Here is a 72,089-nt window from a genome sequence, read left to right as displayed (position 1 = left end):
ACTTCCACCGAAGCGTCCCCTCGCTCCTTCGTAAACAGTAGCTGCATGCCTGGAACCCCTTCGCTTTCGTTTACGTAATGAGAAATTTGCATCCACCGTTATCCCCGCAAATGGTAGCCATTAGTACAGGTAGAATGCCCTGGCGCTCGCTGCGTTAACGTCAGCGCCAGTAAGTAGATGCGGGCGAGGTTTCAGCCCTTTCAGTGCCCTCAGGGACAAAGAATAAAACGCAGGGAGTGACTAGGGGCGCACCTCTTTACCATTCGCGTGTGGGCAGAACTGAAACAACAAGCATCGTCAGCTAGCGATGGGCCTTGGAGAGGAAAGCCTTGCTTATTCGCTGCTGTTTCATTGTAAGTGTGCCGCAAGGTCCTGCAGGAGCAAAAGCGTTACGGTAATTTAACAATCTACGGACGTTTCACTTTAGCCCAGCGAAAGCAGAAGGCTTGCACAAGAGTGGCAGTCACTCTCTCTACAACGACTGCGAATTACTTCCTACTTACCAAAATAAGAAAGATTGGTTTCCTATATAAATATCAGTAGTCGGAATCGTGTTTGTTCTCCGATTTTCGTATGTCGGCGCCCGCATGCAGTCTTGGGGCCCCTTCAATCACGCGCACCCTGTTGCAGATAATATGGCGCGCGACTGTATATAAGGCAAACAGAATTCGTTTATTTATGTCGAAGCACAATTAAAAATAAAAATAAACATTTTCATCAGAGAAAGTGCTGTCAATTATCCATTTGCGTTGGTTCGAAATAAGGAAAATTTTCGAAACTGAAAGAAACTAAAAAAAATATCGTGGCAAGGCTCAACTGCCACCACTACCGACCGGAACTTTAGGAACAAGGTTTATTTTTTCTGCGGTCCTTATCGCGGCCATCTTATGCATAAGCCCCAACTATGGGCCTATAAATATTTTAGTAGAAGTTTTCGCGTGCCTATAAATGTCTTTTTCGAAGTTGATTCGTACATTTTTTTTTACTGCCTAACAATGCCATATCTCGCGGCTTTTTTCTTAGCCCTGTCTTGTCTTTCTACTGCCACTCACTGGGGAACTTGGCTGAATGCCCCAACCAATTATTCAACAATCAGTTTGTTATCACCAGCTTTGCACTAGACGTGAGTATGCTGTGAGAAGGGCTCGGACTACTCTACGCTATGATACGCTTGAACATGACTTGGCCTACTTGTGCGTTTGCTTCACATTTTTTAGCCGACATCATCGAGAAACTTGAATGATCGGCGCAACTGTGACCCAGCTGGAATGTGGACATCATTTTGGACGTTCGGCAGAGGTTTTCCACTATCTGCTGCAAACCTGATATTGAGAGTTCAATTCTTGAATCTGTCTCGGGCGAAAATCCCGGGCTTTCTCTACGGAAACAACTGTCAAAGGTTATGACCTGCGAACCTCCTGCGATTCGAGAGGGCGTTGGTTCCTTGAAAGTACCGAAAGTACAAGCACCGTGCCACTATCTTTGGTGCATGTTGAGCGTGTTCTTTTTCTGTATGCAAACTAATATGTTCAGTAAAGGTAGTCACAGCATAGACTGAAATTTTTGAGATGGTGCTTCTTTGTACCCACTCTCCCAACTTTTCTCACGATGTCTAGTCACACTAGAATTCAGACAAATCCTCTAATCCACGCGACTTACCTCCACCCCCCCCCCCCCCCCCATTCCCATTCAGCGAGGAAATACAACTGATATCACAGAAACGGGGTTTACGGGGTTGTGTTCCTTAGAAAATCATAATTTATCCTCAGATGCACAGCGTAAGTACTTAAGAATTGAGCCTATAAATGGCCTAAATGAAAATCAGAGAAGCGAGTTGGGCTACTTGGCGCTTAATTATTACAGACTTGAGACATCATTAACTAGTGCCAAAAAAGGCATCGGATGACAACGAAAAGCACACAGGACAGAACGCTAGCGTTCCATCCTCTGTGCTTCTCGCTGTCGTCCAATGCCTTTTTTTCGCGCTAACTAATTATTTCTCAAGCCTAAATGACATATTCTGGTGCCTATATATGCCTTGAATGACAACGTTAGTACGTGTTACGGCGCCTAAAGCAGCATTTTTTTAGTTCCTAAGCACCCCGTCTGTAGTCATCACTACGCTGGATGGTCGTAAACAGTGACACACCCCCTCACCTGTCTATGTTTGTCTCCTGTTCCCTTCTCACTTTGTCTAGACAATCCAACCAGACGCCTTTTTGGTTAATATCCCTGCGTCACCTACTTTCTGTTTTGTTCCTTTCTCGACATATATTTCTAAAGGGGCGCACAACGGTGGCAGAAATCGATCAATAAACACCATTGAAAGTCATCGTGACGTGGGCGACCTACCACTTGCATCGAATGCATTTCCCGAGAAGTCTCGTCGTTGCGGGTAAAAAAAGAAAGAAAGGATTTTATGCCGGAGTAATGAGGCGATGCAGGAAAGCTGCCAGAAGCAGCTGTCCGGGCGCTGCCATGGTCGACTGTCAGTCACAGTCACTGTGATGAATAAGTTCGAAAGCGCAGAAGCGGTGAACAGGAGGTGTACGTGATCCGAGAGAACAAGTCACGTCCGCTTGAGATGCTTCCTCTACTAATTTTGACTTTATAAATATTCAACCAACGCAATGTGCGCTACCGTTAACAGCAAATATAACAAATAGAAAGCCCAAATTTCAGTCTCTTATTTATGTATGACTATTCGGAAGACTTGAAAGTGCACTTTTGATGCCTAGATGGCATGTTCTTTTTCTATGGGCAGCAGCTGCAAAATAAAGAGCAGAATTCACCAATTTCAGGGGCTTCCCCCTACGAAAACAGTAAAGGACCTGTCGGCAAGACTTTCGGAGCTGCATTGGGCAAAAATATATACCACAGTGCTAATTAATATGATCCACTGTTCAGTATTGTTAGGCGAAGGACGAGTCAGTAAGACGAGCAACTATTTACAGGTTATATTTACAACAGCGCTTGCAGCGCCAGCCCAGTTCGTTCTTCCTCCTCTTTTCTCGAGTGATGGCGCCCACGCGGCCGTTCAAACAATCAAATACCACACGCGTGTAGCAATATAAGCGACGAGATCGGTGGCTCTTAGAAGTCATTTTTATAAACATCGTGTCTTCAAGCCCCAGTAAACAGTAGCAGGCAAGACAAAAATTTTCTAAGGCCAAGGCCTCTGCCTTCTTTCGACTAAATTCATTTTTTGCAGATCACGCCATGTCACTTTTTGCACAAAGACCTAAGTATTGCGCGATATGGCTTGGTCCTGCCCACATACTCATGTTATTTTATATACCAACGAATTTCAGACAAAAAAAAATCTATTTTGTAATAAGTTTCTTCAGCATCATTCCGCGAGAAACACTGTGATGCACATTAGTTACCACACGCACCTGCCATAGCTTGAAGAAATAATGGTCACGGTGCGACGAGTAAGCACCTCAACAAGGGCTATTTGGCCCTCGTTCACGCACTAAATGACATTTTCCGTCACGCACATTTTAGATAAAATGTTTGTTACCAAAGCACATGATAACTTATATTGCCATTATATCGCCAATATAGGGACTACATCTTCACAGCGTAATGAAAAGGATGTCCCAGAGTTTGCCTTTGGGCGCTTCAGGCAAAGAGCCTTCTTTCCATGTGCAAAAGGCGCTTGCGCAAGACCCCTTTCTCTAGGAAAGGCACCCCACCTACCCGAACTGGCCAAGTGGCTTCTTTCACCAATCCCTGCTGACACGTATATACTAAACGCACGTGCAGGCGACAGTGGGAGTAGCCCAAGTTAGATGAAGGTATAACGAGAAGATGAACGAATGAGTGTACGCTTACAAAACCGCAGTTTTAACAAGGCTTTCTTTTCAAACCATTAGCTTAGCACGTTACTCAGTTTCGTGTCGTCGGCGCCGCCCGCAGCGTAGACCTTAGCAGCGCGCCGGAACGTGCTTCCATTGGTGAAAGCGCACGGGTCATCGTGTGCGCTTCCACCAATGATATAGGAAAGTTTGGTCACGTGAAGCAAAGCTCGGTTACCTGGAACACCACTAGACGGTACTGGCCACCACGAATCGCGGGGCGGAACCAACCGATTGCGCGCGTAGTATCGAGGAGGTGTTGAGGTCACGCATGGATTCGTCTTTCCCCCCATGAATCAGCGGCGCCACGGGCGTTTGGCACCGCGTCGCCTTAACGAGATGGAGTTTACATAAGTGGTGGTGGCGCCCTGTATGCTGCGCGGCTGCACCAGTGAATGCTCAGAAAGGCAGCGAGTATTGCACCACCAGAGAAGAGCGTAGTGGTTTAAACTAGCACGCTATAAAACATCCTTTACAATGAATTATAATGAACAAAGCAGGACCTTCCGACACTCAGGCGATTCGGCCAACTCAAATAACGGAACTAAAACGCCTAACGCGTAATTGAGCCTAACGACTGAACATTCACGTTACACACTCGTAACCATCTTGTAATTTTTTTTTTGGTCTGGAAGGAGTAAGCTTCTAGAGCGAAGCTTTCTATGTCTCACTGATTCGTCCATGAGCGCTGAAAACGCAATACACGGAAACCAACTTACACATTTGCACAGAACACTACAGTTTACGTTCGCACTACCGCCCCAACGTCGACTGGGCGGCCGGTCAGTGCCTGGTAAAGGCGCGAAGCGACGACCTCAGCAAGAGTAGCGCATGCGCACAAAGTTCACTGGAAGCGCAAGCTGCGTCAGCTAGGCATGACACTACCGCTGTCGCGATCGCCTGAGCTTTGCTGTTTATCGGCGACAGCAAGTGTGCGTGAACACGGACTCGTAAAAAATCAAAGCCCCTTTCTTAAAGATGGTTGAGCACCACGCTACCCAGACTAACTGTACATATCTGCATTGCATTACGCACGTCACGCAATGCACTCCCGGCCATCACCATGGGTAGGCTGCGGGTGCAGCGCACGGCAGAAGAAGGCTGTGTCACATTACGATGGCATAGCGTCTGACTGTCTACCACAGCGATCACAAGGCAATACTGTCAGAGTGTAAAGTCGTCCGTGAAAGTGTTACTGTGCGCGTGTAATCAACGGCTACATGACATAAAATAAAGGCTATGCAACTTAACGAAATGTGTATTCATTAAGCTACAACGTTAAAAAATACAATCCTAAACAAGCAATCAAAGCACATATGCATAGCATTGGGGCGCTCAGCATTTCTTGGTTTCGTTGCGTGGTCGTTGGCATTGGACTTCGATTTTGATTCAGTTTGCACTGGGGGAAAGCTTCGCGTTCAGCCATCTTTGTTTAAGAAAGGGGTTTTCATTTTTTAGTCTTTCATAAGCAATAGACCGAAAGGCTTTCTGTTTGGCTTTTGTATGCTTTGTAAGAGGTGCCTTGTATATAAGATACTCGTAGTTTACTGTGTAGCTACGCGTATATAAGAAATTAAGAAGAGAAAGCACTCGCAATAATGTTGTTCTGGAAACCCAAGGAATGTTTAGGGGTCAGCTTCCAATGTCAGAATACAATAAAATAGTTCGTTCATCCACATGCTCACCTTTCCTCTATTTATGTATCCGAACAGATAAACAGATCAAGTTAAACATGTCTTCTTGCAATCAGCATGTCGTTCCTTCAAAATTTATATTCTATAAAATATTCCATAAATGTTCCAGCATATCACACATCAGGACGCTCCCCTAAAGCGGCAAGTCAGCCATCACGGCCTCGAGCGACGTTTGACACAGCTAAGAGATCGACGCTTAAAGTAGCGCCCAAACTACCGGCCAAGAAAGGCCTATTTGTTTCTCGCGTCGACCCCACTACAACAGCATCGGACATACAGAAACTTTTGGCGGACATAACGGGTGACAAAGTGATTACGTATATAAAACTGAAAACGAGGTACGATACGTATTGTTCCTTCCACGTCTCTCAGTATGAGCATTTGGTGGAACTTGTCAGCAAACCTGAAGTGTAGCCTGATGGTTGTGTATTTCGCCCCTTCTATGGAAGCCTGTGGCCATCTCGATGCTTTGATGACTTTAACAGTGCTCCAACATCTTCCGAAAGTGGCACAGGAAGTTGTATTATCAAAACACGAGAGGGCTTCGAAACAAAGTAGAGGTGTTTTTCGCGAATGCATACCAGTGTGAGCATGATATTATATGCCTGACGAAAACGGGACTCAACTCATCGCGTACAAGTGCCTCTCATTTCTCAGATGAGTATGGTGTTTTTAGAGCCGACAGAATTTACTCTGATCAGGTTAGATACGTTGGCGGAGTTCTGATAGATTGCCGTTCTGCATGAGGCACATTTAGAAGGCAAGACCTGGAGACGTACGATGAATGTGTGTGGCTGAGAATTCCAATACGTGAAAAATCACGCTATCTCGCTTGTTGTCATCACTTTCGCTTAATTCGAATCCTAACGTTTCCACGAATCATATTTGGACATTGGGGATGAAATCGATTTCTAAAGCTACAAGGTTCACATATACGGGGACCTTCATCTTCCTAAAATAGAATGGCACCCTGGTTTAGTCAAGAGTGATTGCACAGCCGCACGAGAAAAAGCTGGATGTTTAATTGACTTTAATAACTTTCATGGGTTATGTCAATATAACACGATGAACAGCTGCGCTGGTAACATATTAGATATAATTATATCTAACGTGCCTGTTTTTGAGGTTCGAGTGGTGCGTGACCCTCTTATTCTCGTAGTTAAGTTTCATTGCCCGTTTATTCTGTTATTCTCTTGCCCTTTTCCTCCAATGCATGAACTAAAACCAGGAAAATTTAGGTACGCTTACGGCGATTGCCTTGGGCTGTACGCTGAGCTTCTCAGTTGTGACTGGTCTCGATTCTTTGAAATCTGGAATGTTGACCCATGTGTTGAGCTACTAACATCAGTTGTACAAGGATTAATGAAAAGATATATACTGCGATTTGTGAGTGTAAGAGTGAGATTGAAGATTAATATGCAGAATACAAAGATGATGATGAATAACTGGGCACGTGGACAAGAGTTCAGGATCACCAGTCAGCCTCTAGAGTTTGTGAAGGAGTACGTTTACCTAGGTCAATTAATCACAGAGAACCCTTATCATGAGCAGGAAATTCATAGAAGAATAAAAATGGGCTGGATCGCATACGGCAGACATTGTTAGCTCCTGACTGGAAGCTTACCATTATCATTGAAAAGGAAGGCGTACAATCAGGTCATTTTACTGGTGCTGACATATGGGGCAAAGACTTGGAGACTGACAAAGAAGCTTGAGAACAAGTTAAGGACCGCGCCAAGAGCGATGGAACGAAGAATGCTAGGCATAACGTTGAGAGACAGAAAGAGAGCGATTTGGCTCAGAGAGCAAACGGGTAAAGCCGATATTCTAATTGACATTAAGAGAAAAAGATGGCGCCGGGCTGCTCATCTAATACGCAGCTTAGGTAACCGTTGGACCATTAGGGTTACAGAATGGGTGCCAAGAGAAGGGAAGTGCAGTAGAGGACGGCAGAAGACTAGGTGGTGCGATGAAATTAAGAAATTCGCGAGTGCTAGTTGGAATCTGTCGACTCCGGACACATGTAATTGGAGATCACAGAGAGAGGCCTTCATCTTGCAATGAACATAAAATATGATGATGATGATGATGACGACGACGATGATGCTGCTGATGATATACGGCGATGTTGTCCGGGGAAATCTGATTCCTTTGCTGGTTTTCTTGCGATTTGAAACACTACTTGAGGAAGAAACAGCAATATCACAAACTACATTAAATCTGAAAGTGAATATTGGTACCAAAGAAATTCATTATGTAGACAAATTGTTAAAAACGTATTGTAGGTGATGAAGCTGAGTACCATAAATGTCTTGAAGAGAACGTCAAGGAAGAACCCAACTCCTTTTGGGCTTTTGTGCTTAAGCAAAGTAAACATTATGTCAGTGCTTCTGTGCTGAAGACGCGTGACAGTGTTTGTTTCAAACCGCAAGATGTATGCCAAGCTTTCGCTGACCACTTTAGTTCTTGCTTTGCGTGCTCTGACAGCCAAACCCCTGTTATCACCATTGATAAACAGCATTGACTGCTTCGTGTATGAAAGTGTCGATGAACATTAGGTTTTATCGGCGTTTCAGAAGCTTAAGTCAAAATTTTCAAGGGGTGTCGATGAAATTCCCAGCTTCATAATCAAAGGATTCGCTTACACTTGTAGTCCTGCGTTGACGCATTTGCTCAACTAATTTTTGCGCACTGGAGTTTTTCCTTAGATTTGGAAGTTGTCAGTAGTTGTTCCTCTATTGAAATCCGGCAATGATTGTGATGTGAATAAACTTCTACCACTGGCACTTATTTGTTGTTTTGCTAATGTATTTCAAATGGTAATGTACGAACACATGAGTTCATATTTCAAACAAAAATGTCGTCTTTGCCACAAGGCTTTTTAAAAGGACGATCCGTTGAAACAAATTTACGGGCCTTTCTAGGATACAGTGGGCCTGACGTGTTTAATCGCGGTCAGGTAGACACAATATACTTTGACATGACTAAGGCCTTCGACATGGTTTCAAATGAGGTACTTCTAATGAAGATTGCAAAATGCGTACTTTGCCCCATGTACTGCAAATGGCTCAAAAGCTCCCTTGGCAGCCGTCGAAATCTGGTCAGATTTTTTGGCTGTGTGACCGACGAATTTGTGCCACCATAGGGAGTGCCTCAAGGCTCCTCCAACCTTGGGCCTTTGCTATTTCTAGTTTTCATCAATGATTTGCCGTTACACGTTACGAACTCGAGGGTTCCGTTTTTTTCAGATGATCTAAAGTTATTCTGTAAGGTTGAAAATTTAGAGGGCTGCCGCGGTTTACAAGCTGACATTGGCTACATCGAGAAATTGTGCTTGATGAATATGCTTAAATTGAACATTAGGAAACTTGTCGCTTGTCTCTTACTAGAAAGCACGACATAGTTATGTTTAATTATACTCTTCTTGCCGGAAAAATATCACGTGCTGCCTACGTGCGAGACCTTGGTGTTATTGTTGACTCAAAGCTAGATTTCCGGTTGCATGCATCTTCAATTGCTTTGCGCGCATTGAGATATAAAGGTATTCTTTCTAGGTTAACAAGAAACTTTCATCGATACGAGTGTAGGCGCAAACTTTACTGTGCTCTCGTGAGACCACGCCTCGAGTTCGGGTCAGTAGCCTGGAATGACGTCTCCGTTAGCTATTCCAATCGAATCGAAATTGCTCAGTGTAAGTTCGTACGCATACTGTATGACAGACATATTGGTCGCTGCAATTTTTATAACTGTGATTCTCTCCTAGAAGACCTTAGTATGTCTAATCTTCCTAACAAGCGATTTGCGCGTGTCAAGAAGAGTGTCATGCAGTTCCTTTATAAAATTGTTCGTGGTTCCATTGATTGTGGCCAGTTATTGACGTCACTGCGATTTCGTGCGCCTCATGCAAAAGCCGCCAAATCTTGTGATACATATCGTCGTGAGATGCGTGCAATTTATCCCATGACTCGTTTGCAGATCACCTATAAATAATCCTTTCACAGCACCGACATATTTGCCCAAACTGATGTTTTCAATATCTCTTCTTTCATTATTGTTTTATGTCTATATTGTCATTGTGATTTTCTTTTTTTCTGTAGTGAGCCTGGTTCATGGTGTTTGTAACTGACCTAGTATGCGCTCGTTGAGGCCAATTGCTGTTGGTGCACACTCAATATAAAGTATCAATCAATCAATCAATCAATCAATCAATCAATCAATCAATCAATCAATCGGTCCGTCCGTCCGTCCGTCCGTCTGTCTGTCTGTCTGTCTGTCTGTCTGTCTGTCTGTCTGTCTGTCTGTCTGTCTGTCTGTCTGTCTGTCTGTCTGTTTGTCTGTCTGTCTGTCGCGCGATATGCGATTTCAGGCAGCTGTTCACTTTGTTTAGACCATGCCTGCACTTTAGTAGCGGCCCCGACATTTCAGAGATGAGTGTTTAAAAAAATGTTGTTAAATTGTTCTTTCTGAGTTATACAGAGATAGTTTTAGATTCCTTCTTTTATTTCTCCTGTCGCACTTGTTTTCATTTCATTTTCACTCTTATGCCATGTACAAGGTAAGACATTTCGCTAGCCCAGTATCACCAGCTTTATTTAAATTTATTTCTCCCCTTCCTTTCTCCTGAGCCGCTGATTGTAGGCCTCATTGGCTAATGTCTGAATGCCTATTTCTGTAAGCAAGACATTTTGGCTCCTGCTCAATAAGATCGTTTTTCTTTTTTCTCAAATTTTGTCTTTACCCGTGCGTTAAGGTAACTGCGCATAATTCCATCTCCACTCGTGACCTTCACACGCTCTGAGCAGAAGTAACGGCAATACTTTATTTTAGCCACGCATTTTCCAGTTCAGAAGAATAGAAGAGCGAGTGAGCTGCAATATTCCGTTCTGCAATATCATGCGCGTGATCCATATAATTCGTTTTCAACGTTTATGTATTTGTTCCTTCTAAAGAAAATTTTCTCTTTCAGATTGTAAATTGATGCTTGCTGGTTGACAGCAGCGCTAGCAATAGCGTCCCGGAAGCACTTTGTGACTTTGTGAAGTCGCGTTAATGCATGTGTGAACGCCCAACAACAGGCGTCAGCGTATTGTAGGCGTCTTTCTTTCTCTTTAAGAGCGGTGAAACAGAATTGAGCGGCGAGAAAACAAGCGATCCTTTTAGGAAGCCGTAAGATCGATCCTTCCATCGAATTTCCTTAGTCACGTTCACGTTTTCACGGCAAATAAGCGACGGCCCTCTCAAAACGAGGACGAAGGAAGAGGCAGACACAAAAAAAGCGCTGTGCCGAATAGTACTTTTCCTCCTCGCTCCTGTAGTGTCTACGTCTCCCTTCGTCCTCGTTTTGAGTGGGCTGTTGCCTACGTGCCCCGAATGAATATCAACTTGCCCCGTTTTCCATTCTCTTCACTTTTTCATTCTTTTTTACGTTTCCGAGGGCACCTTAGGTGCCCTCGGTACCATAGAGTTTCTCACTATACCACCTAGAGGGAAATCTGGCACCACCCTCTATAGGAGTTCCCTAAGGGCACTGTGCCGTCATGGAAATCACGGCATATGTGTCTGCATGGCTTGTGTTGGCCGGTGTTCTGAGAGGCTTCGTCTAAAACGTGGATATGGCTACACAAATAACGTGTTCTTAAAGTAAAATCTCCATAAAAGGTTTTCATTCACCCATATTACATCTTCCAATGATGTTTACACACCTACAATGCATATCCAAGCCAAGAAAAACAAAAGCAGACGGCAAACTGTTCCAAGGCGAGCGCGAATCTTGTCGTATGTCCTCCAACTTTAGCGGCTCGCTGATGCTTTTTACATTTCAGATAATTGCACACGCAATAACAAGCTCTCATAATTAAACAAGTTTCTGTGTTATAATAAAGCTAACACAGCTTTTTACGTGCCGTTTTAGTAGAAAATAAATCATTGTTACAGACGGAACGGTGCTTCCCAGGTGCATCTTCAAGGTGTCCCGGCTCTCCGAGAACGATGCCAATCCGAAGTCACAATATACTGGAATTCCCGTGCATACCAGAGCGTAGCAGCGCCAAATTTTAATCTAGGTAATATAATGAGAAATTCTATGCTCAGTACAGAGCTTTGTTCTGACGCACTGCCTTGAAGCTGGGCTTCAAACAGCAATCCCGACCACTCTAGCTGTGTGCAAAGGCTGCAGCACAAAGGCACAAACATTTGCTCAAGAAACGCGCGGAGTCGACAGCTTTTAAGGCTCTCATAAACACAGTACCATTTGGATGTCGAAGAAACCAGCAACAAATGAAGTCGACGCATTTAGGACAATTTTCTGATTGAGTGGCTGGTGGTGTTAAGTCGCCGCGTTTCAATGACACTGCCTAGATGCTGACTTGGTAGCAGATATGTTAGATTACAAAAATAGATAACACATACATTCTTTCGTTGTATTCGCATGTTTATGTCAAGCGTTCGGTCACACTAAACAAAGAAAAAGCATTTACTATGCGGGCTTTAGGAAAACTACTGAGAATCGTGTGCCAAAACGTTATCGAGGCTAGTGGAGCTTAACATTTTATGATTTTTTTGCACTAACGCTCGAGATCTGTTTATTCTTTACGTATGGCCATGTTGTTCGTATCAACTTTGTTAATGTGTGCTGATTTTGTCGATGTATTCACGTACCGATTCATACAATGGCTGTGATATGTAGCCGATATTTCTTGACAAATAAATAAATAAACAGGCTTTATTGCTAGGCACCCTGAAATATTACTTGTCTCAACAAAATACTCCCATAGACGCTGTGGGAGGGAAATAAACGAAACGCTAATGCATTTTGAACCACATTTTATTGCTTTCATTGTGTTCTGGCATGTCGTCATGGCGCTTCAAATGGCATTCGTGAATTCAACTGCTGCAAATTATTCCTCCTATATGCGGCAACAGCGGTCGATGAATAGTGTAAGATAAAACAAATCAATTGCTTTGTCAATATTAATGCGCAAAACTAAGCCCAGCTTCACGAGCATGATCTGATGATGATGCTGATGCTGATGCTGATGATGATGATGATTTCTTGGCATTCTCTAGCCTGCTTGAGCAACTGAGCCATGCTGTACATGCTTCTTATTCTAGCATTTTTGTATACATCTCTTTAATATGTCTTCTCTTCCTCTAAACTTCTCTATCTACCTTGTTCCGTTACGTGCACCTGTAACCGATTCGGTCGTATCTATGTCTCCATTGATTTTTCTTCGCCAATACTGCAAACAACTCTTATTTATCTCGACTGCTAACGGGTTGATGGTACCATTGACTTTAAATCCAAGTACTTACGGAAGGTGTGCGTTACCTACGTGTCTCACTAGGTGAATCGCTTCGCATTCCATTAGGATGTGCTAAGTGTTCTCTGGATTTTAGTGCAGCATACACATGCCTTCTCAGGTTACCAATATTTCCTACGCTATGTTTTTGTTCTTAGGCAACCAGCGAGGCTCAAAGAACAAGGCACTTTCCTTCGTGTTAGCGTACAGATTTTACGGCGAAGCTGTATATGGCTAGGTTCTGAAAATTTTTGCGTCCATCTATCGAGTCGCATTGGCAGGTAAAACAAAACGTCATATTCTACTCACCAATCGCTGTGCCTCGTTTTTTTCTGACATCGTCATCGCCTATCGACGTTATCACCAGTTGCACTTTGGACTTGCTGTAAACAGGACGCGCGTAGTTCTTTATGAAGAAGAAGAACGTGCCCTCAAAGAGCGCCGAAGTGAACACGAGCGTAAATGGGTGCGAAAGCGACGGGAGGTCGCGGCCGCCGAACGCGCAGCGGCCGACGGGTCAGGACCATCGAATAACTGCTCTATTACCGACGAAGAAGTACAGAGGGTCCCGTCTGGAAGCATGGGCGGCAGTAGCAGCGAGAATATGCGTGAATATAAGAGAGTCCCATACGACAGACAAGGAGTGAGCCGCGGATTCAAGCGCAAGTGTTGTGTCAGTCAAGACCCAGAGTACCGTGAGTTGGAAAAAAGCAAGGCGTCGACGTGGCTACAATTCATCGGAACGTCTCCCCGGGGCGACGGCGAGGTTTGAGAGCGGGAGTTTGTGGGCCACCCATGTGGCGCCACGTGTGTATTGCGCGACTGACTGTGGTTTGCGGGGGACTTGACCACCTTCGGCGCGTGCGTGATCAACATCAGCGCGAATGTGGGGTGAAGGCGTTGCGGCAATGTGTGCACTCGGGGTACTTCTTCGTCGGTGTACCACAGCGACCACAAAGCTATGTTCACTGCGGTAACGAATGACAGAAAACAAAAGACGACAACAACCACGAAGTTACGTGTGTGTGCCTTTAGTCAATCAATATAACAATAACTATGTAAATCAATATAGGTATTACAATAGTTATCCCCATACAGCTTCGCTGGTTATCCTTCTCCACAGAGTGGAAGGGCACTAAGTTTTCTCTTTCTAATTTTTTTTCTTCTCATTCGTGTGAATATCCATGCTTATGTCTGTTTCCATTTTTTGAATCCACTTCACTGTCTCTTTTTCTCTCACTTTCTTTCTGATGACTCCTTGTTGTTTATTTACCCTTTCAATTACCCGGTACTTGGTTGACCACTTCGTTGATCTCTTCCTCCATTCTGTGTCCACGCTTTTCCCAGGTATAGCCACCCATTTATTTTCATTAATACTGCTGAGTCTTTCTCTAAATTAATTTTGTTCTGCGCATCTCTGACTTCAAACGAGGCCCAACCCATGTCGTCCTGCACTGCCTCATTTGTAGTTTTTCCGTAGGCTCCCGAAACCAACCGACCTAGGGACGGTCAGTCTAGTCCTGGGCATGGATCGATAAATGTCCTTGAATATATCGCCAACGAGGTCGGGCTCACACGCACGTCGAACAGCATCTCCCCTACGTGCTTCGGGCTTCAACTGGCGAGATGCTGGAGTCAAGGGGCGATCCGGAAAGGCTCCCGAAGTGCGGCTGTCAAGGCACAGGCGCCGCGCTGTCAGTGCCAGCTCCCTCGATAAAAGAGAGGCGGAAGAGCATGAACGAGGACCACTAGACGGGCGCCGACGAGTACGCGACGTGTTCTCTGGAACTCCGTTCTCTTGCGCTTGCCTTTATGGATGCAAAAAGAGTAAGAAAAAAGTAGGCAGGGCTTGATGTAGTTTCTTCTTTTATGTAATAAAGTTGCGATATAAAATATATGTATTCCAGAACAGGCAAGACGGTGCCGTAGTGCCAACTAGAGAAGTTGTCTGGCCTGATGACGATAACATAACCGGGAGGATTACGATGACAATGATGGATGACGAGGGGACAAATACGAAAGCAGACAGCATCACGACGATGAAGATCAGAGACGGCTAGCTCGACGGCTTGTTCATCGTGGAGCGGGGGCAAAATTTTCGATGAGAAGAGACAGAATGTTTTATCGTTTCTGCAACCTCTTCTGCCAATAAAATATAATAAGGTTCCGCTACACAGGTATCGAAAACATGGCTGGACAATGTTACTAATGTATCCTGATGCTAACACTCATCGCGCTTCGTCATCATAGTGCGACCAAGGCCCCACGTACTTTGTCACCAGGATCACCCGCTCGTAACCTGTTGCAGTTAAGAAAGAATAGAATTGAACGAAGGAAATCGTTGCATTGTAGCAGGCTTAGAGGAAGTAGCGTTAACAGTTATTGCTGTAAAACGAGTCCTAATATCCAGTGTCAAAGTCAAACGCCCCCAAAGACAGCAGCCGAACTAAACAAAACATGGTATATAGACATGGATCGACTAGAAATTTTGTATTGGTTGGTTTTGTTTAGTAAGTAAAATGAGCAAAACAAAGGAATGCGACTTGACATCATAGAAGCATTTCTGCAGAGTTTAGAAGGATTGAAGAATTTTGAATTTTGTGAACGTCTGTTAGACGAGGACATGTAAAATATGGAATCATTCAAATGGAACATGAAATAAATGCTTATATTAAGAACATCACTACGTGATATTAATATTACCGACAACGTATAAAGCGACCCACAAAGCCGGCCTAATATCGAACCAATACGGGTGACACTGGCTCTGCAAAGGAAAACGTTGTTCCGACATTCGCCAACTTTCAATACTACTTTGGGAGCTAATATATCAGTGCAGTGTCACACTTCAAAAGATTGTGCGAGATGGTAAGCCGCTGCTTACCATCCCCAGACGAATGGGCCCACAGAAAGGCTAATCAAAACGATCGCAGATATGATTTCGATGTATGTTAACGTCGACCACAAAAACTGGGACGACGTTCTCCCATATGTTACGTTTGCATATAATACTGCCGTTCAAGAAACTACCGGCTTCACCCCTTTTCGCTTGGTGCATGGCCGGGAAGCTGTCACAACGTTGGACGCAATGCTTTTACCCACCCACTGTTCAGATGTTGTCACTGATGCTGCCGAATTCACTCGATGCGCCGAAGAGGCGCGCCAGCTCGCACGAATGCGTATCCGCTACCAACAGCGCAACGACGCAGACCGATACAATCTTCGTCCCCACGACGTCACTTATCAGCCCAATGACAACGTATGGGTGTGGACACCGATCCGCCAGTGTGGTCGGTCAGAGAAACTTTTGCGCCGCTACTTCGGACCTTATAGGATCGTTTAACGCCTCGGCGACGTCACATACGAAGTGATTCCTGAAGGAGAAGGTTCAACTCGCCGTCCCCGACGCCCACGTCTGTCCGATGTGGTTAACGTTTCTAGGTTAAATCTATACTACTCCCACCGACCGCAAAGCTTTACACTTCTCTCATCATCTACGTCTTCCTTAACAGTATCACGGTGGCAATCTCCAGTGCATCAATGTTCCGCATTGAGACGATGCTTCTGGGGAGGGGGGTAATGCCACGACCTTGACACAACTGACAGCCACTCGGTGCAATTCGGTGGCACATGCTAGGCATGTTGGGTGGCTCCCAGAGGAAGACAACGACGAAGGTGCCAGGACAGCTATATAAAAGATCTATAGGGTCAACCAAAGTCTTTTGTGGCTTTGTCTGTGACAATATGTTCCTGCATTCACAATTTCTAAGCATATTAGCTCTAAGCTAATTAGTGTTATTTTGGCTATGCACTCTGCATTCTGTACGTCTCCGCGTTGTTGCGATAACGATCTTATAGTTTCTTTAATGTAAACAAATGTACTGTATATGTTACATTGTTATCATTTCCGTATTTCCAATAGATACATTTTCACTACACTTAACTTGGGAAGCTTGGCCGCCATATTGATCCATACGGTCTGTCTCAACATTGTTTGGTTTTGAAGGAGTTTACCGCAAGCTCTGCTTGACGTCTTCATATTTCACTCACCGAACGCCTTCCTTCTGTTTGTGCTGGCAAGAAGAAAATTGCGTAGTTGCTGCCAACTCAAAAGTACTTTATAAAATAAAAGTACTTTCCATACAGGAAGTACTGCAACGTCTGTGCCAGAACTTCTTTCAATCAATTTTTTCGGGAGTTACCCTGGCAGCAAGTCTGTCAACAGGACTCTCTTGAAGGTACCCATTGCCGTAGCTCTCCTTTGCAGTGTTCTGTCTGGGTAACCTCCAGAATGGCAAGACATGTGATCTTAAACTCGCAAGTAATCCTTTCCTCGCAAAGTCCTCGCTCTAAGTGGCAACTGGAGTGCAACTAGTAACCTGGGTGTGAACAAAGGTTTCTTTTAAAACGAAGCTTTCTTTTCCTCTTCCCAGAGGTTTGATGCTCGTCGTCGTTTCCTCGCCGGATATAGTTGGGGACGTATATAAGCCGCTTGGGTCACTCGGTAAACGCCCGGATCGGCAACTGTCTGGCCGTAGATAAATTGAGTCAGTGGCTATGTGTCACTGGGTCTGCACCCATTCTTGGCCAAGCTCCAGAATGGACGTGACACTGTGACACCAGGGGTACGGTGCGTTAATACAGTGAAGTTAACATGCAACGTGTGCAGAGCAAAGTGTTGAAGGCCAGAAAGCTGTAAGAGTACAGGTTGACTAAGCCAGGGGCCACCACCAGGCAACTACAGCAGTGAGCATAACTTTGAACAACAAGTACAGGGAAATACCAGCCGTGTTTAGCACAAATAAGCACATTTGATATTCCTCTAACGTACGCGCTGCTATGCATATAAACTCATATCACGTTACAAGCACATAGTAAGCGCACATTAAAACACGTGAGTATTCACAATAGTTTTTCATAAGTGACCAAATCGAAATTAAAACAAATAACGAAACGTTGATAAACTGCAACCTATCTAAAATGAACCTACAGCGCGTACATGTCTATTGTAGTTCTTAGTGCATGCACCTTTCGTCAACATTCATTTTTTCATGATTGTATTGCGCTTAATATTACATTGGCAGAAAAAAGAAACTAAAGGACGAACATAAAGGAACAAAAAGAATTCATCATTTGACAGCGGTATCGGAAAACGTCCGAAATTCATGCGAACTGTATTGGCCTCCGAAGGTGACCACTACAGTTTGGTGTATATGAGCAGCAAGTGGACGCTTAATAAGCCTAACTACGAAAAAGGCATTACACATCGGCTTTGCCCTCGTGACGAAGCAACTGACGGTTCAGGCGACGATGTTGTGTGTTCTCATCCGCTACCGCCACTACTTGATGAACTCAAGCAAGCTTCGAGCCACTTGGATTTCCACGCTGTGTTGGATCAGCGTAATTTAAAGCGAAGTCCCCGCACTTTGCTGACTGTGGCTACGTGCTTGGAAGAGTGTGTGAGACCGGGCTAGTTAGTAATCATTTAGCCTCTTCATTAGCTTTGTTAGCAACTTCGCAAAGTGACAGCTTAGTTGGTCACGCAGTGCGTGTGTCCGAGAGAGCCGCTTCACAAAAGCTTTGTGTCACATGTATTTCGTTGCGCGTGTCGAATCTGTTTATTTTCTTTTTTATATGGCCGAATTTGATAATTTATGAGATATTTCTGATAAATATTTACGGGACCACAATAGGTTTGGGCGGTCCATCTCAGCAGGCAGCTCAGAAAAAAATTTGAACTTGTGGCGATACAGCTGTTCTTGGACCAAGGTTAGATTAGTGAATTCGCCTAGTTCTGAAGTAAAAATGTCGTCATTTACTCACACGGATGTCAGTGTAACCTGCTAATGTAACGAAGGTATCATTGGAGTCGTAGTTTGGCTGCTTCATGCATTAGACGTAAGAACCGGTGATACGATGATACGATGATACGGTGAGATCACTAGTTCGACTCCTCCGCTTTTGTATTTCTCTTTCTTCTTGTCTACCGGTTACTCATCGTAAACAATTTGCGCTTATGTCAATAGGATTTTTTTCTTCTAATCTCTATTACATTGTTATGCTGTTATTCAAAGGGGGAGAATTCTGGTGCTCGAAAAATTCCACATGGCAATGAAAGCTCTATGAGATTACATTTTCTGAGAGCTTTCCAAAGAAAACATCCGCAAGCCTAATTGTTTGAATTCTGTTTACTTTTTATTATAACCGCCTTATAGTTTGCCTGGGTATTATAGGTTTTTGAGCATGTTCCTTACCATTTGCCTACATTAAAATTTATTTTTGCGGACACATGTCGTAAGAGGACAGATTTACGTGGCAGGCAGTTTTTTTCTTCAATGGGCGTTTCGTGAGCCTAAAGTTGACTATATTAAAATTCACTACTTTCATTCATCTAGTAGCGGAACTGAAACAAAAGTTATGATGGGTGCCGGTTTGACAGGTGAAAAACATAGTTCGCCTGTTTTCGAACGTTAAAACAGAGAATCATGGGTTCAGGAAAGGCAACTAACACACATATATCTTCAATAAGAAGCATTAAGCCATGTAACGCGAGCCATGTGCAATCTCTGTAATGAGATGTTCCAACAGAGTGAACTTAGCATCCGGCTAATGACCGGACAAGTATCTGCCACAAGACAACACCTTTTTCTAAAATTCTCGGCTTCTAATCATAACCATATTGGCCTTTTGAAACAATCGTACCTGTAGGAAGTATTGATTTACTAAATAATTTTTGTTTGTTGTCGTCATCGTTATCGTTGTCGTCGTCCGACGTTAGTGCACAAACTGGTAGTTTTACTCAACTGATGTTTTTTCTTCGCAGTACAATACACAGAAATAGAAAAGGTAGGCTGTGTGACTCCGGTTTTTTGCTAGACGCACGAAACGCGGTTCTCCTCGCATCATGCTAGCAAACCACGCTAATAAAGACGACGCCAAACGAGACAACCTTCTGCTTAGCCCTCGCTTTCCTGTAGCCTCATGTCACGCTCCAATGTTAATGGAACTCCCCAGCGCTACCTGGCTTCCCCCCTGCACCCGTCCACTTCCGTAAGCTTAAATATTCAGGCGCGCTAACTGCCCTAAGTGAATTTCACGAAGCGCTTAAAGTAAGGTTGTTAACTTTCGTGAAGGAGCATCCTGTTGCACAGGCACTTCTAGCCTGAGTAGCGACCACTGAGGCTCGTATTAGGCTTCGCTGGCATGGTGTCAGATGCTGCTTAGGTCCCGAAAAGCAGGCATGAGTAGAGGGCGCCTAAGAAACGCGCTAAATATATTTATAGTAAACAGTTTAGAAGCTCGGAGAAAACTGTTGTTGTGCCAGAGACTTCGCCAGCGTTTTATCAATGACATCAGCGCGACCACCAATGACATCAATCACATCAGCGCAGTCGAATACCTAAGCCGCGCGGCAAGTTTACCAACTCGCTCATCGCACCACACACCGACGATGGAATTGGCGAGATTTCTCAAACTCTTGATTGTATTTATTACACCTTAACTTGCGAATCTGAACGCCACCCGGGCTCTAGCCTCGTGAAACAACTTCGTACGGTACTTCTGCCACGCGTTCACGGACGCTTATTCATTCTTTAACGGAATGAACAAATCCCGCAGCATGCTATTCTTGCGGATGCGATTAAACTGTAGAGGACAGAGAGTAATTCATTTGTCCATCATCAGACTCTCGAAGATATGATCTGCGTACTAGTAAACAAGTGGCCTTTCTAAGAAGCAAACAGGCTGCAAGCTTCGCCGAACATTTGTGATCAAGGTTACAAAAGCACTATCACACTTCCTATCGCCAACTGGCCTACACGAGTGGTTATGACTACATGAGAGGGGGCGTGCACTTGCTCTCCCTTTTTTCTAATCAATTTTCTCCCTCGTGTTTCTTTTCTTTATATCTTGCTGACACTGCCAACCATTACATTCTTTAATCTCTGCTTTGAAAGAAATGAACTTTCCTGCTTGCTGCATTTTTATTAATGCGAAAATATATGTGCCATGAGGCAGAAAATCTGGCCTGATCAAGCGATAGTTAGCAAAATGCCTGACGGCACGAAGGGTGAAAACTTCGGTGTGTGGGAATCGAGCCCGGGCCTTCGGGGTTGGAGACGAGCACGCTTCCCTCACGCCACAGCGGCTTCGCGGTTCGGCTGGCTAAGCATGTGTGCTAGTGCGTGCGTCGTTGGGCACATGACGGCGCATCCAATGGGAAGGTGGGGACGTCGTGAGCATATTCTATGATCTCAGTAGCAATACAGAAGATTGTAAATGGTATAAGAACGTTAATTAGTAGTGATTATGGGCAATTAAAGTAAAATAATGTGAACTAAGGTGAATATAAGGCTAATTACAGTGAATGAAGTGAAGTCTTGTTAGGAAAAGTTAGAGTAAGGCGACTTAAGGTGCAGTAAAGTGGGCTAAGAAAGCAACAAAATCCCAATAAAGAAAGGTGTCAGGCAGGGAGATACGATCTCTCTAATGCTATTCACAGCGTGTTTACGGGAGGTATTCAGAGACCTGGATTGGGAAGAATTGGGGATAAGAGTAAATGAAGAATACCTTACTAACTTGCGATTCGATGATGATATTGCCTTGCTTAGTAACTCAGGGGACCAACTGCAATGCATGCTCACTGATCTCGAGAGACAAAGCCGAATGGTGGGTCTAAAAATTAATCTGCAGAAAACTAAAGTAATGCTTAACAGTCTCGGAAGAGAACAGCAGTTTACGATAGGTAGTGAGGCACTGGAAGTGGTAAGGGAACACATATACTTTGGGCAGGTAGTGACTGCGGATCCTGATCATGAGAATGAAATAATCAGAAGAATAAGAATGGGCTGGGGTGCGTTTGGCAGGCATTCTCAGATAATGAACAGCAAGTTGCCATTATTCCTCACAAGAAAAGTTTATAACAGCTCTGTCTTACCAGTACTCACGTAAGGGGCAGAAACCTGGAGGCTTACGAAAAGGGTTCTACTTACATTGAGGATGATGCAACGAGCTATGGAAAGAAGAATGATAGGTGTAACGTTAAGGGATAAGAAAAGAGCAGATTGGGTTAGAGAACAAAAGCGAGTTAATGATATCTTAGTTGAAATCAAGAAAAAGAAATGGGGTGGGGTGGGGGCTTGGGCAGGACACGTAATGAGGAGGGAAGATAACCGATGGTCATTAAGAGTTACGGAATGGATTCCAAGGGACGGGAAGCGCAGCAGAGGGCGGCAGAAAGTTATGTGGGCGGATGAGATTAACAAGTTTGCAGGGACAACATGGCCACAATTAGTTCATGACCGGGGTAGTTGGAGAAGTATGGGAGAGGCCTTTGCCGTGCAGTGGGCGTAACCAGTCTGATGATGATGATGATGATGATGATGATGATGATGATGATGATGATGATGATGATGATGATGATGATGATGATGATGATGATGATGATGATGATGATGATGATGATGATGATGAAAGTGAGCTAAGGTGAAGTGAATGAAGGTGACTTAAAGTGGATAAAGGTTGAGTCAAATAAATTAAGGCAGATTAAAGTGGATTAAGGTGGATTCGAATCGAATCCCGTAAGCGTACTTAAATGACCGTCCATCTTTAAAAGTATTTATATGTCTAAACTTGGGAAGGTAGCCTTCGTCATATTCATTATGCAAAAAGGTGAGGCGCGCAGACAGGACACAAGAGAAGACAAGTGGACAACACGAACGCCGACTACCAACTAGCTCAGCTTTCTGTCTTTCTAACCTTCGTTAGAGTTGGCTATTCCGAAATCCCCAATTTGTTACTTAAGTAACAATAAAGAAAGGAGAAGATGTAACAAGAACATACTAATATGAGAGAGAGAAATAAAGGCAAAGGAAAGACGGGGAGGTTAACCAGAGATTATCTCCGGTGTGCTACCCCGTACTGGAAGAGGGGCAAGGGGATGCGATGAAAACCACGAAAATAGGTGAACTCTGTAGAGGAGCTTAGACTGTGATTGCTCGTCAAGTCAAATGTTTTTTGCAAACTTGGTGCCGCAGAGAGTAAAGAACATTCTTTGCGTCTGATCGAGAAAAAGTCAGGGATGTCAGGGTGCATAATGTGTGTGCCGCAGTAGCTAGTCTGTCTGCCACCTCGTTTCCTAAGATTTCAGCGTGGGTCGTTATAGTTACTGAAAACAGACCTCATGGCCAATGTTGCGGCTCGAGGCGGCGTTCGGGCCAGGAATCCACCAAGCCCACTGATGTGTACGTCCGGTAGTAGAAATGAAGGAAAAAGGGTTTATTTTACATTACTTACTCTGGCTCCACATACGAAGGAAAAGTGCATGTAGGACCGTATTAAACGTCTCAGTTCACAGGACACGTCAGCACACCTCCTGTTGCACCAAAAGTCCCAGCTTTTAAATCAGCTGTTTTCCCTAGGAGACTAGGCTCGGGAATCTGTCGACCATATCTTGGCCAATCAGGATCGTCGCATCGGTCGCACAATCCCGCCCATGCCATCGCACCGCTCCGCCGGATTCGCCTCTTGTGTTGCACCTTCGCCCCCGCATATGGCGCAACTGCGTAGTAATCTGGGAAACTGAGGTCGACGCTGTTCCCACGATAGCTTTAGACATAGGCCCCTTTTATCAATTAGTTCAGCTTGTCAGGGTAAGGCTCAGGTAAAGCGATCTTCAAGCTAGCTTTCACCACGAAGTGAGCTCCTTTGTTAGCTCGTCACAGTCTATTTCGAGCCCCGGCGTCGTCTGGGCGCGCGCTGATGAAAGAACGGCCATGTGGGAAACGTCCAAAGAATGCTCATCGCCGTATTGAGATGTGAGAGAGAGAGTAATATAGGAAGGCAGGGATGTTAACCAGTCAATAGTCTGGTTGGCTACCCTACGCTGGGGGAAGGGAGAAGGGGAAGCGAGAGAAGGGAGAGATAAGGTGTAGATGCGTGTACGGACAGCACTTGAGTTAAAGACGCTCGCGCAAACCAGAAGTTCTGAGAAAGCATAAAAGTGCCTTCACTGCCTTCTGACCCGATGATCGGTCGGGACGGCGCTCTAGTAACGTCTGTTCCCTCAGAGGACGAACATCTAATTTCCTCAATGTGTTGGACAAAGATTGTCTGTGTGCTTGAAATTTAGGACAATGGCACAATAAGTGTTCAATGTTCTCCTCGCATCCGCAAACATCACATGCAGGACTATCAGCCATTCCAATTAGTGCTGAGTAGGCATTCGTGAAAGCAACTCCAAGCCATAACCGACACAGAAGAGACGCGTCACGTCAGTGTAGACCGGCAGGAGGTCTGAGTTGAAGTGACGGGTTTAGTTTGTGCAGTCTTGTGCGCCTTGTATGTGCGGTGTTCCAGTCTGCTAAGGAGGTCGTGCGTGCTAAAATGCCAAGTTGTCTCGCGGCGTCGGTCCTTGAGAGAGGACTGAGGACGCGGCGGTCTTCTTGGTTTGATGTCTGAGCTCCCTTGTCGGCGTCATCATTTCCTATGATATCGCAATGACCTGGTACCCACTGGAAAGAGATATCATGGCCTTATTCTCTTAAGTGATGGACAAGTTCCACGTGAGCTGCATGTCAGAGAAATGACTGCACACAGTGCAAGGCTGGCCTTGAATCGCAGAAGACTGCCCATTTTCTAGGGATTTCAGCTTTTATCACATGAAGCGCGTCGCGGACAGCTGCGAGCTCTGCAGCTGTAGACGTAGCGACATGGGAAGTCTTGAAACACTGGGTTATTCTCATTGTTGGTATAGCTACAGCGCCACCGGAACTGGTTGATGTAGTTGATCCATCAGTGTAGACGTGTGTGCAGTCGCTGTATTTCTCGTACAAGAGAAGTAAAGTTAGTTGCTTGAGCGCTGATGATGGCAAGTCCGACTTTTTCTGAAGTCCTGGGAGTGTAAGGTTTACTTGAGTACGGCGCATACAGCATGGAGGAATGGAAGGCCTTGCCGCAGGTGTGTAACCTGACTAGAGAGAGGCACGGTGCGCGAAGATAGTCGCACTGAATGTCGTGTGGGGCCTATCTACTAGGAGACTTGCGAGGTGGTGGGCAGGGGTCCGAGCGAAATGTCTTATGTGCACACGCATTGTTTCAATGCTAATGTGCGTTCTAATAGTGCAATCTTGAGCGACTGCAATAACTTCAGTCGTTGACGCACTCCGCGGTAGACCAAGGCATATCCTGAGGGCTTGGGCTTGGATGCGTTGGATTATATTCAGGTTAGTTCTGCAGGTGTTGGACATGACCGGTAAGCTGTACCGCAGGAATACAATAAAGAGGACCCTGTACAGTTACAGCATGGATTGTATTGGCACTCCCCAGGTCTTTCCTGCAAGGAACTTGAACATATGGCAAATTCCTGTTAGGCGTTTTCTCACATAATTCACATGAGGGGTCCAGGAGAGATTTTTGTCAATGACCACCCCCAAAAATCTGTGACTCGTGCTGTACGAGATCAGTTGTCTGTCGACGGATATCACGTATGGAGACATTAATTTCCTGGTAAACGCCACCACTGCACACTTTTCGTATGATATATGAAGTCCTTGTTCTCGAAGGTAGGATGATGTTAAAGTGGCTGCCTTCTGAAGCCGCGCGCGAAGTTGCAGTCACGTCACACCCAACGTTCAAATGCAAATGTCGTCGGCATAGATGCAGAGCCTAACAGTCCATGGCAGGACGTCGGCAAGGCCAATGAGTGTTAGACCGAAGAGCGTTGGGCTGAGTACTCCGCCGTGATGCACCCAACGGTTACTGTAATGCGGAGAGGTCGGGCCATCTTCGGTAAGTATGAAAAAGGACCTCTTATGTAGATAGCTACTTATCCAAAAATAGACTTTGCCGCCAAGTTCTACCGCCTCTAAGGCGTTGAAAATCGCTTCGTGCGTTACGTTGTCGTACGCTCCTTTAACATCCAGAAACAGGGCAGCAGATAATCTTTTGCAGGACTTCTGGTGCTGGACGTACGTCACCAAGTCGATAGCGTTGTCTATGGAAGAACGGCAAGAGAAGCGATGTCAATTTTCTTCATGATTTCATATGCGGTGGAATAATCTCCATGAAAATCAATGTTCTTTAACATTTTTAGGGCTCTTTTAGACTCGGAATATACCACCAAGTACCAACTGCAGTCACTTTCGTCAATATTTCTTGCGGCTTGTAACATTCAAAAGAGCTCTGCTTCAACAGACGATGTCTTATATTATGGATAGTTGGTCACTTCTGTCTACTCCATACGGAGTAATACAGAAAGCTGCACTCGAGCTGTCATGTCATGCAGATCCATCTGTTGATACGAATGTGTGAACCGGCCTCCTGAAGACGTCGCATTTGCGAGAAAGTGAGAAGCTTTGCTGCTCGGTAGTGCATTGCCGATTTCTTTTTCGATTCCTGAGATGTCACAGAAGTAGTGATCAGATGCCAAGGAAAATGGCTCTTTATAACGCAAAAAGCGATGTTGCAATGGAAGTACTTCACAATAAGTTCTTTAAGCATCACTGATGCGTCCACTTCTTTGAACAAGTTTGTCATGAAGCGGTGAGCCTAAAGGCATAAGCTAATGAAGTGTCACGAGAGTTCGGTTAGCGTTAACGAATATTATGTCAATGTCTTTTTTTATTGTAAAGAAAGTTGTCGTGTTCCTAATGAGTATGAACATAATGCATGAACGCAGCTGAAATATGGGTGGCCGATAAGCGATCGAAAAAGAAAGAGTAACAAAATCAATTACTGCTTTCTTTAGGCACTCTTCATATGTTTGACGAACCGCATGATAAACTTGTTACCCTTTATTAACTCTTCATGTGTGTTTGTAAAGTAGTCGCGACAAGTCTGTTCATAACTAAAACATTACAGAGTAGGAGAAATTCTTTGTAAAGTTGTTTGGTCGACGCCAAAAAGACGTACGAGATAAATTCATAACATCAGTTACCCAAACTTGAAGGCTCCTTTATATGTTTAGACGGTGACTTGTGACAGCATTACTACCGGCATGCTTACTGGTAACTCTTTACTCAGCAGTTATTTGCGGGCCATTCAAGCCAACGATTGAATGTTTACGTACAAGTCTAACTGCGCTCAAATAATTCCGCCTATCTATTGCCTATATATAGGCTTAAATTGCTCGCCACCAGCAATAAGTCCCGCACAAGTGAACCCACCTTCATGAAAAGTGTCAGTGACTTCGCGGTATTTCTGCAGTTAAAATATTTACGTTTGTATTTGAAAAAAACTAACTTTCTAGACATCTGCATTTTTAGAATCTCTCTTGAACTGACAATAAACAAAATGTTAAAAAAATATAGTCGTGTTATTGTACAGACACCAACTCAAGGTCACTGTGCAAGTGTACAGAAAATTTGGGTAGTTTTAAAGCTTCTTTAACAAACGCACAGCAAGATAAGTGCCATCATTTTTATTTAGCTTTCCGAAAGGAATACGAAGCGGTGTTGAAACCCTTCATTCTCGGGCAAAAACAAGCAAACATTTTAGGACAATTTAGGCACTACAGGCAATTCCTATGCGCTGTTTGTCTACCGCTTGTGTAGGTAATTTGTACCCCCAAAATATGCACGTACGCGTGCTCTATCATTCATGAAAGGATCCTGCAGACATACATCATTGCATACACAGAGGCGGCAGCATTGTAAATCAATGCTATACTATGCATTAGAAATTCAGCTTCAGCCCAGCGGTTGCTAAAGTTGGCCTAAAGAGATGCAAAGATGTAGGTTGCGCCGACAGTGCTTCGTCTAGACGACCCAAAATAACTGCAATCACGTAGCGAAAAAGAGGGCGAGTGAGAGCACCAGCTGCTTGTTTCTCACCAGAATACTACCTCGAAATGAACTTTTCAAATGCAAGGGTTCGTCAGAAGAGAAGGACACGCGTTCTGAAGGTCGGTACGGAATGTATGGTTTGGATGATTAAGATGATGAAAGTTTTCGCGTTCATTTTGCATAGCGAAAGGAGGTCGTCAGCCTTTGTGTGTGCTTTGCGTTTCAGTTCCACTTGGAAGAGCAGACACAACAGCTACACTTCACTCCATGGCACGCGATTGTACATTGGCCTCGGGCTACTCAACGGGTTTCACAAACAGTCGCCTGCGTTATGTGGCTCCCGACTTGAAGATCTGTACTGTCCTGTCTGCCAATGTGAAAATAAACTCCGTTGTACCAGCTGTGGCTTGGTGTCGTTTTTGTTAACTAATACTTGTTTATAAGTGAATGGGCCAACAGCCCAATACCTGTGACACTTGTGGCTTTTCAAGAAACAATCGCACATGTGCCCACGTTACAGTACGGAGAGACAGGCGCCATGCACCACGTTAAGGGCACTGGGCAGCCGGCCGCTCTCACAGCAAAAGGTGCCGGGATAGTGGTTGCAGAGGGCGCCCGCGCTAAAGGCAGTCAGATCGCTATTTCGACTCCTACCGGCTACGGGCCTGCGAGATGGGATGTGACAATGACGTGTGCCGCCTCATAATGTTCTGCGCCGATTTACGTTTCACTACTCATCTTCCCTCCTTCTTGTCTATTTCATTATTTTTCTTATTGCCTGCACAGAACATTGAACCAGGCTTTTCTGGTTAACCATCTTGTCCTGTCTTTATCAGTGTCTGTATTTCCGTATTATCATTACATACAGGTTGGTTTTGTTATCTATATACTGCTATACATGCGCTTCTTCGCTTTGGCTTATTAGGCTTTATTTGAGTGCTGGGCTTTAGCATTTCGTGCATGTGAATACCTTGTGCCTGCCTCTCACGCATTTCATGCATGCGACCTTTCTAGACACGGAGACAGAGATTGAAAAAAAAACAAGATAAGGCAGAAATATCAAGCGGGAAAGCAAATACGTCTGGTTACTTAGCGCTCGAGGAAGGGTGAAAGGAAAGTTTAAAAAGGAAATCACCAGACGTCAGTCGTTTCCCTGGGCACAGAGCTCATGTGCTGTGACTGTAAAAGTATCTCACAGCCAAGGAGGTTAAAGAACAACTGCTGGAGTGGAGGGAACGGCCGTCAAGTGAAGCCACCGCCTCGCCATGTTGCGAGAGGCAAAAGCACGCCAGTCGCCGCAGCTTATGTGTTTCGGGTCGTGATATCTTGCCGTGCGCGGTGCTGTGCGGATCCCGAAGTGTGCTACCACGCTCGGGTGTTTTTAGGGATGTTGACATGTGAGCGCTATTCTTCTAATTTAAATAAGGTTGCAGATTAGCATTACCTTGCTCTAGAATAAAGGAAAAAAATTATATTTAAGGCTAAAAGGGAACGCCCGCCACAGAAGTTCCGAGAGCCTCCATGCGATCAGGATGCAGCACCAGCAATAAATGGTGATGATGAAGATAATAATGAATGGATATGTTTGTTGCGTGTACTGCCATTTCTCGTGCTACACTTTCAGTTTTCAATTGCTTCTTTTGTATTGACAGCTTCCATGCTTCATCAATTTCTATACTGCATTAAAGAAGGTGAATAACCTCTCATTTTTAGCGCGAATATATTTCTACTTTGGAGTAGCTGCATATTACCGATATGCAGCTGCCTATAAAATGCGAGAATTTCAGAGTACTCAGATATCTGCAACCCGGACACTTCGAATATGGCTAGCCTCCTAGTTCACAGTGTTGCTACAGAACATGAAAATCTGTTAAGCAATTAAAAACCACAGGAAAAGTCTCCGAACAGCGCTGCAAAGCTCTTGGCAGGCCCCTTCTTGCCCCCTCCACCCTCCCGCAATATGGTGGCTGCCGGCTTTACCCGAACTCGTAGGTCGGTATAGGCGAATTCCACTCCAGCAGTTTGTGTTTAACATCCTTATATATAACAGCTGTCACTGCCATATTGTGAAAAACAGCTTTCTTGCGTTGCACACTCTAATCCTCGTCCGCTGAATTATTGGCCGGTTTTGGCCTATGAAATGCGTTCACAGATGCCCTCACTATCGGAGCATGGGCAGGGTGCAAGACTTTGCCTAAGTTGCCAAGCGCCTTTCCCTTCCATTTTATCATTCCTCGGTACAGGGTGGCCAACCGGAAATATCCGCTGATTATCCTCCCTCTCCTTCCTTTGCTTTTGTCTCTCTCTCTTTGCCAAGCGTGCTCATGAGTGCTGCGCAGTTGTTAGCAAGTCGCACTCCAATGTGTACGTTGCCACATTATGGACTATCACAGCCGCTGACGATAAATAACACAAGCCAGAACTAAAGCTCTTTCTATGGGTCTGTTACCCTTAGGATTTTTTTACTATGCTTTTGTCACACTCAGCTGCGACGGCTGGTAAGGTCTGCATTCCAAAATGGTCCGTTCAGAAAGAAGACCGCGCCTATTGTGCAATTTCCACAATGGGAAGCCTCGGCTGGATTTGTTATCCTGTCGACCTATCGCACTCGCCAACTGTGCAGGTGAGGCCATGAAATGGATGGTACTTACACAAATAAAATGGCACCTCTAACATTACAACATATATCATGGTGCCAAGGCTGGTTTTTGGCATGGTCGCTCGTAAGTCGACAATATCATCGATCTTGTATCCCCTATTCAGCAAGCTAAATGAATGAATCGTCTCTCCGGTTTTCTTGACGTGAAAGGCGCTAATGGCAATGTCACCTACGAAGAAAGCCTCTGTGCGCTATAGACTACGGAATGTGGCGACCACGTTCTTTTATGGGCATCAAGCTACATCGCAATAAGGTCTTTTTTGTTCTAACTGAAGATGAAATGAACATTAAGTGTGCCGTGGAGCTAGAAGTGTTTTCGCGCCAGAAACTATGCTGCAGCAAAAGCAACAGCACCAACTAGTGCTGGTGTTTTCGAACGGAACGAATATTCCACAATTTCAAATACGATATTCTCCACTTAAATACGAACCTTAATAGTAAGGACAAGCTCATTCGTATTCAAACTTCCGAATACTCGCATACCCTTAAAACAGTCCTAACCAAACAACGCTTGGTGCGTACGATCTGTATACTTTCTCATGCTTCCCCGCGTGGTGTGCTTGATTTGGACACAATAATCTAAACACGCTAAGATTATACTGAAATAAGATATAGTGAAGTATTTAATGTCATTCTTGCCACTGACAGTAAGTTAATGTTCCCCGCAAATTGAATCTTGAAAAGGTCTGTATAAAAGAGACCTTGCGCGGCTCCACATACTTGCAGGCAAAAATTAAAATTGAATTTTGGGGTGCTATGTGGGTCAAACAAAGATATCATCCTTAGGCACGTTACAGTTGGCGATTCTGGGGCATTTTCACCCGGTAAAGTTCTGTAGGCTGCACCCAGTGCACGGTGCACGAACGTGTTGCATTCCAAACCCTTTGGAATGCAGCCTCCGTGGTCGGGATTGAACCCACGACCTCAACCTCAGCAGTCCGAAGACAGCCGCTGAGCTACCGAAGCAGATTCATCTGCATATGGCATGTAAAAGTGAGCTACAGTATTTGGAGAACAGCACCTAGCTCACAACACTCGACTTGCACTTAGCGCTGAGGTTGCATGTGAGTGTCGGTTGAAACGCAAAAAGAAAAGTTTAGGACAAGTGTGCATTCATGGCTTGACAAAAATAAAAAATGCCCACAACAAAACGTAGCTCAATATATACACAGTTGCAAGGAAGCGTACGATGAACAAGTGCTAAATGTGTTGTTGTTGTTGTTGTTGTTGTTGTTGTTGACCACTTTCCATTTCAAGTATGTCTAAAACACTGCGTCATGAAAGAACTTTACTGGACTAAAAAATGCGCTGCGCAGTAAAATGCATGCACTTGAGCAAGCCGTGATACAGATTGCACGATTGAACACTGAAAGTTCAAGCCAAAGAAATTGTGTATAGGGTCGATCAACTGGTACTGGTCGGTGAGTACTGGTGAATACTGGTAAGACACAGCTGTTATACAATTTTCTCTTGAGGCATAATGGCAATCTGCTGTTCGTGATCTGAGAATGCCTACCCAAACGTACCCCAGTCTATTATTATTCTTCTGATTATTTCAGTCTCCTGATCCGGATCCGTGGTAACTAGCTGCCCTAAGTAGATGTATACCCTTACCACTTCCAGTGCCTCGCTACTTATCGCAAATGCTCTTCTCTTCCGAGACTGTTAAACATTAGTTTAGTTTCCTGCAGATTGATTTTCAGACCTACCCTTCTGTTTTGCCTTTCCAGGTGAGTGAGCATGCATTGATTGCAATTGGTCCCCTGAGTTACTAAGGCAATATCAGCCGCGAATCGCAAGTTCCTAAGATATTCTCCATTAACTCTTACCCCGATTATTCCCAATCCAGGTCTCTGAATACCTCATGTAAACACCCAGTTTATGCCAGGCTTAATTGCAGTCCTGTTTCTCTCAACCAGAAGATGATGGAATTCCGTTCGCTCTTGACTCCACAATATCGTTTTAATTTCGCACAATTTAAAGCATCATCTTACTTTCTCATATATGGCTTGTTCCGTAGTCTTTGGGCTTTAGTACTGGTTTGTAGAGTATTACCGTTAACAGGGTTCTTCCGAGAGCACTCAGTACTATCAATACTCTGGGTAGTTAATGTTTACCCTGCGCTCAAAATATGGTCACGCACGAAAACTCGTATTGTCCGTGATTATAGATTGGGTTACAGTACAGAGGCACTCGTCCCATGATTCAAGTGTTTATATTTCGTTCACTGAATTCCTGCACCTGTTATCGTTATAATAAAATATGTTTGCTTCAAAGCATTCTTTTATGGCAATGACAGCCTCTAGGCAAAGATTTGGTGCAGAGTTGGCGTGTTCTAGTGCGTCATAACTCCCTACGTAAAAATATTCAGCAAAATATAATCTCGATCCTTCACTGCTCTTCGTGTAAAAATAGAATGCATTGCTATTAAATCACCGCTCAGCAACGCCGTACCATTTGAACAAAGTGTCTTTCTTTCCTGACAAAAAAGTTCATTTTTGGATGGTAATTTCCAGAAGATCTTTCACTCTCTTTGTTTGGTCAATGCTTCCCAATCAACCTTCCCTTCCAACACAAGCGCACACGTAAAAATAGTCCTCCTTGCCAGCATTGTGTGTGCCTAAGCTTCCGGATATCTTATTTGATTATTGGGTCTGTATTAACTTTTACAGGCTAATAAATTACTATGTGTTCCAATAACACAAAGAAAACAGTTGTGTGCGGCAGTGCTGACATATTGAATATGATTTCAAATGGAATATAAACGAGAAACTGCGCAGACGCCTTGCTTCAGTCACCAGAGATTGAAAGTCTGCAAAGTCGTTAAGAATTTCAACTCTGATCCCTGAAACTGCATTCGCGATGTTGCAAGTTACCTCGAATACTACATAAGTGCATTCATGTGGGAATGCAATTACTTTCAACGTACCTTTAATTTTGTTTCGTATCGCCCTTGATGTGCAACAAGTCATTCTTCAACACAAGCCCTGACAATAAGAATATTGTTCCATAGTTGCTTTCTTTGTAACCTGTAAAGCGTTGTTTGCCTGCAAGACAGTTGTGCTTGTTGAAGAAGACATTAAGTAGGGGATGCTGGCAAGCGTCGGTTGAGCAGGGCCTAACTAGATGGGCTGCAAAGGGTATGTTTCCGAATATACTCCATTTCACCTATCTGGAAAATAGAACTTTACAAAAAAATTGACAGAAATGGCCATTTTAGGATGCGCAAGCACTGACAGGTGCAAAAAAACTAGAAAATAAAACAAAAACAATAACAACTGACGGGAGCTGCCATGCATATAATCCTCCAAAATGTCTCAACACATCTCCCGACATTACACCAAGTGTTTCACAGCAATAAAAGTAGTTCTTTCAAGGCCAGTTTACGCCGATGCTCTAAGTCATCTCCCGAGGGAGGTGGTTATCGAGAAAGCAGTAGTTGTAGGCTATACTATTGCCTTTTGTGGCGTCCAACAGAAAAATAACCGACGACCGCATCCAAACGACGAAGTTCAGTAGCGGCACGATAACGCAACAGTCAGCACATGCCGCTCCGAAGCGCAGACGGGCGCATTTTATTGCATCATGCTGAGAGCGAAGCTTACGATGAAAATTCGGCCTCTCTGACTTGACCACAACGTTGTCATAGTAAATAGAAAGCACCTACACAGCAAACACTGCTGAACCATTTAATTCTGCCACAGTAAAAAAAAATTGCAGGAACTTCGCTGGAGTTGTCTCCATAATCATACCCCAAAATTTCAGTTAGCCCATGCGGAAATTTGAAGTTGGCCCACCCCTAAGTTCAAGTTGCCCCACCCCCAAATTTAAGTTGACCCGTCCCAAAATCTCAAGTTGGCCCACCCCCAAATCTCAAGTTGGCCCACACCCAAATTTAAATTGGGCCACACCTACTTGAGGCTTCCTCATGCATTTTCTAAGGAGCAATGTGTATCCCTATGGGTATGCATTAATCTGATCATATGGGTATTCTCTCTGATATCTTTTATTCTTTCTCCGTTTCAATTGTTCCTTATCGCTTCTAGACCTACCAATCATCTACATTTACACTATTATAACTATTAAATGTCTTCCCTCCACAAATTGTGCATTTTTGTGCAGATATCAGGCATTACACTTTTCGCGTCGACAGATTTTGGTGGGGTATCGCTAAAGAACGCATACGCATTAAAGCGCTCCCAAATGCTTGTTATTTACGGGAAAATAAGACACATTTTGCTCTGAAAGCGCGCCTTTACAAAATTCTTCCCAAAGGCATTTTGATGCTTAGCACTTCTTAAGGTCTTTTTAGCCTGTCCAATAGTACTGCTTTTTCCCTCTTTGCGGTGTGTTCAATAGTATGAAGTGGCTCATATTTACTACTCATAACAGGTAGCTTCAGACCTCTGCCAAATGTGATTTCCATATTCAAACACATAAAAAAACGAAGACTTGTTTTTACGAAACAACCGTTCAACCTACTGGATGATCTTGGTGTTTTAGAGAAAAAGTTAGATTCTAGTGAGTATGAAGCAAAGAGTAGTCTAAAAACTCGATTTCAATAAAGAAACCAAATCGCTAACAAGTGGTAGGTTTAAAGAAAAAAGACAAATACGAAGTTTACAAATTCGTACGTCTGCAATAAAAACAGTTATCGCAGATGTGTGAGCAAAGTCTGTTAGGGCATCACAAGTGAATAAACTTAACGAATGAATTTGCGCCTTACATTAAGTTTTCACATTATTTACGAAGGTTTTGCAAAGATTCTAGTCAAAAATTATTAGTCAACTCTAGAGTGATGTATAATACTTCAATTCTGTCTGAATTGCACGTATTATTACGTGCACTTAACTTAATTGTAATATGTTTATTGCCGAGTCAGAGAGTTATAAACTTGATACTTGAGTTTTCTGAAGTTTTGCAAGTGGCAAGCATTTTATTTAACTTGATTGCCTAAGCCGAAAATCTCCTTCCTACGGTTAAGATATTTCAACCTTTCATTCTAAATGCAACAAACCTAATCAAAATCGATGCAGTGGTTGCGAAAAAAATATTTTTTTCTGTGCTCATGTGTTTAGATATAAGCGCCCGAGATGAAGCTTCATGTTAACAGGACGTTTTATAGAACGGAAATGTAGACACACAGGAGCGCTTGCGTATGTTTGTTAATGTAGCCAATTTGCGTGTTTGTTCTTAGCAACTAAAGGAGCCGCGTAGTGTGTGTACAATATATTTACAATACAGAGTTAGTTGTTTTGTTCAACAACCCTTCATCATCCCTAGTTCCTGCTTCCGTTCCAAAATCGCCTCCTCCCTGTACGCGCGGCCTGTTTACCGCAGATGAGCCAAAGAAATGACGAGTATCGGCGCTTTCCTGGCGTAAATCAAATTTAGTCTTCTTCAACTGCTTGCGATTGGACCACTAATAGGAGCACGTCTTGTTTTCTCGTAACGCTGGCGCGTTGATTGGGTGCGCTGTCCCACGTAAGACAGGTGCAGCACGTCGGTGGAGTCACAATAAAAAAAAACGAAAAAGAAACACTGTTCTTCCACTTCTGCTGCTCGTTGCGTCATCGCAGATAGAGAGAAATTCGAGGCTAAGCGTGCTGCAGCAAAATAATTATTTTTTTTTGTGCATCCAGGTCATTGCACTATGAAATCGAGTGGTACAAAGAACGTAAGCGTTTCCTGTCAAAGCAGTGCCTATCAAGATTCCGCGCTGCACGAACATTCAACATCAAAATATCGTTTTCTTGATGCTGCGGAGGCCTTCTAACTTTTACTCGGTATGGTACATTAGAAATGCCGGTTATTATTATAGAACTAGTTGTATGATACTTGAAGCAATAACTCTAGCGCTTATAACGAAGGGCGCAAAAATGCGAGAGGACGAACGCTTTTCTCCTGTCGCCATTGCTGCGTCCGTCGTGGGTCCGCTACGGTTATTGGTTTGAATACATTTGGAAAGTTTGAGAAGAAAATAAAAAAAAAACTTCGACGCTGCAATTTTGCACTAGCATCTTAAGCTGTAGCAAAGATAAACATTGGTGCTTCGCTGCTAACATAGTACCATAATTACCTTAGGATAAATTCAATCATCCAAACTTACCGCGTTTTCTGTCTGTTCCGATTAGCTATCCGTTACTGTGTCTAATTCCATATAAATGTTGCATACCCACATAAGTTTAGCTATGTATAGCTAAGAGAAATAAAGACAGACGGCACACACGTGCTTCCTCAGGAGTTACAAAGGGTCAGATTTTAAAGGTCAAGAATACTGGCAAAAAGTCTAGCCGAGAATTCTGACGGATCTCGAGATATCTTGAACCAACGCAACCAATACTTTTAGGTCATGATATTGTCGCACTTTATAGGCAAGCTTCATCTTCAAGAGCACACATGTACATCGAATATAAAGTACTTATTACTTTCAAATATGTCGAAATTCCCACACAGTATTATGTTTCCCCCTTTCCCCTTTCCAGATTGCAATCAGCCACATACGCATCAGGTTCTTTTTGAAGCAAGCCACTCTAATACAGCCAAACTGTGCACGGTGTTCGACACAATTTCTGGGCCACAAGTTTATATATATATATATATATATATATATATATATATATATATATATATATATATATATATATATATATATACAAAGACAAATAACAAGAAAAAGAAAGGGAAACGGAACCAAGGCGAATAGTATCGAGATCTTGTGGAGCTGCTTTCTTTCTGATAGGCCAATAAAAATACTACTTACATTGAGATCTGTCACAGTAAATGCAGCATTATAAGCAACAACTACCGCATGTTGCAGCGCGACTAGTAAAGCAGATTAAGTCGCAATAGTTGCTGCAGGCTACATTTGTACGAGCTCAGAAGAAAACGGTAAAGATTATTTTATTAAGGTGCTAGCGTCGTCGTCGTCTGAAGGGCTCTATCGCGACGGTTTGGGTCACTTTGCATATAAAATAGAGCCAAAAACCAATCGCCAACATATTCATTGTACACAGCGTGAACGGCCGGTGGAATTGAAAGGGTATAAGTTTGGGCGAGCTCGCTATCTAATGCTGATGGCCAGCGCGGGGCTACTGACTGGGCCATGAAGGTCTGGGTTAACCTTCCCTAACAATCGTAAGACTAGGAATGCCTTTGTGGGCTGCGTGGCAGTGCCCACAGAAATAGTTCGTGTTTACGTGCGTGTGTGTGCTTAGGTTTTTTTTTTTTCCTTTCTTTTTTATCCTTCTTTCTTTCTCACCTATTGCATCCCCTTTCCCCTCCCCCAGTACAGGGTAGCCAACCGGAGATAATCTCTGGTTAACCTCCCTGTCTTTCCTTTGCCTTTCTCTCTCTCTCTCTCTCTTCCCTAACAATGGTAGTTCTCGTATAGCATGCAGGGATAAGGGCGCGCGAATGGGAAGAGGGAGCGAGGGCGGAGCTCAACCAACAGCGCTTAGACAGCAAAAGGCCTGTTCACTTCAATCCATGACGTCATGCTACTCGGTCCAAAATTGTGATTGCCAGAACTGGTGTGACGTAAGTGGTGACATGAAAAGCAGCGTGACTTACTCGGGAGCGTCCTTTGGATCCATGATGGCATGCTACCTTGCCCGACTGTCATAGAATCTGAGTGGTTAGGCCTTGTGCTATCTAGCTGGTGGTGGCTCAACCATGGCAGAACATCGCGACATGCTGCGCCCCAGCCATACCACTTTCTGCTAGCCCATCCACAATGAACGCCATTCACACTCCATTTCTGCATCACTGAGGAATTCGACAAGTTGCCGGAACATCTATCTCATAAATATCCGATGTACTAGCAGAAACATTACGACACTCGCACTTGCGCACGCGTGGAGTAATTATGTGCCTAATTCAATCTATGAACACTTTACGTTCTGTATCAAATTATGGGCACTCTGACCTACAATGGACAATGTCGCGAAGAGTTTGACAACGCGCACACGACAAAGTTCCCGTCTTACACCACCACCTTCGAGTTTGCGCAGGCTTTGTGCGGATGCGATAGATCTACATCTTGTGACGGGCTTGCGGCTCTGTCTTAATCGATAATTGCCAATCAGACGGAGCAATCGCCGGCTGCTTTTCCGAGGTTTGGACCATCGGCGGCAAGCAACATTCTCCTGGCTCCTCATTTATATGATCGCCACAACGTTTCCTGCATCTTTTCACTATCTATTGTATAAATAATAAAATGACCTCCCATGTCACTGATACGCAGGTACGTATATTGAAGAATCTGTTTCTAGTGCAAAGAGTGTAGCGCGGATTTTCTCAAGCAAATAAGATTTCTGCATATCTTATTTCTAAAAAATGCGCACTCCCGTCGCTCCGGAGAGTCGAGGAGCTTGTGCAAGCTGGCACGTGTTATGGCCTCCACTCTGACGACAACGACCTGTCGCAAGCAATTCCCGTTTCACGTCCTCTTGTAGAAAGAAAATTGCTACTGACAGAAATCCTCTAGTGGGGGCACGGAGAATAAAACCTAGATCCTCCTTTTTTCGGCGTCTATCTTTTGTAATATTTATTTGAGTCCAGATCGTGAGAAGAAAAGGGAGCCGTCAGGAGATGTAAAGCATGAAAGAAATAATGAAAAATACGCACATGTTGCTACTATAACCTTGTCTTCGATACGCTAGCATGGCCGTGTCTCCTTATGGCTCAGGTCTCCCAGCGGACAAGTGAGATTCCCTGAAGGGAGTACACAGGCAATAAAACAGATCGCTCCTCTAGTATAACGGAGTTTGTACTCACCAGCTTGTTGTTCCGGCAATTTTTTTAGAATATGTCAAGTTTCCCATAAGACGGTGTTTGTCACACCCTTGCGCTTCAAGTTTATCGAAAGCTTGGCGCTCTACATAATGCGTATGGACGTAAGCTTCCTCAAAAGAAGAGAATGAACTCAAAAATAAAAAAACGCGATAATATTTATAACAACCATTTTACTGTGCAAGATGTCTTAACTGAGAGCATTTTAGAACTTGTATAGAATATTTTCTGCAGTGGCGAGTGGGCACTGAGCCTCTGCTGCCTCATTTGCCTCTTCTGCGCATTTGTGGTCGCTTTCGTCTTCATGGTACATTACGTGCGCAGCATTGTACAGTGCGATCTTTCTTGAAAATACTGTTTATCGGGTAGTAAGGCTAAGCTAATTCTAACATTTTTAACATATCTTTAAAAAAACCGCTGATACGACGTGTAAAGTATAAATATGCCGATAGAGTGCAGGTCCGCCTTCTCTCTCACATGTCAGAGAAATCAATGGCATCATTAGCTACATGTTTCCTTCTCAATTTGAACACAGTGTAATGTAAACGCACAGTGCTAACAATTGCGGAGTGTTACTTGTCAACTTTATCTCTCCTTATTTGTTTATGAACAGTCTAATAACTGCTATAAACGGGAAGTCGGAGACTACTATCACATAACACCGTTTAGAAAATGCAACTACCCTATTTTTCATATAACACGCATTGCCAGGTGCATAAACATACTAGGCCTACAAAAAGGAAAGAACACCGATATTGAAAAAAGACGCAAATTGAGTTGACAGAGGAAGCGTCTGACATACACCCGCTATAATTATTATACCTTCATGCCCAGTTTTCAATTAAAACAGAATGAAACGCAGGCGCACACAAGTGCCATGTTGTTTGAGCAGACCTAAAACAAAACCCGCCATGGTTGCTCAGTGGCTATGGTGTTCGGCTGCTGAGCACGGGGTCACGGGATCGAGTCCCAGCCACGGCGGCCGCATTTCGATGGGGGCGAAATGCAAAAACACCCGTGTACTTATACTTAAGTGCACGTTAAAGAACCTCAGGTGGTCGAAATTTCCGGAGTCCTCCACTACGGTGTGCCTCATAATCAGAAAGTGGTTTTGGCACGTAAAACCTGATAATTAATTAACCTAAAAGCAAACACTCAATGCACGGTCACGAGAATGTGCATATCTAACCAGATTAATTAGGTTGCTCTCCATAGCGAAATAACATAGGGCTGTCCATGCACATAGTTGTTGAGCAGGGCATGACCACAGACCACGTATTTTTGCTATAGAAAAATCACGTTTCTCCAAATGGCCTAGCTTATCGCGCAAACGGGGTCACTATTAATCACAGCATGATAAAATAATGAAAAAGCGGTCCACAGAAGCATCTGGAGTTTCAATGGAGGAACAGTTGAATGCCTATTTTGCCGCATGGTGCGGAAATTGAGGCATGCAGTCGTAAATCGTGCAGAAAGGATTACAGCGTGCGCTCACTTTTTGCGTTTACTCAAAACCTTTGAATACATGGTGTACGCGATAGAGCAATGAGGTCTTGTTTGCTTGTTGAACCACATATCCTCAGACCGTGTCCTACGCCGCTTAGCTAAACCATTTTTGGCCTCCAACGGTACGCATTCTAGATGGATAATTATAGTAAAAGAGGGGAGCAGCCTTGGCCAAGCTCATTCTCTGAGTGTCAATATATGAGTCAAAAAAAAGCACACATGCCCGCCAAATTGTCACATTGTTACTTTGATTTGGTCGAGAGTAAGCTGCTCATTTCACCAATACAAATTCATTTATGATGCTTACTCACGAGCTATATTGGCGGCTATTTAAAAATAACGATGCCTAACACTATATAGGGTAACATGGACCAGTCGGTCGCTTCCGGATTGACTGATTCTTGGCCTTTAACGTCCCAAAGGTGTGCGTGAGGCCTTGTTCCTGCGAAATTTTACCAGCATTTGTTCCCTCAGATACCTCATTACCCCATGGCATTATGTTTTAAACGCCAGTGGTGGGTGAAGAAAGAAAGATACGGATCACAGAAGAATCGTCATCATGACTGTCATTCCCGTTAGCCTACCTTATGTTCACTGCAGAATGTAGGCCCCTTCCAGAGATATCTCATCACCCCTCTCTGACTCAACCGTCCAAAGAAATCTTACAGTTAACGTGGATGTGACAAAAGAAGGTCTTCTGGTGCTCACAAGCACAGCTCAAGCGGATATTCTGGTTTAGCCAAAGAAGACTGTCATAATTCTGAAAGATTAGTATTAAACCACTCCATTCGTATAACGGCGAGTATTGCGGTTTCTACTACACCATGGACGTTAGCATCTAATAATTAACGCGGGTGCGTGCGGGATGGTTCTTATGGTTGGCTTTATTACCACAGGCTTAGTTCTTTCTGTAGCTTTTTAAGTACACTTTGCACGCTTCTGTATCTGTGGCATGTTTTAAGGGGGGAAAGATAGCCTCAATTTTGAACAGTACCTTGAGATAGCCTGAGCTGATATAGCCTTCCCATATCTCAACAGTTACTAACCAAACAACAGCTTTCGTTTGTCTGCCACAACATACACCGGTTAGCATTAGGTCGTATGTCGGCTGAGTGCACATCAAAGGATACTTTTACTCGCCCCTGAACCGTTACTCTTGTTCTCAAAATAATTTCGTAGCTGGAGAAATATGTTCCTGGAAGATATTAATGCTTTAAAGACAAAAAGCTATTATTTCTCGAGGCCAAACAGCATCACGAAAGACACGTACGGAGAACAGATGAAAGCAAAAAGCAATGGCAGCGCCACGTCGCTTTCTTTCTTGTCGCCGCCACTATATTACCGTTTCGTTTATGACAGTAAGCCGCAGAACAGATCTTCTAAACAATGCCTGCCGGAACCTGCGCCCGATTCCGAGTGTACCGCAAAATGTGGGGGGGGGACGGGGGGGGGGATTGGGAGCTGGGGATTGAGGAGTATAAGCTAAAAGAGTAAGGCAAATGCTGCACCACATACTCTTGAAACGCGTGCACCTGCTTCCACAAAGTGAGGAAGGAAACGAGGCCACAACATGTCTAGGGAAAACGGCACTCAATTCTAAGAAGCAGCCGTACCAAAACAAATCTTGCTGAAAGTTCATCACTAAAAGAGGTTTTCTGTATGCAAAGCGGGGACCGTGCATAGCCAATGTTGTCCAACCGCGGGGGCCCGACCGCCATCATTTTGTTAGTGCAGGGAGTTAGGAAGAATGTACAGGAACGAGCACAGTTGTCATGGCAACCGATATTTTCCCGAAATAGACCTTCTCTACCAGGGCAGCGAAGGTTGGACGTCGCGATGCGGTGCCGGCCGCCACGCAAGCAAAGCACACGGAAAGCTGACGCCAGGAGACCCGTGCTGTGACCGAAGAAAACCTACTGGCATACGTAAAATAAGCCCGGTCATTTTGTGATTTCCTCCGGCGACGAAACCAGCTCACGCAAAGTGGATTGCGACCGTCGACATATTTGAACAAGCTTCCGACGGTTCTGAATGTCGTAGGTTCGTTTTACTGCGTGGCTTGATATTTTATATATTCTCTTTCCACATATCTTTTATTGTTTTATCACGTCTTCTTGCTTCCTTCCTTCGCTTGACTGCAGCTTGTGTCACAGTGCTCGATCCAAGCTAATTTTTGTGTGAGGACTCGGCAAAAGAATATTTTGCCTGGTTTTGAGGGGACGCAAGCTTTAATATCCATTATAGATACGGTCTAAAGTCTAGAAGAAGAATACGAGTTAGTAATGGATGTTGTAGTAAATACCTTCTGCAGTAGCTTGTGTGAATCCAGTTGAAGCACGCTTCTGCATTACGCGCCCATTGTCATCAGTGGTTGAGGCAATGGGGTGACGGGTGATACGAGGTAATCACTCCCTGCTTTTGCTTACATCGCCCAGCTTCGAGCAGCCAACAAGCTGCGACATCTTAGCACACAATGGCAGCGTCATCACCAACACTACCCGCCGTGGTTGCTCAGTGGCTATGGTGTTGGGCTGCTGAGCACGAGGTCGCGAGATCGAATCCCGCCCACGGCGACAGCATTTCAATGGGGGCGAAATGCGAAAACACCCGTGTACTTAGATTTAGGTGCACGTTAAAGAGCCCCAGGTGATCGAAATTTCCGGAGTCCTCCACTATGGCATGCCTCATAATCAGAAAGTGTTTTGGCACGTAATAATTAAATATTTTTAATCACCAACACTGCCCCATGAAATGTCTTGCGTATCGCCTTCGTTATGCTATTTCTTTCGGTGGCAGCGCAATATCTCGATGCCTGTGGCGTGCTAAATATGCGCCATCATTATGTCGCGCATCCCGTCGAGCATCCAGCATATTTTCGGCGGCAGGTGTCTTCTGCTCTATCGGTATTAAACTTAACAAAAAACATTATCAAACATTAACATTAACAAAAAAAGAATAGAAAAAAGCGGGCTGCCTGTCTACGATACTTACTAGAGGGAACTCTGGCGCTGCAATCATTCAGCAACCATCGGGATTATGGGAAGTACAGGAATTTGTCTGATATTCGACCTTGTGAACTCATGCGTTCTTCGGCTTTGTTTATAATGCTTTATCTGATTTCGTTGTCCGAAATTCTAGAGCAATCAATTCCCAGCACCAAAGACTGTGCGGACACGCACAATCACTTCTAATTGTAGCAGTTCAGCATGTCGAGGTGGCCAAACCGAAACGCGCCAACCGTCTTACTGCGCTGGCTTGCCCGCAAGCAACACATAGGGGTGCGCATTGCCACTTGTCGATGCATGCGACCGTCCCTTAATGATGTCAAACTTATGTGCTAGGTATCCTGTGTTTAAATCCTGCCATCGGCCAATGTTACTAATGTATATGTAATTAATTATTACACAGTACTTTGTTGAAAACGGTGAGTGTGCAAGCCAGAAGGACTAAGTTTAGGCAAATCACTGCACTATCCATCATTCCCGTACTGGCCGAACCACCGCGCTAGAACCTCAAGTAGACATTAGCGTCGTAGTTCCCTTTAGTATTTATACTATCAAACTTCACGGCGGTAAACCACTGGTTCGTGGGGCCATACCATGTGTGAGAGCAGCATGGCGGAAGGGGAGAGATGTTGAGGTCGACGTCATAGGCGGTTCTTTTCGGCGTCAATGTCGCTTTCAGGGAGCCTTTCAATGTGAAAATCTTGTTCAGTAGATATTACCGGAGCTTGTTGAATGAAAATTTCTTCACTCAGCTAGATGGCTTCCTGACGTGCTGCAAATTACCAATTTTCTTCGGCCACATAAGAACCATAATTTACATGTGTATAACATACCTTCAATTATTTGTAAGTGAACATCATTTCATAAAAATATGCACAAAACTCCACAAATTGCTCTTTTCCCAGAGGCTGCTAATACGCAGACTCTGATAGCAATAAAAAACCATACTGTGATTCATGTAGGTCTAATTCGAAGAATTTGGTGCCGTTATAGAAACACAGCCGGTATAATATCGGCTCACAGGTCTCTAGCACACCGACATGTTATTGGTACAGTGTATTATGTTTCGCGCATTCATGATTTACCCTTTCTTTGATTTAACCAATCGGTACATACCACTTAGTGTGTGCATGTGCGCCCGTTCTTGTTCAATCCTCAAGATTGGGTATGTGCCATGGTAACTCAATGAGCACAGAATTTTTAATTGTTGTTTTATACATGTCGCATCTTTATATACGTACACACGTCATCACCATTGTCCACTCGACAACTATCACACATTGCCTTCGCCCCTGCGACATTGCAACGTAGTCATCTCATACCGCAGATACACCTTACTTGGAGTTTGCCTTTGGGCATAGCTTGTGAACGGCGCAGTGTACAAGCGTTAAAATTGCAGATGGGTAAAGTTGAGACCTGTACGGCGGATAAACATAAACAACGCACGCGATTACACGTTGCGCAGAATCAAAGCAAGCAATACTCTACGAATCGCGTTTAGCTGTAAAGCGTTTAATTAACGGCTTCAGTAAATATTCGTTTGGCATAGATTCTAATGTTTTCGTTGGATCTGCATATTCTTTTTTCTATGGTCGTGCACTCAGACCCCAAGTCGTTTTCGTCCGGGCCAAGGAAGTGTGAAGAACAACGCAGTCTAACCGGCATTGCTCACAGAAGTTGTAAAGAGTGATTTAGGACCATCAAGCATAACATCGAGCTACGCAAACAGTTGGCAAAGCAAGAGGATAATTACAGCCATAAGTCGTCGTAATAGGTTGCAAAAGCAAGCCCTCGCCAAAGCCTAACAAGGTAACAGACAAAACTGAAAGTGGTGGGGCCGATCTTGTACTTACATATTTCTTCAAATCACAACTAGCACGGTTCCGCAGATGAGGCAACCATGACCAACACAAACCACAAATTTCGCTCTTGATAACAATATGGTTAATGAATCCCGAACTTGACCATTTATGCGGCTCAACCATTTGGAATGTAAATTAATTGACGGATTTATACAGACCATTCATTATGCGGGAAGGTTGGTGTAAAATACAATAGCGTAATGACGTCTTTTATTAATGAATGTCCTTGCACAGACCCTTCGCGCCTATAGTCGTAAGCGCGCTGTCATGACAGAGCACTCCTTGCGGTTGGCAGATGGTCATTACTTATTTCGTTCTTTCTTTAGAATTTACATATTTCCGGCGCTTTCAGTTAATTTCTCAGCCCTGTTGATATAGTTTTGTTATCATAGGCAAAATTAGGCTAACGATAGTGGGAATATAAACTTTTTACCAATATCCTACCTCTTGATAATTGTTATGAATAATATCTCTGCGAAGCTCTATTCCAAAACTGTATTCAACGTCTTTATGAGATGAGAAACACCTCATGCGTCATTTCATTTTGCAATGGAGCTAATAATTCTACCAGAAGATATGACATACCTTACTTTCTTTGTTTTCCTTTCTTTCTGCACTACGTCAATTTACTTGTTTTCTTGAAGTTGCCGCTTGACGGATACTTCGCCGTCACACACAGAAGTTATAGGGTTTAACCACTGTTCAGTGTTGGAAACTGCGAACTGCGTCTTGGTAAAGTTTATATTAAAAAAGAAACGTTCCATAATTTTTATGACACCGACTGTGGAGCAAGCTTGCGCACTATTCTGCTGTCACTGTGCAATCAAGAAACAGACACGAGCGCGAAGTGGTCCAACTACTTTCAATTGTTGGCCAACTGTAGCTAACATGTGTCCAGAGGCAACGGCACCTGATATACCAAGCAGGAATTTCAGTGGGTCGGCATGAATGCAGGAGCGTCCGCATCAAAAGTAAGCATGTCGGCACTGGTATTGCGTCAGCGTGACACATGTGATACACTGCAGTGATGTGGTTCTCTCGACGTCATTAGCCGTGCACAGAAATCACTCATTCATTAGAACAGCACTTCAACTTGAATTGTGGTTTTGTATGCAACTGTTCGTATCTTCATGATCAGAAACAGGTTACTCAGTATTCGCACAAATATATATCTCAGCACCTCTTGTGTCTTTTGTTTGCATGCATTGCCGCTTTACGTTCCTTCTGCCATTGATTCTTCCAAAAAGGAGCTAACAACACATATTCAACTCGGTTCACCACACATTATTTGACCGACGTTGCACCTGGCGCAGTCAAGTGTAGCTTGTATGGTCCTAAAATGATGCAAGGGTTAATAAATAAAAACATATTGTAACGTGTCTTTATGCTCTACTTAAGGTTGTCTGCAGCACACCAGCACGGACCACCCTGTTCTTGGTATTATATATATTATAATACCGAGATCGATCAAGTTGTCCAGCGCTGTTTATTCCCAAAAAGGCAACGCCCCAGCTCATTCACGAAGAAGTCGAAGAACAGGGAAGATGAAGAGATGGCTATGTACAAATGAAAACGACGAATTACGTTAATAGTGCTTACAATATATATATATATATATATATATATATATATATATATATATATGGGTGGATGAAAGAACAACTGGCCGCTGGTAGGACACGAACTCAGGTCTTCGCATTACGCGTGCGATGCTCTTACCAATAAGCGACCGCGGCGCCGTGTTCTCGCCCTCTTTCTGGGGTACTTATGTTTATCTAGTACGTATACATACATGCATACATACACACATACGCTGCATCACTATGCTCTAAAATTATGTGGTTTTATGTACTAAACCATGATCTGATAATGATGCCCGCTGTAGTAGGGGACTCCGGAAATTTGGACCAATTGGGGTTCCTTAACGTGCACCTAAATCTAAGTACACCGGTGTGTTCTTATTTCTCCCCCATTGAAATGCGGCCGCCGTGGCCGGGATTCGATCCCGCGACCTCGTGCTTAGCAGCCGAACGCCATAGCCAATGAGCAACCACAACAGGTATTATTATGCTTTATATATAAAAATACTAAAACCCGCCCGTCACAGTACTTCAGCGCTAACCAACGACATCAAGCAACGGCAACTAGCGCTTAATTTTATGACATAACACACCATCGGCACCACGTTTCTGCCTCATTTGAGTTTTGCTACAGTGCAGTTTGATGTAAACGGTGGTTCCTGAAAGATATTCCACGATCGTTTCGCAAAGTGTAAAACGTGATGCAATTTCGTACCTTTCTTGACAAGTACTTAGAGAAACAGCGTCAGTTGTAAAACGTTGTGTTGCAGGCAACGTCTACACCCAAATTTCGATTTTGCCGCTTTTCATTCCCGTCACAGTGAACTTTTCCTCGACGGTTGGCTTCGGCGTACGCGTCTGCTGGAGGAAACATTACAACCACAAAGGGATTCCAGGGCTCCCCCCAGAAAGCCTAAGAATAGAAGAGGAGTCAACAGTTTCGTATTGTCGCCGGAAGAGCTTCGCATGACAGCAAGAACAAACACACACGCGCACATTCGTTGACGTGGAAAGCGCGCACACGTGACAAATAAACGCTGCAGCTTCAACCGGCGGTGGCCCGGAAACACAGGCCAGGGACGGGCGCAATCTTCGTCCCACGAACCGAGAAAGTGCGTGTTTGTTTAGACAAGAGCTTCGTCGATTCGTGTGACAGACCCGCAAAAGGCAACACGGTTGGGACGGATTGAGTTCCCAGAGACAGCCGCTGTTCGGGCGGCATGTAGAAATTCGCGGCCTGTGTTTTTGGCACACAGCAGTCGTTTGTCGAAGCGGCAAGCAGGTTTCCGAGGATCAAAGGCAGTGAAATCCGTGTTGCTGGCAAACAGCTATTCTCTCGACGATTAAGTTGACTGCGTATTCTGAGTGATCATTTTGCGGAGGAACTAAAGAGAAGGAACAAAAGAAATAACAAATTTAGCTTTCCTCATTTTATTATTTTGTTATGGCACCATAAGCCTGAAGTGCTGAGAACAGTGCTGAGAACAACCGAGTGCCAGAAGTAGAAACCAAAGGTTACGCCGGACATTAATAAATTCAAAAGGAGGTGGCTACTTATGACCGAATGTGAACGAATCAATGAAAAGCGTGATAAAATAAAAACTATAAACGACCTTGTAAAAATTGCCGCGAGAAAAAATACATTGGAAGTTGAATTTATTATACAATTTGCGCAGAGGGTACAGTGACGTATTCGGATCACGGAACTCATAGAAACCTTTACTTGACATTTCGCCACACAGTATTTCGGTGTTTGAAAACAAATTTAAAATCTTAGTGCTTACATGTAACTAATGGGAGACCTTTTATTTGTAGTGCACCTACACAAAAAGACGATTCATTTGCATAAATCCTCCTGCTGTACCAGAGCTAATACGGAGGTACAAATTGGAAGCGCTGGTAAAAATAACCCTACTTTTTTTCAATAAATATTACAGTACACGGTAAATTCAAGGCAAACTTCACACTAGAGTAGGGGTCGGCGATTATTTAAAGTTTCGAACACGAAGCAAATGTTACACAATAACTACTCGAATTCGTATTCGAAAAGGAAATATTTTGTATTCTCCAATATTCACAACTAATCAAAAATTATGCAAAAACCAAATGGTAAGGTCTAGTTAAAGCTCTCTGTCTGCTAGAAGAACTGATGTACATTTACAGAAGCCAGATTACCACCCAATTATTTGAACCAATGCCGAAACTAAATGTTTAAGGAAAAGCTTTGTTTGCGTATTCGTGGCAGAGGCCTACATTAGAACCTGTGATGTTCGGTTGCAGTGTGTCATTTTATGTTTCTGCCAGCCAAGTCATTTAGCAATTTTATTTTTTATGCTACATGCCGCGAAATTTTTCACGCATCCTTTTCCTATTGCATCTGTGTACGACACAAACGTAACATTGATGAGGACCGAACGACCACGACGGCATGCTGAAGACTGTATGACGACGCAAATGCAACGGCATGACGAAAATATGACCCGAGGCTAGAATCACTATGGGAAAATCAAAATGATGGAACGACCACGACGGACTAACGACGACCGCATGAGCACGATGCAATGATGACAATAGCATGGCAACGACGGTTTGACGAAGAGACTCGTGGAGCAGGAGTGATGTCTATGGCACAACGACGTCGAAATGGCGACGCTAAAGTGCTTATAACGGTATGGCCACGTTGGAATGGCGAGCAATAGACGACCACACTAGAGTGATGAAAAGTTCCGTAGCATGCTACACTCCTGTAACACGTGAAGTGTAGCGTGCTGTCGATTTCTTTCTTTCTTCCTTTCTTTCTTTCTTTCTTTCTTTCTTTCTTTATTTATTTATTTCCTTCTTTCTTTCTTTCTTTCTTTCTTTCTTTCCTCTTCCTTTTTTACTTACTTTCTTCCTTATTTTCTTTCTTTGTTTTTCAGTTCGTCCTTCCTCGCTTTTGTTCCTTGATCCATGTTTAGCCATTGCATGTTTGCTTGCTTAGGAAGAATCAGCCGTACTTGATTATACAGGGTCCCGAATATTTCGCCGCGCGTGTTAAAAAAAGATTTTGCACTCACCGCTGCACTCCTCTTGCTCAAATTTTGCAGAACGATCCCATTTCTTTGTCGGCTTCGCTAAGTATAATACTTGGCACGATTAGTCGTCTGCTTTTTAAGACAAAAATGAGAAACTCTTTTCGCCTATGGGAAAAATGGCGTCTGAAAAAGAGGCCCTGGCACATACTTGTGTCGCCGCCTACCGGCAGCAGCAAGAAGGAGCTGCTTTGCAGACGAAAAGGCACTTGAAATCGGCCGCTTGCGCGACAGCAGCTCCTTCCTGCTGCTGCCGGCAGGCAGCGACACAAGTATGTGCCAGGGCCGGCTTGTCAGACGCCATTTTTCCCATAGGCGAAAAGAATTTCTCATTTTTGTCTTAAAAAACAGGCGACTAATCGTGCCAATGCCAAGTTCCTAATGCTAAATGCCTAAACGAAGCTGACAATGCAAGGCGATCGTTCTGCAAAATTTGACCAAGAGCAGTGCAGCGGCGAGTGCAAAATCTTTTTTTGAACACGCGCAGCGAAATATTCAGGAACCTGTATTTTTTTGCTATACTGAAGCACACGCTGCTTTTTTGGGTATGAACGATTGCAACGAGTCACTTAAGGCTTTCACCTTAATAAGTTACGATGACGACGGCTTGATAACGTGATGCCGATGTTGAAATGATGCCGATGGTGACGAGGATGGCATTATGGCAATGCGATGACGAAGGGGGAACGATGAAGGCGCAATGACGACGATGGCGTGATAACCAAGACATGACAACATGCTGACGACAGTGGAATAACATGGCAAATTACGATGATGGAACAATCGCGATGTCATGATGATGATGGAACGACGACGGCGACGACGGCGTGATGACGGGATTACTTTAGTATGATCCATGAATTTGGCAAGATAACCCGCGATTCGCACTATATCCCATGTTTGTTTACACTATATCGTTTACTAACCAATTCTCCGGGCTTGTAGCCAGGGGCCAGCAGGGATGATATGACAATGGTACAAATACGGTGGCGTGTTGACAACATGGCTTTCAGTATGATTCACTTATTCGCCATCGGCTATTAGGCGGCGGCGGCTGTAGTAGCAGTGGCAGTAGTAAGAGCAGCGGGACAGTTTTTAAGGTTATACGCATGTTTCAACTTCACACAGTTGGTAACTAGCTTTACCAGGCGAAGGCTAGAATCAGACTACACACTTGACTTGGTATTGACAACAAACAGGGAATACCTTTTCGAGATTACATAATTTCAGGTTTAAGCGATAATTCATTACTGCACTTTGAACTTAACTGTATTTTACATGTGATACTAGAAAACCTAAGCTCATTCACGAATAGTAGAAAAGGAATCACTATGCCGTTAATCTCTATTTGGGCGGATTTGACCATCTAAGTGTTCAACAAAATGGGGACCTGTTTTGCATAAAGCTGAACAAGCTAACCAATTAGCAGGTGTGACTTCGACGTGACCGATCAAGAAGCGGAGCCGCATGGCACAAGCCTTTCAAACGTCTTTCTAATAAAAAGCAACGTTTCTTTCGTTAAGCAAAATCATTTAACCCGCAAACGTGGTGGAACAAATTCTTTTCAACAGAAGCACTATACACAATAATAATAATAATATTTGGGGTTTTACGTGCCAAAACCACTTTCTGATTATGAGGCACGCCGTAGTGGAGGACTCGGGAAATTTTGACCACCTGGGGTTCTTTAACGTGCACCTAAATCTAAGCACACGGGTGTTTTCGCATTTCGCCCCCATCGAAATGCGGCCGCCGTGGCCGGGATTCGATCCCGCGACCTCGTGCTCAGCAGCCCAACACCATAGCCACTGAGCAACCACGGCGGGTTATACACGATAGCAGTGGTTGATACTCAACAACACTTTCTTAACAACACGTTACCCAAACATTTACTCACGAACGCAGAAATATTGTGGAGCATTATAAGCATAAATAAACATAGTCACGTATATTTTTACAATATTTACGGTCAGAAAATTGCACCTGCCGAGTATCGATTAGTATTTACCTATGTTCATCCTAAACATTTTTTTTATATCCAGCTCTTGTGTGTTGTTATATGATGCAGCATATTGCAATTACTTGCCGATGCGACCTGTTGTGTTCGAACGTAATGGTTTTATGATAATCCTTCATAATCTGACAATCTCATCATGTGGCGTTGATAACATAAATTCTGTAAATTCTAAAACAAACTAAAATATACACTTCAACATATTTAGCTAACATTTTTAGCAATCTTTTCACCATAGCAACTTGCCACATCAGGGGAACATTCGTAATTTAGTCCCGTTTCAAAAATTCGGAAACAAACAGTTTCCTTTAAACTACCGCCCTATATATATAACAATTATCCCCTTTAAAACCATAGAATATGTGTTGTACACCTATCTGCTTTACTTTCTGTAACCTAATTCCACTTTTACTCCTGCTGCACGGATTTCGATGCTCATAATACCTAATTCATTTTACCACGCAATACGAATGACTGGAATAATCTACCTGCAGACGTCGCAGCAATAAGGTACTCTTTACTTTACGGGCGCACTGTTTCAACTTTTCCTGGGAGTGATGCTGCTCGAAGGTTTTTGATGGCGGTTTCACTTGTATTAATTGACATTATTGGTATTATTTATACCACGAACAGGCCTAATTCTGTGTTTCTGTTCCTTGGATTTTTATGTATTGTATTTTGCAGCATTGGTAATTATTTCCTTCATTTACTTTTCTATATTTTCAACCTCCTCTATAATACTTCGCTGATTGAGGGTACCTGTGAGGAACGTACGAACGAATAAATAAATAAATAAATAAATGCAAAATATGCTTCACTTTTAAAAGAGCGGTAAAGACAATAACAAACGTGTAATTGCACCCTCAGTTTGGCGCAGTATTTTCTCTCAATATGAGGGCCAGTACTCATTCGGAACAGCGCCTACGTAATCTCCGCCATACAATCCAAGAAAATTTGGTCTTTGCATAACATCCGTACTGTCTGGAGCCAAATCCAAATTTAGGCTATGGCGTTCTTAATCAATTCGACATGGCCGTCCTGCCTAGTTCAAGCGTATGCACAGCTTTATCAATAGAAACAAACAAAAAGCACCATGTACCTCCTCTTAAACTAAATGGTTGCCCATCGCTCCAGTATTTCCGCACATTGGCACAGTGGACCACATTAGTGTCAGACGCATGCGGTATACGCACGATTACGTCATTCTACGTGATCGTGTAGAGCGCGCGACAGAACGCTACGAGAGATGCGGTGCTCCAGAACAGCACACAACCACAGTTCGGCAAAATACTTTTGCGACACGCACGAGAATCCGGGGCCTTCAATCTTTCAAGGAGAACCAGGCCGCTTTGTAAAGATTGGAAGTTATTAAGTTGTTAGGATCTAAGCACAGAGAACGAAATATTTAAGACTGTGGAGAAGACAGCTGCATTGGAGAAGGTGTCTCTCCTTTCTTTTGCTGAACGTCGGAGAATAAAACTTTATAATAGGAAGAACGAGCCTCAGCCAGAGGGAAGAAAACTGTATCCAGGGCCTCTGGAAATTGCATTGGCAGTTTATACGCATAGCTAACAGCAATACATGTGACCATGGTACAGTAAACTATGGGCATGAATGGTTACATTGGGAGACACATGATGGGCATCCAGCTTTTTAGCTATCCGTCAAATGAGTGCAGGCGTGGACTAAAATAAATATCTAGAGATGTAAGTATACCAGTGATGTCGCCATGCCTGGTGCGCAACTGAAGTAAAAAAGCCATCGGCCCGAATTATTCATGGACATTTTGTCTCGCACCAGCGCGTGGCTTGAACGTGAGGATTTGTCTGACTCACAACCACTGGTTTGGCCTTGCCGTGGGCGAAAAGATGCGTCTCTACATAAAGCGGTGCCCTCGAGGTGGCTGGAAAGAAGGCGGGTAGTTATCGGCTGTGGTGGGCAGGATGGAGTTTCCATAAAAGTGGGGGGAAAGAGCCACAACTGAGAAAATGTGCTGACCTTTAAGTTCCCGCTGCTGATCACCCTGATGGAAATGAACCAGGCCTGCCTTTACGCCATAAAAATTGGTGTGAAGCCCAAAGCAAAAAGAAGCCGAATAAATTCACAATAAATTTACGCCTCCAAGCGGTATTGAAGCGAGCGGCCATGAGGCGCCGCCTATCGCCAGAAGCTGTAATCCTGGCGTTTATAATAGATACTTTTCAAATATCTTTCAGGCGACGCGTGGTGGGTCTCATTGACACACACTTCAGCGCACTTCAAAATGGTGTCGTTGTTTGTGGCAGTGACAGAAACAGCGTCGTAACAATGTGCGCCGTATTCGTGACTTGTGCCTTAATGTGCAACGCTGCTTTTTTTTTTTTTTTGCACCAAGTGTGGTCATTTATGCCGCGTTTGGTTGCAAGCGGTTGCTAGGGAAGACTCTTTTCGATATCGAAAATGAAAAGGCGTGCCTAGCCCATAAGGCTATTTAACCTGCTCCTTGAAGGGACCTTGACACCAATTTTTGAGATTAAAATATGCACTGCATACGTTAGAGCATTGGAGTCGTACATCAAGCTGGTGAAATTCTAGCCCATTGGTTGTGGTGAGAATTTGCTTATGAATTGTTTAAAGGCAATAGCTTCCTTTGACGCATTCCCAGACTTTTGCGGTTTGTATGTTTCTGGTCATCATAAATAAAATAAAGATGTCTCATGGTCGACTGCGAACCGTAGCCTACCAGTTCGATGCTCCAACCATCAGACCACGGCCGCATGCCCCCTGAACAGGCGAAATAGACTCGTGCGAGCCAGCCTGACGTTGGAGAAAGAAGTTACGGTAAGCGTTCGTCCGGGAAACTTGCGGCAGATTATTCATTTATTTTCCTTTTTGTATTACTTATTTATTTGTTAACTAATTTACTTCATTTATCAATCATATTACAATCCGATTCGTGGCCTATTCCCACAATGGGTTTGTGCCATTATTTGAAGCATCATCATCATCATCATCATCATCAACATGCTGCGCGTCTCTCATCGCACCGTGGTGCTGTGGCGTGTGTTGTAAAAGGTCAAGACAAGATATCCCTAGATATTTTTTTTTCTTTTTTTAAAGTAACGACAAGCTTTGAAGCGCCTCCAACGAATCTCAGTGGGCGGCGCTCATTTCCGGAGGAAAGCTGCTTCTGGCAGCCATGTCCTTCCAAACGCTTACCCTCCCCCCTCCCCCCACCTCAGTCACTTGCACGCTGCTTCGAGCGAACTTCACAGCAGGCTGAAGACGCATTGTAGAAAGCAGTGCTTTCTTGCCCGTTTATCTTGTAGTCTTTTCCTAGTTCGCAATATTTTCACCAGTCTCAAAAATGCCGTGTCGCAGCGCCTTCGGGTGCTCCACCCAGTAGGGAAAAAAAGGTTGGCGCTATTTTCTGTGCCCCTCGGAAAGCACGACGGAACAAGGCGTGAAGTGTGGCTGCACAGAATATGAAGAACAAATTTCAAATCTATGAAAACGCACGTATATATATATATATCGGCTTAGCAAGCCTCTTTGACGAATCATCAGCACACATTGTTTGGGATATCATCGGCCTTAGTGAGACTAGAAGAACTGGTCAGGCTTATACATTGCTGAATAACGGACATGTCCTCTGCTATAGAGGTCTCCTAGATAAGAGGCAATACGGAGTAGGATTTCTAATCCATAAGGACATAGTGGGCAACATTGACGAATTCTATAGCATTATAGAGAGGCTAGCTGTACTCGCAATCAAACTTAATACGAGGTATAGATTAAAGGTAGTACAAGCCTACGCTCTAAAATCCAGTCACGATGATGAGGAAGTAGATCAGCTTTATGAAGATGTTGAATCAGCGATGAGAAAAATGCAAACTCAATATACTGTAGTAATGCGCCACTTCAATGCAAAAGTGGGGGAAAAGCAGGCTGCTGAACAAGCAATTGACAACTACATCATCGATTCTAGGAAGGCTAGAGGAGAGATGCTGGTAGAATTCGCAGAAAGGAATAAGCTTCGAATAATGAACACCTTTTTCAGAAAGCGTAGCAACAGAAACTGCACCTGGAAAAGCCCTAATGGTGAAACAAGAAATGAAATTGTCGTCATACTTTCTGCCAATCCTAGCATTGTGCAGGATGTAGAAGTGATAGGTAGGGTAAAGTGCAGTGATCCTAGGTTAGTGAGGGCTATGATTCATCTCAATTTGAAGAGACAAAGAGCTAAATTGGTCAAGAAGAAACAGGTCAACCTAGAGGCAGTAAGGGTAAAAGCAGACAAATTCAGGCTGGTACTTGCAAACAAATATGCTGCCTTAGAACAGAGAAATGATGATGACCCAGAGGTAATGAATGAAACCGTAACTAGGTTCGCTTCAGGGGCAGCAATTAGAGTGGGAGGCAAGGCACCAAGGCAACTAGTAGGAAGGCTCTCCCAAATAACAAAGGACCTAATGAAGAAACGACAAAAAATGAAAGTATACAACTCAAGAGGGAGGATAGAATTCGTGGAACTGTCAAAACTGATCAACAAGGCGAAAATAAGGGATATTCGAAACTATACCTTGAGAAAGACTGAAAAAGCCGTAAACAATGCACGCTGCCTGAAATCGGTGAGAAAGAGACTTGGCATAGGGCAAGCCAAGATGTATGCACAGAAAGAAAAGCAGGGTAATATCATCAGCAATCTCGAAGATACAGTAAAAGCAGCGGAAGAATTCTATACTGACCTGTACAGTACCCAGAGGAGTCAGGATACCTCAATTAGAAACAGTAATGAGCAGGATAAAGGAACTCCTCCTATAACTAGCGATGAGGTAAGAAGGGCCTTGCAAGACATGAAACGACGAAGATCGCAAGGAAAAGATGGAATAACATTTGCTTTAATCAAAGATGGTGGGTACATAATGCTTAAAAAACTGGCGGCTCTTTATACGAAGTGTCTATCGACTGCAAGGGTCACAGAAAACTGGAAGAATGCAAACATTATACTAATGCACAAAAAGGGAGACGTTAAAGAATTGAAAAATTAGAGGCCCATTAGCTCACTCACCGTATTATATAAAATATTTACCAAAGTATTCTCGGATAGAGTAAGGGCAACACTGGACTTCAGTCAACCAAGGGAAGAGGCTGGCTTCAGGAAGGGATACTCTACAATGAATCACATTCATGTCATCAATCAGGTTATCGATAAATCCGCAGAGTACAATAAGCATCTCTATATCGCTTGCATGGATCATGAAAAGGCATTTGACTCACTAGAGATACCAGCAGTCATAGCGGCATTACGTAATCAAGGAGTACAGAACGCTTACGTAAATACCTTAGAAAACATCTACGGAGGTTTTACAGCTACCTTAATTCTACACAAGAAAAGCAGGAAGATACCTATAAAGAAAGGGGTCAGACAGAGAGAGACAATCTCTCCAACGCTATTCACTGCGTGCTTAGAAGTATTCAAGCTATTAAACTGGGAAGGCTTAGGAGTTAAGATCGACGGCGAATATCTCAATAACCTTCGTTTTGCCGATGACATTGTTCTATTCAACAACAATGCAGACGAATTACAAAAAATCATTGAGGACCTTAACAGAGAGAGTGTAAGAGTGGGGTTGAAGCTTAATATGCAGAAGACAAATATAATGATAAATAGCCGGGCAAAGGAACAAGAGTTCAGGATCTCCAGTCGGCCTCTAGATTCTGTGAAGGAGTACGTTTACCTAGGTCAATTAATAACAGGGAACCCTGATCATGAGAAGGAAATTCACAGAAGAATAAGAATGGGTAGGATCGCATACGGCAGACATTGCCAGCTTCTGACTGGAAGCTTACCATTATCATTGAAAAGGAAGGTGTACAATCAGTGCATTTTACCAGTGCTGACATATGGGGCAGAAACTTGGAGACTGAGAAAGAAGTTTGAGAACAAGTTAAGGACCGCGCAAAGAGCGATGGAACGAAGATTGCTAGGCACAACTTTAAGAGACAGGAAGAGAGCAGTTTGGATGAGAGAGCAAACGGGTATAGACGATATTCTAATTGACATCAAGAGGAAAAAATGGAGCTGCGCAGGTCATGTGGTGCGCCGGTTAGATAACTGTTGGACCATTAGGGTTACAGAATGTGTACCAAGAGAAGGACAACGCAATCGAGGACGACAATAGGCTAGGCGGAGCGATGAAATTAGGAAATTCCCGGGCGCTAGTTGGAATCGGCTGGCGCAGGACAGGGGTAATGGGAGATCGCAGGGAGGGGCCTTCATCCTGTAGTGGACATAAAAAGCTTGAGAATGATAATTATATATATATATATATATATATATATATATATATATATATATATATATATATATATATATATATATATATATATATCGTTCTTTCTTTCTTTGGAGCCTGGTGAGACGTATGACAGTGTAATACGCTTTCGGGCGTTCACCGTTCCGGCTAAGCGCCTCAGTTTTGGCATATTTACGATTTTTTAACTGTGCATATCTGTCGCGGCCGCCTTTTAGCACGTTGTATTGACGCGTAGTTTTCGATTTCCGTACATAACAGCCTAAGTTTCTATAACGCACGTGCTGGATTCGGGCCGCGGAGGTAGCGCGTTCGTAGAAACGGCGGATACGCCGCTTCGGGAGTTTAGGAGAAACGCCGCTGCCTACCCCGCCTGGGTGTGAAAAGGGGTCGGGAAAGGAGGTAGATGTCACTACATAAAAAAAGAAGCAGAGAGTCTAGAGTGTTCAGGTTAAGCAGGAGGTGTTTTGTGATTGAACAAGCTTTAATGATGAATTGAAAAAATCGCTTGCTTTGCAAGAACCACCATGACGGCTTACGAACACGTTCGTCGCGAAATTCTGCAGTGTATCCATTGCAATGAGCAAGCTATCACTTACAAAGACACTCACCCTAGGTTGGTTATGCACACATTTTTTTTTTTATATCGCAGTTAAAACTTAAATCAAGCTGGCAGCTGTGATAGGTGCCCAAATGGACACGCACCGCCAGCGACGGCTGCGTTGAAGCAACGGGACAATTTTAAAGGCCAGTATTTTGTGTACTGAAGGCGAAGGAAGCAATTGCGGTCTGCGTTTCAGGAGTGTTTGAACAAAGAAAAATAGCGTTAACGCTGAGGTAAACCTTTCCCTTAACCTAACTTCAACAAAACGGCAGGGCCTATTAAATAGGTTTTTGATCGTCATATTCGTCTGATGTGTTTAGAACATACAGTACGGTGGCCGAGAAAAATAGCAGACACAAGGAAGCACACAGAGAAGCCGCACGCCTGTGAATCGATAATATTTTGAATTGAAAATTAAGCACCGAACGACCGTCGCAGCTGTTGTCCGCAGCAGAAGAAAAAAAAAAAAGAACCACTACGTTCAGGCCTATCTGCATAAGACGGTCCGTAATAACCTCTATTATGCAGTGAGCACGAGGGTGAACGTGCCAGATGTCGTTTTCGCACTGTTCGGCACATTAGCAAAATCCTTCTTCTAGAAGAACGTAGCTGTACAACTCTTAAGTTATTATCGCTACGTCTACAAAACTTTACAGCTAATGTTGTGTTTTCTGTCGAAAACGCACAAGAAGCCTAAATGACTCATTTTTTTCCTCAAGCAGTCTTTTCTACTATGTGGTTGATTGTCGTGCATGTCCTCTCCTCATGAGACTGAGGTCCATTGGAAAATTGGGGTTAGAGTACATTGCGTTGTGCATTTTTGTTCAAAAGAAGAAAGAGTTGTGCTCACTTGTGTCCTGTAGTTTAGTTTTATTCACTCCGAACACGGAAAGCCAAAAGTTCTACGGCGCTTCTTTTTTTGTATAGACGAATATGTGCCCTTTTTGTATGGAATGAGAGGAACCTTCTAGACTTCATTTGCTAGATTTCTGGTTTATATTCTCAAAGCTGACAAGAAAGAAAGCTTCGTCTCTGAAAATGAACCTGGTCAGACCAATGAAGTGAGGCGGGACGGGTCGAGTATGAAACCGCTGTTACAAACACGAAAAAAATTCGTAGAGGGCGCGAAGCCAGTGCTTTTGAATTCGACTTGAGGAGAACATAGAAACCGAGACCATGCTGTTCTCGAAGCGCGTCAGCGACATTTAGCCATCAGTCGATAGAAATAAGGATGTTCATCTCGGCGTGTCATCGCGATGGACCACTAATCCCAAGAGATCAAAATCGCAGATCATAAGCTTAGCCCATTCTGGGTTAAAACTCGGCAGGGTTCTTCTCAATTCTAGACGTTTTAGTGTGTTCTGTTGTCACAATTAGTGAAGTTTATTGTCGCTTCTCGTGGCATACTTCTGTTTATTGCGTCTTCTGGCTGTATACTACACTTTATATTGGCTGCCTTTCTTCTTGCGGTATTTAGTTTTGTTTCGAATCGCCAGTTCTTAAGGTAACTTTATTAAGCGTTGAAGTACTTATTCAGTCTCCGTTAAGCTACAACAAAATTAAGAAAGAGAGGGAAATAAATTAATCTCATGAGTTCACATAGAAGACCTCAGTGCGAGGAGTCGTCAGTCCACGAAGCCTGTTAGTCGCGCGATGTCTCGAGCCTACCGATAACCCGGCATTGGGCTTCGAAGTCCTAGCTGTACAGCGCAGTTTCCCAAGACGAATATGTGGGCGAGAGGCTAGGAGGATGGGTAGGAGGATCGGGACATCCGCAGGAAGTGTTGTGCGGAAAAGGTTTACTAGAGCAGTTAAAACCGGATACACAGGACTCATCTAACGTCAAACTTAGCAACGCATAGTGTTCAATAACAAATTCGAAAAGATTGTAATTCTGCATCCGCTCCCCCCCCCCACCCAAGAAACACCAGGCAATCAAAAAATTTTCATGTGTGTTTGTGTGCTTGTGTGTGCGTCTGAAAGAGCATCATTCCCGCAAAAGTACGGCCTGCAATTTGAATAGACGGTCACCTTGAAATGACTTTTTATCCCAGCATAGTGTGTAAGTGTGCACTTTGCATCTGCGTCCGAACAATATGAAAAAAAGAAGATGCGCAATGTATCCTTAACTACATTGTTGAAACTAATGAAGCGAAATAATTTTTTCGCAGCTCTATTTCCCGATGCTGATTCTAAATATATCATCCCTATTGTAACGCGTCTACTTTTACTAATGGGTTTCTTAAAGAATCTTTATCTTTCCACAGTTATTGTACGTAAGTATCTGCTTCCCCACAACAGACGGCCGGGGACGCGTTAACTATCCGCGCGAATCAAGCGTGCCCACACATCATCCATACAAGGGCTGTGTCGTCAAGCGCTCAACAATTACCTTTCAAAGCTTTCGCAATGACAGGTCACAACTGCGGTAACAGAGTTCACGATCACAAAGAACCCTCGACGCTGTACTAGAAGGCTTCAAAGACAAAACATGTTCGAAGACAGGCAGCGATGAGCGCTGAAGGTCACGAGACGACACAGAGCAGCCCACTATGTCTGGGAGAACAAAAGGTGCACAGGGGCGGCTGATGTGGCGGCAGAAAGCGGTGAGAAGGCAGTTGCCCTTTCAAAGGAAGCCCGACAGAAGAGCGCCGAGGATGGGCGCCATCGATCGGTTTCCAGCATCGGGCCTTCCTCCTTCGAGAACTCTTGCCATACGCGTGATGGGTTTGCCGCACTGCTTCGCAACAGGCCACCCATTGATTCTGAGTGCCTGTCTCTTCCGTGGGCGTCGTTACTGTACCTCTGCAGCCTACGCCTCTTAGTTTAGGTTATCTGCGACGAATCGTGTACAAAGAACTTTCTGCTTTTGTTATGTAAAGATATCCCCATTTTGAAAGCTTAAAAGTGATACTTTCTTGCTAGAACTGCGAGGAAGTAAAAGAAAATCAAATTAGGCGATGGATCGTTACGAGGCAGCTGAAGAAAACATCGGCCTTCTTAAATGACTCGGGCCCTTGCCTGCGATGAAGCCCATAGTTAGAAGCGGTAACCTTGGCGACGCGCAGTTCCTAACGTTTAAATTTCCCAACTTTGCTCGAGGCCCATTCTTGGTCGATGCTCTTGCACGCAAATAAGAACGGAGATTTCGCTAAGCGTTTAGGTAATCGGCATTAAAGAAAAACAAACTCTCGGGAAACTTTTTTTGTTGTTTTCGAAAGTTAACGGAAAATGCGGCGTGCCTGAAAAAATACTGTTTGGGAGACATGGTGCTCAAGATATTTTATTAACAGCGGAAATGAAACAAAAGCAGGAAAATGCTATAAATCAACACACACGCGAGTGAGCGAACACTTAATTTTGTTTCAGTTGATGGGAATCACACCTTTGCAACTATGCTGGAAAACAACTCCACTGTTTTGAATAGTTTAACGATGCTATTGACATTTTATTCACTAAGCGGTAAATTGTAAGAAGAAGAAACACGGAAAATCTCTATGATCGTTGAAAATATGCGCATTGTACCGTTTAAATGGGGTGGAAACATAAATTGCAGCTTATTGGGCACGATTGCAATGAGCAATGCATTCATGTTCAATTTGCTACACGTGTTTGCAATAATGACCACAGTTACACATAGGCGCTGAAAACCTTCACCCCACATGTAAAGTTCCATGCGTTGAAGCCAAAATGTTTGCAGTGGTTGGTACACAGTACCGACTTTGTGTTATTAGTTTTGACGCGATAGCGTTAAGGGCCGCGTGTCGCAGAAAATCCGGCAAAAAGAATTTCGAACCAAATTCCCAATCACGCATACCCAACCACTCTTCTACCACCAAAGTTGCTCATACCTTGTCTTTCATTCTTTAAAAAGTTATTCCTCAGAATTTCTAGAAAGGCCGCCCAGAAACAAATGTAATGTAAAAAAAAAAGGAAACAACAACGCATATCTTTAATGTTAGCTCTTCTCAGACTTAAACATTAAAAGTGCGAAACAATACCATAATTCAATCCACGAAAGAGGCCGCGTTTCTACGAGAAAGCTTGCCTTCGTGCGTAGCGTTCGCTGCCAGCGTATCTCGGTAAACGTTACGGTTACATAAGCTTCAGTTGCCGGGAAGCATCAAAAGTAGTCAGGGTCTTTGAATGCTATCGCGTTTCACTCTCAAAGGCGAACCTTAAGCGTCCACCAAATTTTTTTTTTTTCAGGGTTTCTTACTTTTTAAAGCTGATAACTTTCGCTGGCTCTTTCGACGGTTTTTGTCCTGGCCGGTGGTTTGTGTGGTCGGTCTTTCACTGCTAGTACAAAAGGCATCGTTGCGAAGGGCGTGTGCTATAAGGAGCCCTTTCCACGTGACATTCAAAGTGTGCTGGAAAAGCAACGTGGTACGAGGTCGCGGGATCGAATCCCGACCACGGCGGCCGCATTTCGATGGGGGCGAAATGCGAAAACACCCGTGTGCTTAGATTTAGGTGCACGTTAAAGAACCCCAGGTGGTCAAAATTTCCGGAGTCCTCCACTACGGCGTGCCTCATAATCAGAAAGTGGTTTTGGCACGTAAAAAAAACCCCAAATATTATTAAAGCAACGTGGTCAAACAGCCACTCTGGTGTTAACATGAGACCGAGTTTCGGGGCGCGTTCTTCGCGAATGCCAGTCACTGCACCTCATTTATACGCACGTGCTCTCGCGCGAGAGCGCTGGGAAACAAAGTTAGGTGCTCTGTATGGTGGAGCACTGGCGAAGCAGGGCCTTCTTCCTCTCCCGCTAAAGCTTCGCTCTCGCTGGAGTCTGCGGCAGAGGACGATATCAGTCATTCACTACGCTGACGCTCACGCCGCTGGAGACAGATGTCGACGGAGCGATGTTACGAAAACGAAGGCGATGTATTATGCCTATGTAAGGAAAAATAGGGATAAGAGGTATACGTACAGGGAAGTACGACACAATTCTAAATACATTTGATTTTGTACCACTTGTGACAAAATGGCCTTCATCACTTCTGGATAAAGAAAGAGGCTGTTGCATCTGGGTCGCAAGCCCCAAGTGTAGCGTTGGCCTGGCGGCCTGGGGCACAGCTGGAAGCATCCGAAGGTCCTGGCAAAGGATGAGTCGATTGCTAACAGAACAATTTGTTTATTATAGCATCGCAAAAGAGCGGCCAGTCAGGTCGACCGAAGTGGAGAGACGGGAGACCACGTTACTCGACGGAAGAAATCGAAGCCTCTCCCTTGGCGTCCGGGGGCAGCTGCTTTTATACTCTCGGAGTTGAAAGCAAGAAGGAACGGCTTGCGAGAGGCGCCCGTGACGGCGGCGCACGGACACGTTGAGACAAGAAGTGACGCATCCGCCGGGCCGGCGCCGTCCAGACCTCCTCGCTTCACAGTTGGGGAGCTCCTCTCCCCGGCTGCCGCGCTTTGATAAGCGTGGGCTCCAACATGCACACACACTCACACACACACACACGAAGACACGTGGCATTGAAACATGCCTGGACGCGCTTGGCGGGAGGCGTTGCGGCAGCGCTGAACTGGCCAAAATGACCGCCGCTTTGAACGAAGCCCCGGCGTCCGTTGCATCCGCGCCGTCTATACCGCACGTCAGAGGCGAAAACAAGGCTCAAGTTTATTAGCGAAGGGAAGCGTTATCGGGGAGGAGCCCTGAATTCACGACCCTTATGATGGTGGTTGCGATGTCCATGACCGGTAGACCAGCTTGCAGCGGATGACAGGCCAAGAATGGGTGCGTACCCAGTCGCCCATATCTAGTGAATCACACACGATTGCCCAATAGGTGGGTAGCCCATGTATGAAACACTGTTAAAATAAAAAAAAAGCCGTTGACTGTATTGAGTTTTTATGTTGGGAGCTGCGCGCGGTTTATCAACACGGCATTATGCTGTCTGTCCTAAAAGTTCGTGCAGTACGATAACGAAAATTTCGACTGAATTCATTTCACGATCGACGTCGAATTTAATGCTATTAACATTAAAACAATGCAGCGACACACCGTATTGCCACCGCGGATAAGCATCATGCATGAGGCGTGTATGTGGCCGGGCTCCTTTCTTGCACATTCCTCTGGACACGTTACACCGCAATGCAGTGCGCGCGACGCGCGTGTGTGAATATATATTCAGACAAGATTGTGTGAACACTGTCTGAATATATATTACCTCGATTCGGTTTCGCCCAGTACCGGATAAGTTTCAAAGGGTTTTCGTTATCACTGATGATCGGAACATACCTAGTGGCATATTCCCAGTGACTCAAGTTGGTCCGACGGTTGGGTTTGAATCCGGATCTTTTAGCGCAGTATCCCGATGTTCTGCCCTTTTGGTCACCGACTACAGAGTGACTCAAGTTGGAGCGAAAACGGTTAGATATACAGGTAGAACGTTAAACACCGCAAGTGCGTGAAGTATACTAGAAAGACTCACAGCATTAAAGCTAATTTCACAAACTTTAGAACGTATTTATGCGCTCACGTTTAAGATACTTCCGAAGTGGTTTTGGCACGTAAAAGCCAACAGTTTTTTAAAAGGTTCTTACGATTAGGTGCAATACACTGGTTCCATGTCTTCTTCCACTGCTAGATGCACCCAAGCTAAGCGCTTCAGCTGCGATGTCGTTCTCTTTCGCATTGTCATCACTTCCCCGAACTACCACTCCCGGAGCACCAGGGGGGGGGGGGGGGGGCTTCAGCACATTTGCGCGGTTGCGTGCTAAAAAAATCACATTATTAATGCACAGTGGGCAGTGTCACTCGGTGCAGAATCCAGCGTACCTCTTCTGACAACTTTGATCGCACGCGGCACACACGATCGTTTAGACGCTCCAGCAGCTCCCCGTAGAAAGCTGCATTCACAGCTCGACCTTCAGGTACGATATCGTGGTGCACAATTCCAAGGAAATCAAAGAACACGATCAATGACAGGGATTTTTGCTTTGTTCCTTCTCGCTTTTCTTTTGGCCTTGGCTCATCTTTTTTTTTTCTACTCTTTGCCGTGAGCCTTCAACTCGATATAACATTTGTAAATTCAAGTTTCGTCGCCGATGACGATTCATCACTATCATCTGAGGTTTTCCAATCATTTGACGATTTGACGAGTCACGCTGTAGTAGGGTATTCCTGATTATTTTGACCACCTACGACCTTTAACCTGCTCCCAATGCACGAGACACGGGCGTTCTTGCATTTCACCCCCCTCGAAATGACGCTGCCGCGGCCAGTATTCGATCCCGCGACCTCGTGCATAGCGGCGCACCACCATAGCCGTTAAGCCACCACAGCAGAAGCATGTCTATGTGCCTAGATGCGGGATCGAGATCCACTGCTTCAACCTCTGCAGTTTATGCCAAGCGGACAGTCAGACAACGAGCTAAACCTACCGAGTCTTGGGGCCAGAGGCGTATACAGCAGAAACTCAGCAAGATGTCGCACCTCAACTATGCTATTGCAGTTTACAATGGCGACGAACCGTTTTTCAAAATAATACAATGCCTGTCAGGCAGCTGAACCCTGCGTGAACAAGAAAAAAGTGTACGTAGAATGCCTACACAGTGCAGGCACTTTGGACAAATGCCAAGGGAACACAAAGCTCTTCTCGTTTGAATTCTTCGTTGTTGGTTTTTCTGTGATTTTCTTCTCGGCTACCATCCTCAGTAAAAACAAACAAGAACAGCAATTTTTTTAGGCTTTTTATGTCGTGATAGGTAGTACAAGAAGACAGAATTGTGTTTTGTTTGACTTAAAACCTCACCACGACTCGGCAACAGCAGTGAGGAGGATCCGGGGAACTCGTAGTAGATGTTGACAGAGAAAAGTGCAGGACGCGACGGGATCGATCAATCAGCGCCAGTTGCTAGAGATTCAAGGGTGGCGGCGCTCGAGACAGAATTCGCTACGAGCTTCCAGCATCACCAAGCAGGTCGCATACGCGAAGACGTGACTCGAAAATGCCTTCGTTGTAGGCTGTTTATTCTTTTTGTTCTTATTTTCAGCTTGCCGTTCGTGCCTGGAGTAATTCTTTGTTGAGAAAAAGAAGACAAGCGAAAGAAAAGGAGGGGCACAATATATCTGACAAGTGGCGCTTGCCTCTAATCTCCATCTGACTACTCCCGATGTCAGAGCTGGACGAGTCGGTATGGATTCATATTAACTGCGTAACAACGCGGGGACTATGAAAAAAGTGATTTTTGAACAGACGACAAAAGTGAACAGACGACAAAAGTGATTTTGTCGTCTGTTCTTGCCTAATTCCCGTGTCGTCGCGCAGCTAATTATGAAGAACCCCGATAAACGTGCTGTTCCTACGGTATAATTGAAAAACCTTGCCTTTGTTCAGTGAGATGGCTACGTTCTATAATCTTATGACGGTTAATAACGGTTTTTATTATAGAATACTCTTACATATAAAAAACACAGGCTCCATGTTGTCAGCATACCCATTTCTCCTCGATACCCCATTACGTAATCAAATCAGAAAAATACTATTTACGCGTACTAACTACGGACGTCAGGATCGAAACTATCAAATACCAAGGCTACTAAACATCGTTGAGTAAAAAAATTGATTTTTATGCCCCTCACTTTAAGCATTGTATAAAAAGCTTTCTCATACCATTGTCAAATTACTTATACATAAAATGCTATCGCCATAACATTCATTTTTAGGCACTATATATATATATATATATATATATATATATATATATATATATATATATATATATATATATATATATATATATATATATATATATATATATATATGCTTTGATGTACGCTGTAATGCGAATGCACAAACAAACAAACAAACAAAAAACGAAACATAAGATTTATTTTCACATAGTCATTGTATAATGCACAAACTATCTTGTATATTTGTATTTTCTACATCGTACTTGCTCGTTCTTGTGTTTTTTTTTTTGTGCATTGAATTATGATGTAAGCCGAACGCGCTTAGGAGCAAGAGCCCCTCTCCTGTCAGGCCCATATGGCTTTTTCTCTTTCTCTAACAAAGAAAGGACTAAACTTCCAACTTCAAACTTCAAGCTCCACCAAATGTTCGAGAATTTGCCCTTCACATAAATTATGATTTCCTAAGGAAGTGACACACTTCTTTGCGCTACCGTGACCAATTAAACTTACGACGTTGCAAACTGCTCGACGCCAGTTTCGGCAATGCCTGCTTCTGTCTTTCGATACGACAAAGGTGTCAAGCCAAGCGAGCCTCTTTATAAGCAAACGCATTTACGAGAAGAAGAAAGACAAGTAGAACACCCCCCCCCCTTTTCTTTCTTTCTTCTCTCCTTACACTTCCGCAAAAGTTTATTTCCCTTCCCCATTACTCGTATTAGGCCAAAGAGCCATCTAATAAATAAAAAATATATATATTTAATCAATCATCTCCAGTTCAACCGCGTGCAACAATCATTGCTTCTCGACGACGTGTCATCATTCGACCGAGACGTACGCGTATCGTGATTGAGAGAAGTGCTCAATGTGAAACTGGTCGATCAGAGCCCAACGTCTTCCCTGTATGTCCTAGCCCTGAGAGAAAAAAAAAAACGTACTCTCACATCCTTAACGCATTAAACCGAGAACGACAACAGTTATTTCCAAGTTCCTGGTTATACTACCCACTTTTGTCATATCTTTCGTGTTTACCGAGCCGCTCCAAGTGTGGTCGCCTCAAATTGACATGCTGTGTCCCTTACCGAAACCGCGGGCTATTTTAGAGCTCGGGCCAGCCATGGCCGAAGCACTTAGATTGCGATGGCGGGCCCTGAATGCCAAATGTCACTGATATCAAACGATACGTCTGGCGCCGTTTCCCCGCAGCGACAACAAACATATATCTTAATCAGCTGGAATCGTTTGTACGCCAAGGGTACGATATTTCATCGAGATGAACATGTGCCGGTCGTATGGGCAATTCCCTTGATCTTTTATTACCATCCAAGCGCGTTCCCAGGTTTGTTAAACATAAATGAAGACTTCACTTACAAAACAAAACATATTGCGCCGTAAAACGCCGTGCAGCACAGTCCGAAATGTCATAGGTTCCCTGCCGGTGACATTACAATAGCGCTCCTTTATCTTCAACACTTGACCGCGAGCTCACGTATCTCCGCCAAATACTGCAATGCTGTCCTTCCGCCAAAGTAAATTTGTAAGAACTGAGGATTGTAAAATTAAGAATTACCAGTCATATTGATTTGCCCACAAATGAGAATTGCCCACGGTGTGAGGGAGTATTAAAGCATTTATTTTTTTTCCTATAATTGTGATTGTTACCATTTATTAGATTTTCAAATCCTTCATTTACATACATTACAAAAATACAAACAGAGTACGATTAATTATTCCGATAAGGCTTTATTACTGCATTAAATCTGGTTGTCATCTCTCGAACCGACTTGGCTGCACCACAAATACACTACATACACGTACCTACGCTTCTAGATCAACAATCAACTTCCATTGCATGAAATCAATAATTTAATCACGGAGTGACAGCGTATGGTATACAGTAGAATATATGGATCATCCTTTACACTATGACCAACGGTACCTCAGTACGACAAATAGCACTGAATCTCCATTCCATGAAAAAGTTTACTGGTGCATGCGCATACTAATTACCGCCCGGTAAGGGCCTGTTTTGTAGGTTGTCAGCATTGTAAGGCGTTTCCCATGCCAGTAAAGAACGGCATACTTTCTATATGCTTGAGGAATAGGCTTCGCAAAGAAACAATTTCCTGACACATTTCTGCTTAATAAAAATATTCGTAGCGTCGTCCTTGATTCAACATAATAAGTAATACTCATTGGCGTAATTACATTTTCTGCGAACTTCACCATGTTAGAAGTAGCCGTTATGCAATGCCGTCTTATTCATTACGTCCTGAAGTATGTACGTAGCAAAATGATGTTTCCTTGCAGGAGAACAGAACACCTTAGCACTTCTTGTATTTGTAATCACGAAGTTGCCACAGTAATCTGTAAAATAGTAAGCAACAATACCTCAAAATTTTAAATAAAAACCTAGTGGAGCGAAAAGCTGCCTTGTGCGGTAACAGTAGCAATTTATTTTGCCAATAGAAGAACATGCGAGAAACGTAATACTACATGAGTAAATAATCTCTTTTAGTTCACCGTGGCTGAAGATGCCATTTGTCATTCCGGTTTCCGGCGTTTCAGATAGGCTAAGACAGTGAATATATGTATATATTTATTGCGCTTGAGGATTTACGATTTCCTTCACTTATACCTTTCACTATTAAAGTGCGCTTCCGTGATGTATTGCGTGTCTGCTAAGGCAGCGCACACCATCAGGCAGACGTTTTCGACTTCCGATCTGCAGCTTTTTTCGGGGTTCTCTTTTAAACTGCAAAGTCATTCATCAGAACTTTTACTGACTTTCTGTAACTTCCTTTTTTCTTTTGTTACCTTGCCAAAACTGTACCGCTGCCGTCTTTCAATGCCGTTGTTCCCAAGTGCCCTTTTATTCGCTTTGTAAGTTACAGATAAGCTTGCGCTCACTTCCCTGCAGTAAAACGTTACACAGAGGCGTTCATTTTACACGTATAGTACACTTGCTCACCGATCGGTGCATCATGCGACTGTTGCAGGCGCAATTAAAAGCCAGATAATCTGGAGCACCGACGCTTCAAGCGATCGCTCAATATTGTAGTTCTACGGAGTACGCTAGCGAGCTAACCTATATTATGTCATCTTTGGCGTGATGTTACGTTGGCTCACTGGAGTACTCCACAGGACTAACCGTTCCTAACACAGTGTCTATCCGTCATTAGGCTCGCAGTTACCACCAGATTGCTTTGAATGAAACGGAATGATGCAGTGTCGGATGCCAGTCGAGGTTGTCTTGATCTATCTATACTACTATCATATTGGAATGGCTCACCCTCACATGTGCTCAGTGTAAACCTGAGGAGACTACTAGTCTCCCCCGCTTCAACCAAGAATGCCAGGCTTCCCAGTGTGCTTTGAACAGCTTCAATTGATTAAACGGTGGGCCTTTTACCGAAGCTACTGCCCTCCAGTTGCCTTCCAAGGATATATTATACATAACAATAATTGAATTATTTTTTCAGGCCAATTATAACATGATCCCTATGAACACAAAGTCAATAATGTACGTACGTACCTACTATGTCATTAATACTCTTTGTTGTAGCTACAAATTATATAATTCACGTATATCTACAAGCTAATCTCCATAAACGCTGCGTATGCTTTATTTTGCTTTCTTGTTTCTACAGTTGTATCTTTCTATAAACTTAAGCTATGACGGGCTTTCTTCCTTCCAAAAATTATATCGTCTTAGATCATATGTCCTTTCCTTTTCAATTGTGCTATACGATTTTGTGCTCCTACATCTATACAAACGTCAAGGCGCCTAGGCGCAATGAACCTTGTGTTTTAGGGGTGAACCGTCTGTAAGCGGTCATTTCGAATTCGCATGGCGCAAGGGTTTTCGGTGCTTGAACTTTGCAACATATACATCCTCCAGTTCGCACTGACTGCTGGTTACACTGGCTGCTTGGCTGTACCAACAGGATTTCTTCGAGCGAGAAAACACGGGTAAGGCTTTGGCCAGCACGCGCCTTCGCTACAAGTTATCAGAAATGAGCGGCGAACCGACTCCCACGGTTCACCGCTATACAGCACGTGGCTTTTAGTGCTTTGGCATTTATAAGCCTCGCAAAGTCGACCGAAAACTACGAAGAAGAAAATGGCGTAGTTCTCGCTAGGATCAGAAAGATGTTTCGCACTAGTACCAATGGTAAGCACCGGTACGTGTTGCTAAATAAATCTGCGAAAGGGTCGCCTAATGCGGAGCCCAGTGTCACTCACCTATGTTGTCGATAGCCGGCGAGATGGTGAGGGTGACGGCGATGAGCACCACACTCATGAACAGAATGAAGCACGCAACCGAACTGATCACGAATATGATAATGCGGCGCTTGGGCGAGTCGAGCTCGTCGTCCGGCTTGCGCTGCTGGCCGGTCTCTTCGTCGGTGACCAAGAGCGACGG

This window comes from Dermacentor variabilis, chromosome 5 (genome assembly GCF_050947875.1).
Source record: "Dermacentor variabilis isolate Ectoservices chromosome 5, ASM5094787v1, whole genome shotgun sequence".
NCBI classification, from domain to species: Eukaryota; Metazoa; Arthropoda; class Arachnida; order Ixodida; family Ixodidae; genus Dermacentor; species Dermacentor variabilis.
Note: the sequence above shows the minus strand (reverse complement) of the source record.